The sequence below is a fragment of the Hypanus sabinus genome, unplaced genomic scaffold (genome assembly GCF_030144855.1).
Source record: "Hypanus sabinus isolate sHypSab1 unplaced genomic scaffold, sHypSab1.hap1 scaffold_1749, whole genome shotgun sequence".
Classification (NCBI taxonomy): domain Eukaryota; kingdom Metazoa; phylum Chordata; class Chondrichthyes; order Myliobatiformes; family Dasyatidae; genus Hypanus; species Hypanus sabinus.
The window spans coordinates 21-69,000 of NW_026779834.1; the positions used below are offsets into that span (position 1 = coordinate 21).

Sequence of the window (68,980 nt, forward strand, 5' to 3'; positions counted from 1 at the left end):
TTGGAGAAGATATGTCTTCCAGCTAGACAATGACATATAACATATAACAATTACAGCACGGAAACAGCCCATCTCAGCCCTTCTAGTCCGTTCCGAATGCTTACTGTACCACCGACCTGCACTCAGCCCATAACCATCCATTCCCTCCCTGTCCATATACCTATCCGTTTTTTAAATGACAATATCGAACCTCCCTCTACCACTTCTACTGGAAGCTCGTTCCACACAGCTACCACTCTCTGAGTAAAGAAGATTCCTCTCGTTTTACTCCTAAACTTTTGCCCCCTAACTTTCAACTCATGTCCTCTTGTTTGAATCTTCCCTACTTTCAATGGAAAAGTCTTATCCACGTCAACTCTATCTATCCCCCTCATAATTTTAAATACCTCTATCAAGTCCCCCCTCAACCTTCTACGCTCCAAAGAATAAAGACCTAACTTGTTCAACCGTTCTCTGTAATTAGGTGCTGAAACCCAGGAAACATTTTACTAAATCTCCTCTGTACTCTCTCTATTTTGTTGATATATTTCCTATAATTCAGTGATCAGAACTGTACACAATAATCCAAATTTGGCTTCACCAATGCCTGTAAAATTTCAACATTACGTCAGAACTCCTATACTCAATACTCTGATTTATAAATGCCAGCATACTAAAAGCTTTCTCACCATCATATCCACAGGAGATTCCATCTTTAGGGAACTATGCACCATTATTCCTAGATAACTCTGTTCTACTGCATTCCTCAATGCCCTACCATTTACCATATATGTCCTATTTTGATTAGTCCTAACAAAATGTAGATGGATTAAACTCCATCTGCCAACTTACAGCCCACTCTTCTAACCGACCCAAATCTCTCTGCAAGCTTTGAAAACCTACTTCATTATCCACAACGCAACCTATATTATTTTCATCTGCATTCTTGCTATTCCAATTTACTACACCATCATCAAGCATAAAGCCAAAGCTCTGCAGGGATAGATTAAAATAACAGAATTAATGTCCTACAGTGGCCAAGTCTCAATCCAATCGAAAATTTCTGAATGGTCTTGCAAAGGCTTGTTCGCTCATGCGCCCCATGCAGTATCACAGAGCCTCAGTGGTTCTCCAAAAGAAGAATGGGGAAAGTTGCCCTGTCCATATGTGCAAAGCAGTTAGAGAACTATCCACGGAGAATTGAGGCTGCAATTGCTGCCAAATGTCCATCCACTAAATACGGACTTTAATGTGGTGAATACTTAAGCAATCAAAATCTATGAATTCCTGGACTATCTGTACTCCTTTTCTTGAATAAGAGAACATAAATTCGCAACACTCCAACCCTTGGTCTCGTCCGCTCCCGGTGTCGTATCCAACTTGAGGCTGTCCAAGATCCTTTTCTACAGTGAGGTGGGTTTCGTCAACAGTATATTTGTTTCAGAATTCTCATGAGTACATTTAGGATTTCATTCAATAATTATGTGACTACGGCAATTAACATTGCCCATTTGCACCAATAGAACAATATTCCAGGCCTTTGGACACTAGCCGTATAATTTAACTCTTGAAACAAAATGGCTGCAAATGACTTACAGTCCCAGATTTTATCTATTTCAGAATTGAATTGTTATGCCGCTCAGCTACAGTAGGCCAGCTCAGTAGGTTCTCCTCAATAATTATTCAGAAACTCAAACCAAACATTCGCACAGTGACGACTTGGATAAAGAGCCTTTATTTTGGCTTTGGTGCAGGGCCTCTGAGTGTTCTCTTTCTGTGAGAGACCTTGTGGGTCTCAAAGGGGGGATTATATTGAGAAATATACCTGAAATATAATCACTATGTACTAGCTATTTACTATACTATGTAATCACTTCCAGGTACTGAATATTACTATGTATTATTTTACTAGACACAATTTGCTATGTATTGTTTTACTGGATACCTTGTATTCTCTTGGCTACATACTGTGGCAGTTAAAGAGCACCTGTTTAGCTAGCAGCACTAAGTAGCTGAAATCTACTCCATCTATTATACTTAGCCTTTGTTTAGTAAGAGATAACGGTGGCGGACAGGATGGTACGAGCCGGAATCTAATGTGAGGGAGGTTGCCTGGATAGAATAACCTTGGCCAGGAATAGGGCCCCAATGCGAACGGGCGAAAAATAATGGTGGCGCACCGAGAGCTAGGCAAGAGCGATTGATTAGTTAATATATAGATGGTATGCAATTAAAAATTGATTGGGTATGCTGATGAAACCGAAATGTAACTGAGATAAGAAATTACTATAAAGAATGCTGTACACCGGAGCTCGGCGGGCTTTTGGTGACAAGTTCATTGATTGCCTCAGCCTTTGTTTGCAAATAAAGGTTTAAACTTCTCGAAGAATGGTCTGCGTCTCCTGGTCGTTTCAAGTAACCACGACATCTGTAGGGTCAGTACTTCGCTGTGGGTGTAAGATGTGGAAATCCCAGGAATCTTCTAGTCTCCCAGATGGCCACACCTGCGCCAGGTGCACCGAGTTGCAGCTTCTGAGAGAACGTGTTAGGTATCTGCAGCTGCGGTTTGATGACCGACAGCTTGTAATGGAACGTGAACAGGAGACAGATAAGAGATACAAGGAGTTAGTTACCCCGAAGCTGCAGGAGTTATATAAGTGGGTGATTGCCATGGAAAGATTTGGAATCCCCCTCAGTAATCGTTATCTCGTGTTGGATGATGCTGAGGGGGTGACCACAAGGGTGCTCTCTAGTGTCTCAGATCTTCCCAATATTTCCATGACAATCACCCACTCATCTAACTCCTGCAGCTCGTCCTGCAGTTCCAACTCCTGCAGGTCTCTGGCACTGAGCCCGGTTCCGAAAAGCAGAAGGGAGGGAGTAAGATAAGGAATACGGTAGTCATAGCGGATCGCATAATGAGGGGAACAGACAGGAGGTTCTGTCAGCCTGATAGAGATAGTGTTGCATCCCAGGTGCCAGGAATAGTATTGATTTCTCATAGTATAGTCTCTGATCGGGTGCAGAGTATTCTGAAGGGAGAAGAAACCAGAAGTCTTGGTACACGTCCGTACCAATAACATAGTTAGAAAAAAGAGAGGAGGTCCTGAGGAGTGAATTCAGGAGTTAAGTAGGAAGCTGAACAGCAGGACCTCCGGGGTAGTAATCTCAGGATTGCTGCCTGTGCCACGTGCCAAGCATATCATTGCATGACTGATAGACTGGTGTAGGGGACAGTGGATCCTTGGGACATCTTCGGGGAGGTGCGGCCAGTTCAGAAACGATGGATTACAGCTGGTCGCAAAGCGGTCCAAAATCCTAGCGGGGAGTTCTAATAGAGCTGTTAGGGAGAGTTTAAACTAATTTGAATTCAGTTTGGGATCCGGAGTGATAGGTCTGAGGAAGTGGGAAACAGAAATAAATCAGGGATAGCGTGCAACAGAGATGATAGAAACGAGAGGCAGGAAATGAGGCTTAATCAGAGCCAGTGGGGTGAGTTACAGGGTAATTGAGTCGTGGTGCAGTAAAAACAGTAAATAATGGACAGAAAGTGTTGCATTTTGAATACCGCAGCATGAGAAATAAAATGGACGATCTTGAAATCCAGATACACATTGGTAAGTATGACTTTGTGGCCATCTCCGAAACATGGCTAAAGGATGGCTGTCATTGGGAGCTGAATGCCCAAGGATATACGATGTATCGGAAAGATAGTTTAGTAGACAGGGGAGGGGTGTGCAACCCTGTGGAGAAGAAATGATATTAAATCATTAGAAAGGGATGACATAGGATCGGAAGCTGTAGAGACTCTATGGCTTGACTTAAGAAATGTCAAGGGTAAAAGTACCCTAATGGCAGCCGGGATGTGGAAAAGGCGTGTCAGAAGGGCAATGTCATGATAATCATTACAAATGTTAACATGATGGTAGATTTGGATAAAATAGCCACGACTGGACCTCAAAAGAGAGAATTTGTAGAATGTCTAAGGGACTAAATTCCAAAGCGTGGTTATTTATTTTATAAGAATTACTATGGTCATAATTAATACTATTATCATAGCTGCATGCAGAAGCATTCCCCGGAAGTCTCCAGAAATGTTAAAAGGCCAGGGCCAGGTTCCCTTACTATCGGTGAACCCATGCATCTTTTCTCTAATTCCCTTAATTTTCTGGATTTCCTGAGTGATATGCTGAGGTAGATCTGGAACATTAGACGCCTCATCTGGAATATTCCTTTCCTCTGACAGTAAATGTCACCCCTTTCTCCGCAGCAATAAATCCAATGACATCCTATTCTGTAAAACTGCCATCAGAGCTGCTATTTCAGTAGTTAGATCCTTAATCTGGGTCTGGATATCTGTTAAAACCTTCGCGGTACTATTCGCCAACTGTTCTAGTGCAGCTGTCAACTGCACTATTCTCACGAATTTCGGTCTATCTCATAGAAAGGAAAAAGATATCATCCAAAATCTCTCTCTTTCTGTAATTCCTCTCCTATTTTGTTCTAGCTGAGTATGATGAGAAATATTGGCTAATGAATATATAGAGGGTACTACATAAGCTAAGTAGCAACATCCAATCCAGTTTGTCACCGTGATAGTTCCCTTGTCATCATACGGCCCTGAGAGCCACGGATGTGCCTTCTTACAACATACACAATAAGTTCTGTTAACAACATACGGAGGGAGATCAGTCCAAATTTCTGTACAAGAGCTATTTCCCAAAAACTTTTCCTCTATTCTTCCAGTAAGACAATAACAGATCCCATTTACCATACTCAGAGTATGGGCAGGTTGTACAGAAGTTCTCTCAGGTCACTTCTGTAGGTATTCGTAAATGGCATCCCTCAAATCAGAGACACCCATAATTCTGGGTTGTTCTACATCCTGATATCCACCATCGATCCAATAATGGGTCTCAGAATTTACTAAAAGAATTCATAATTCTCACAGATAACACCTCACTACTACTCAAAGGTACTTCTTCCAATGGCAATCCTGGTTCCGCATGCTGGGATAACCTGGCACATTCCCAAAAGGCCGACTGCTTTCTTCGTTCTGCATATGTGTGGCATCGAGAAAGGAAAGTATTTGTTTGGAGACTTGGGACACATAGTACAAAAAGTAACATTAGTACAGACATCATTATATTATTCCCCCTTCATTTCACCTACTACCTTAACGACGGGTTTACAGTCGGTTCGATGAATCCACCTTGGTTGCCCCTCCATCTTCACGGCCGTGAGTGTGGTCAGCAGCACCTGATAGGGTCCTTTCCACAGAATGTCCAATGTCTTTCTATCCCAATTCTTTATCAAGACTAAGTCTCCAGGATTAATAGCGGGATAGTCCCCTTTAGCTTGATCCTTGTCCCCTTGGCGGACCTGGCGAAACTGCGAATGTGAACTTTGGATTTTTTTTTGGTTAGCTTACACATTTTTTCAAATTCCTCTCCTATAGTGTGCATCTCTATTTTATCAGGGAGGGAACGAGTTAACCCCGGTGTCCATCGGTATTCCCATAGATGATTTCTAATGAGGATAATCCAGTTTTAGTCGAGAGCGGGACTCTCATATGGAACAATGACAGAGGTAATACCTGAAGCCAGGTTAGTCCATTTTCTTGTATAATTTTAGTGAGCTTATTCTTTAAGGTTCCATTTGCTTGTTCGACTATGCCAGCTGCTCTTGGATGCTGAGCACAATGAAATTGCTGTTTTACTGCCAGTTCTTTACAGATTTTTTTTCATTTATCTTACCAATAAAACGAGGGCCATTATCTGAGCTTATTGATTCAGGTAATCCCAAACAGGGAAACACTTCTGTTAGTAATATTTTTACAACAGTAGATCAGTGGTGGTTATAGCGTCTATCATTCTGCTAAATACATCTACTATTACTAAGTAATGTTTACAACAATGTACTCTGGGTAGTTCTATAAAATCAAGTTGTAAAGAAGGAAAAGGTCCACCCGTTCCGGATACATAAGGCATTCCCTTTCCAGCATTCGTGTTTTTTTTACATGCTGTGGCTCGCTTTTCAGCTGCTTCCTGGAAATCAGGGCTCCACCAAGAGATTAACCATTCCCTCCCTGCCCAAGTGTGTACAATTATTTACTCAATCTATCAAGGTAGATAAGAACACAGAGGGATCACAAACCTGTCCTGCAGGGGTCACCCATAAATTGGTCTGAGATTGAAGGTGATAACACATTTGGGATCGTAGTTTATGCTCTCCTTCAGGGACAGCATATATTCCCCCTCTGTTAGTTACGTTTTCCCCCATGTCCGCCATACCTGTCCTTAGGTTTTGTCTAATAAGAGTTTGTTGGGCTCCCGAAGGGACTAAAAATGTGGGATACGGGAGTCGATGTAAAAGTTCGCACTTTAATCTGATGAGATTTCCATTCCACAGGCTTTTCATTTTAAAATTCTGAACGTTAATCACAGAGGGTTCCAGCTCCGGCTTGTGTTTTGGGCTCCTCTACTGAAGCTCTCATTCAGGCCCTGTTTACTTTGTTCCAAATATTTGTGAACTCCCTCTTCAATGTCATCTTTATTTATGACTTTGCGTTGTTTGTTTAAGGTCTTCTACCAAGAATTGGTTCTGTGGTGGATTCTTCAAAGTCAGAACTGAGTACGCGGTTAGACTGCACTTTAGTCTGTTGCTCGGATACAGGCACGAGTCAGAGCAAGTAGCTCAGCCTTCTGGGCGGAGACAGCTGCTGCAAAGGAGACTTGCTCAATTACTTCACTGTCGTCACGTTTCGCATAGCCAGAACATCGTTTCCCTGCTGGATCCACGAAAGAGCTTACAGCCTCAGGAACCATTGCCTCGGGCTGGAAGGGGTATTGCGGATGGGATGGGAGAGTCTCTCCTTCTCTCATGGTGATCCAGACGCGGGGGAGGTGTTGGTGCTGTCGACTTCATGGCCTGAAATTTCTCAGAGATATGGTACAACGTCTTGGGAGCGTTCAATATTAAAAGTGTGTCTTGCCTGATGTTCCGTCTTCAACTTTGACTCTTTCGAGTATCGGAGTTGGCCCGCAGCCAAGTCTTGCCAGTCTCCCTGGGTGCCCGAGGCTTGTTTCGCCAGGGTGTAGACGAGGAACCATAGACTCTTTAGCTTGAACCCAGGGCAGAGCCTACCGGTGATATGGGGAACCACCAGTCCTGTCGGTCGCCAAAGAAAATCCGAAACATCGGCCAGTAATGCACTGCCCTCTCTTCCTTATCCTCTCCCATCACTGTGACTGGGAACCTCTGTCCCTCGAGCGTTGCATAATGAGGAACTGTCTTTCCTCTGTTGAACACTCTGTAGGATCATAGCACAGAGGGTCTGCCTCTGGCAGAGGGGGTTCAAACGAAGTGGAATCCAATTTAAGTGCCATCCACTCGGGGGGGGGGGGGGTGGGGGTGGAGGTTTCGGTAACTGGGGAAGCTGTCGGTTGTACGCTAGTCCCAGGATGATATCCCTGACCGTGCATAAAATCTCGAATTCCAACGGACAGAGCAAGTCTCATTCTGGTAGATTACACCCCACGGGCTGAGGACGAGAATACGTGCATTCCTTGCCTTGGTTCCCGTTTCTAATCCCCCAGATTTAACCCACTCGCGACCCTCTTTCCGATGAAGATTTTCAACTTTAATTTTATTTCCCTCCATGGTTGATCGGGATTCGAAAACCGGATCTCAACAATATGTCAAAGGTCGTCGTATTCGATTTTGATCATTGTCAGGCCAATCCATATTGTTTGTTCTAAACTGGTTGGCTAGCTTAACTGGTGAGCATTGGAGCAGTAAGGCATTAAACTGGGGGGGGGGTGGTGGGGGAGAATGACGGATTCCCACTATTAGAGGCTTGGTCTCCGGCGAAAGTTCCGTCGCACGCCTCAAATCGCTCCCGATAGTCTGCAATCTGGTCTGTCTGTTCATTTTCATTATGGTTTCCCGCCTGTCACTCCCGATAGGTTCGGCATCTTGACTCTGCCTTATCATGCAGCAGAGACAGAATAAATCTTATGGAGTTGCATTATACTTTTGTATAGTACTGCGGACACACTGAGCAAACTCTGCTGGTTTTTCTTTTCTATCTGTGGCCTGGTTCATGATCATTGTCATTTCCTGAGGCTTCCAGGGTGCATACACAGGAATCACTGGGGGCTGCTCGTGGATTGGGCAGCATTCAAGTGGGCAATTGTCTTTGTGGAGTCACTAACTCTGGGGACTTATTTGATTCTTCCCTCTCCGTCTCGGAATAATCCTCGGTATTTCCTTTCCCGATCTCAGGGTATAGAGAGCCTTCCCTTCCCAGCCACTGCTGTTTTACCCGAACGGCCACTGTATCTGAGTACTGGGAAGATTGGGGTTCGAGAAAACCGGGCGCACTCGGCCCCTGATAAAGTAGAGATACTGTGCGTTTCCAAACCTAATCGCGGTCACTATCCTCAAACAGGGTCGGTATGCCGGACATGGGTTCGGGATCCTGTACTTGCCCCAGATCTCTCGCGCAGCACTACCGATCTAAACCTCCCTGTCCATATCAGCCTTTGCCTATTTACTTTGTTACTCTATCTGGCCGGTAAAGTGGTATTTCATTTGGTGTCAGCTTTAGCTTTCCATTCATTAATCAGGAATTTCCATTTCTTTCCACAGTTCTTTGTCGTTCACATGACTCTGTAACCCAAGTTCCTCCCAAAGATCAAATATCGTTACCCAATTTCTTACTTAAGCATACCAATTATCTATAATAGTCGTTTAATTGTTTCCTGGATCATCTTTACTTAATTAAAATGATGGTGTGTTGTTTCGCGATTTATCTAAAGACTGTCCATCGTTTCGTATGATTTTATATATTCGTCTCTACCACCGAAGGACTCTAACCTCCTTTATAGCTCCTTGAGGACTCTAAACTCCAAATTCCAGGGGGACATGAACCTCCCTTAAAATGCTCTCAAACACCAATTGGTCACTCTTCTCTCTCACCCACTTCAGGTTCCTGACCTTCGTGTGGGGAATTTCCCCTCTTAACAACCGGTCTAAGGCAGAGTGTAGATACTCAAGATGTGGCCTCAAACTGGGACTCGAACGCGACTCTTAGTTTTTGGGCAGAGGACTCGAACCCCGTTATCGGAGGACTCTCACCTCCTTCTCCTTATTCGGAGACTCGAATCCCACTATTATCCTCCTGGGCTTTCTCCTTGCTCTCGCAGAGAAAAAAAAAATATCAGCAACAAAAGAGATTGGAAGCTCATATACTCATCGCACCAGGCACAGGCATGTGTCTGTTCGGGTCGAACATACTGTTCGGGTCAACTTTGACACTTTTTAACCTTTGACCGCAGTGAAAACTCCAACAACGCCGTTTTTTTCCAGCCGAATTTTTTTGACTTTTTCCTAAAGTGACCCAATATGCGCAAAAATGGAAAAAAGAGATCAAAAGAAAATTAAACTTTTGTACTGGCGCTACAATTTTTGCAACTCTCGAGCTGTTCCGGGTCAAATTTTGCCCGTACCGATTGCAACGGCTACTGGTGGTCTACGCGGAACTCCTGACAAACTGACAGCAATCAGGTATGTCTGGGACAAGTGGGGAACATTTCCCTCTAATGTACAACCCTGTCCTGAGGTCACAGTGGATGAAAGACTGGTTCCCTTCAGAGGTAATAAATGCCGGCCCTGTTATTGTTAGTCTGGTCAATCACTGCTTCAATGAACAGATGCTCTTGGTAAACTTAGCTAATGATATTTTTCCCTTTCTGTGCTTTTGCAGATCGCCGTTGTTTCCGCCAGAACATGCCTAGCAAGCCAGGGAAATATGGGATAAAGGTATGGGCAGCCTGTGATGTGCATTCCAGCTACATTGGAATATGCAAGTGTATACTGGGAAGGCAGCTGTGGGAGGCCCGGAGAGAAAGCAAGGAATGCGCGTCATGTTGGACATGACAAAAGGGCTGAAAGGACACAACGTAACCTGTGACAACTTCTTCACGTCTCATTACCTTGGTCAGGCGCTCCTGAAGAAGAAAGTCACAATGGTGGGCACTGTGAGGCGGAAAGGCTGGAGCTGGCACCTGCTCTGACTGATACGGGGGGGGGGGGGGCGGGGGGGAAAGACGTCTTGTTTTTTAAGTCAGCGTTCACCCATGACACCACAGTTGTGTCGTATATGGCAAAGAACAAGAATGTGATCCTCATGGGCACTTTCCATTACGGTGCAGAGGTAAACGATCAGTGGGACAGAAAACCAGGCATCTTTCTGGACGACAATGCCAACAAATGGGGTGTTGAAAACCTTGACAAAGTCACTTGCACATACAGCTGCAAGAGGAGAACAACCCGCTGGCCTCTCACCATATTTCATAGCATCATTGACATTTCCGCATACAATGTCTTTGTCATCTGGTGTGACCCGAGACCTATCTGGAGGGAAAGCAAGAGGAACTGGAGTAGGGTCTTTTTGGAGGAGCTTGGAAAGGCCCTTGCGAATCCTTCTATGCAAAGGCGAGAACACCTTCCCCGCACAGCATTCTCAGCAGCAGTAGTAAGGGCAGTGCAGCAATCTGACCCTGGCCCTGCTCTGCAAGTCCCATAAGAGGCCAAACAGGGGGACAGAAGAGAGGGAGATGCAGATTCTGCCCTGCAAAAACGGACTGCAAACCATCGACTACTTGCAGCAAACATGGTAGGCTCATATGCAAGGGCCACACACGCATGATTTCCCACGACTGCTTTGAATGTTTAATACGTTGGTAAAAATGTTATTTACTGTTGAATTCATGCTTATAATTCGATAGTAGTTAGTAGTTTTTTTTATGATACAGCAGTGTTGACAGTGTTTGCTGATCTTAATGGTTACAAATGGTTATATAACACAGATTATAAAATAAACCCCAAAGTTCAAGAATGTTCTTGCCATTTTCAGTTTCAATAAAATATATTTAATCCTTTATGGTTGTTATGATTTCATGTCCTAAATAAAATAGGGCATTATATTGTGTGACAGTATTGGTGTTTTCTCTAATGATGAGAGGTGTAAAACCTAAAAAAATAACTGTCCCCCATCTCTGATACATTAATTAAGGATTAGTCACACTTTTATTTATGTCAGATAGGCTACTTTGACATCGTAAATAGATGAGTGGCTCACAATTTGGTAGAGACTCCTGTTATAGAGGGATTCTTGAGCCAGGGTCAAAATTGACTCTTACGATACTGGGAAGGTATAAAATCTGAACAGAATGTTTTATTTTTATATACTGATCAAAAGAATATGTAAAGTCACTTTCGCGTTAAAGTAAAAACAGATCTCTACAAGGTAATCTAAGTTCATTACAAATGTAAAATACAAGATAACTGGTTACAGAAGTATTCACCTCCCCCACTTTAATGTAACACACTAAATCAGCACTGGTGCCGTCAATCGGTTTCATAAGTCACATAATTAGTTACATGGAAATCACCGTGTGCAGTCAAGGTTGTTTCTCGCTTGAATGAAGTAAAAACACAAACATATTTGCAAGGTCCAGCTGCTGGTGAGTCAGTATCTTGATACATCAAAACAGTTACACCATGAAGACAAAAAAAAAGCATTTCATGCAGCTCGGCGAAAATGTTATTGAAAAGCAACAGTCAGGAGATGGATACAGGGTAATTTCCAAATCACCCAATATCCCTTTGAGTACAGTTGAGTAAGTCATCAAGAAATGGAAAGAAGATGACAGAGTTGTAAATCTGGCTACAGCAGACCGCCCTCAATATCTGAGTGAGTGTGCAAGTAGGGAGCTAGTGAGGGGATCACCAAGAGATGTTTGACAACACTGGAGGAGTTGCAAGCTTCAGTGGCTGAGATGGTAGCGACTGTGCATACAACAGCTGTGGCCCGAGGTTTTAAGCAGCCGCATCGGTGGCAAAGAGAAAACCACTTCTGAGCAAGTAAAACTAACATGAAATCTCCGCTTGAGCGTGCCAAAATGCACGTGGGAGACTCTGGCATTAGCAGGAAGATAGTTCTATGGCCTGATAAAAACAAAAATGAGATTATTTTGCTCACAGATTAAACGTTATATTTGGCTGCATCGTGCCGTTTGGAGGCTTCACTGCACTGGGCCCTGGAACGCGAGTGAGTGTAGAGGGTAAAATGATTGCTAACAAATACAGGGGAATCCTGCAGGAAAACCTGACGAGGTCTGCAAGAGAAATCTAACTTGGGAGAAGATATGTCTTCCAGCTGGGCAATGAAATATAACATATAACAATTACAGCACGGAAACAGGCCATTTCAGCCCTTCTAGTCCGTGCCGAACGCTTACCCTCTCCTAGAACCACCGACCTGCACTCAGCCCATACCCCTCCCTTCCTTTCCTGTCCATATGCCTATACAATTTTGAAAATCACAATATCGAAACTGCCTCTACCACGTCTATTGGAAGCTCGTTCCACACAGCTACCAATCTCTGAGTGTTCCCCTTCGTGTTATCCCTAAACTTTTGACCCCTAACTCTCAACTCATGTCCTCTTGTTCGAATCTCCCATACTCTCGATGGAAAAGCCTATCCACGTCAACTCTATCTATCCCTTACATTATTTTAAATACCTCTATCAAGTTCCCCTTCAAACTTCTACGCTCTAAAGAATAAAGAACTAACTTGTTCAAACTTTCTCTGTAACTTAGGTGCTGAAACGCAGGTAACATTGAAGTAAATCGACACTGTACTCTCTTTATTTTGTTGACATACTTCCTATAATTCGGTGACCAGAACTGTAAACAATACTACAAATTTGGCCTCACTAAAGCTTTGTAAAATTTTAACACTACATCCCAACTCCTTTACTCAATGCTCTGATCTATAAAGGCCAGCATACCAAAAACTTTCTTCATCATCCTATCCACATGAGATTCCACCTTCAGGGAACTATGCACCATTATTCATAGATCACTCTGTTCTATTGTATTCCTCAATGCCCTACCATTTACCATGTATGTCCTATTTGGATTATTCCTACCAAAATATAGCACTTCACACTTATCAGCATTAAACTCCATCTGCCATCTTTCAACCCACTCTTCTAACTGGCCTTAAACTCTCCTCAAGCTTTGAAAACCTACTTCATAATACACAACGCCACCTATCTTAGTATAATCTGCATACTTACTAATCCAATTTATCACCCCATCATTAAGCATAAAGCCAAAGCTGTACATAACTAGCTTAAAATACGAGAATTAACGTCCTAAAGTGGCCAAGTCTGAGTCCACAACAAATAGATGTTTTCCAAAAGTTCCAGCATATCCTTTTGCTTTATATCCCTAATATCCATATGCTCAGGCATTTCAGTCCGCATTAAGTCATTCCTACAATCGCCAAGATCTTTTTCTGTATTGTGTTTTTTTTCATCAACAGTATATTTGTATCAATATTCACATGAGTTTTCATTCAATAATTATGTGATTTTGTGGATTAACATTGCCTAGTTGCACCAATAGAACAATTTTCCAGGCCTTTGGACACATAGCCGTATAATTTAACTCTTGAAACAATATGGCTGCCAATGACTTTCATTCCAAGATTCTAATCATTTCAGAATTGAATTGTCCGTAATTGTCATGTTGCTGCTCGGGCAGATCCTCTATAACCATTCAGAAGCTCAAATTAAACTTTCACACAGTTACGACTTGGATAAAAAGACTGGAACAAAAATTAGGCCCATAAACATTTGACAGAATGTAATTGCAGAATAAATGTAGAAACCGCAGATCAGTGTTTCAGAGGAGAAGATGTATTAGAGAGATATGCAACAACAGGTGTTTCCTGTGAGCTCAACAGAAATGCACTTTTCAGAGACATTGCTGCAGAATGTGACAGGACAGTTCATATATACAGAGTAGGAATGAATATTAGGCACAATATTCAATTAGTACCGAGCAAATATTCTTTCTGGACGTGCAAGACACATTTTGAAATGTTATTTCAAAGTAGGAGTGACTACATTGCCTTAAAGTTGTGGAAAGATGCCACGAAAACTAAAAGAAAACACAGATGTTCTTCGTGTCAACAGTGTTAGGGAAAGGAGAGGAGAAATTGATTCCATTGGCTAATTTGGAATCAATGCAATCTCTGCTACCAGCCAGAGTAGAAAATAACTCGAGTGCAGGATCTGACAATAAATAACTAGCTCAACCTGAATGGACAAATGTAGTAGAATTTTCCAAATTGCTATTGTAAACAGTAAAACATTAAAGATATGATAGAAAACATAAACAGCTGCTGCATTAATTTATTTTTTTATAGCTTGTTGCTGTCTCAAAGCAGTCAAAAATGACTGGTGCGAGAAATACCAAGAGTATGATTAAGCATATAACACCAATAATATTTTGAAATGGGGCAAAAAGCATTTGGTGATCTGGGTTTGGAGTAGCAAAACAATATTCATTGGAATCAGTGGTGACCTGTTACAGATAGATAATATGTGCGGAAGTTTAGTTTTCCAAATGAGTCGAAGATGAGGCCATTGTCATATGTTGTGTGTCCTTATTTCTCAGGGTTATGTTATGATATAGTATCATCGTGGCTATCGGTATATCAATAGGCTTCATTGTATTAGCGCTGTTCTGTATATCGATGCATTGCATACAATCCAAAAATAAATAAGATCAAATCAATATCAAAGGAACTTTGGCATTGGGAAAACACAGCTCGAGGCAGCGTCTAATCGAGTTGGACATTCATCTTCCATTCTGCCCAAAATACTTCCAATTTTCCCGGACTTTCCTGAAGTCTTAGTTTCTCAGACCTTTTCCTTCACAATGAAGCCTTGTATCTGATAACAGATATCTGGTTTTCTGTTATCGCTGCAGATGATGCCTGATCAACTATGCCCAGCCGCAGCTGTTCAGAGGCATTATGATGTAATTGAAATGAAATCAGTTGCACCTTGATGTCATTAGTGATTCCTGGTATTTGGTCCCGCAGTTTAACCTTCCAGCCGCATATCTATCACAAATTCATCAAAATAGCTGCCACTATACCACGGACCTTCCTTTTTTTTATTACAAGTAAGTCCTTATTTACATTATAATTATATAATTTAATTATACCTGTTGCAATTGCTCAATTAGCCGTCATTTGCAATCACATTGGTGCCTCTTTGTCTCCTCGTTTTCTGATTTTTCTCCCTGAAAAAAAAATGCCTGTCATCAGCCTGTTTCCAAATTCTTCTATGCATCAGCTTTCCGCTCACAAAAAAAAAAAAAAAAAAACAAGAACTATGGAGAAGGACTACGTCAGCGAACTGGGGCATATGAGAAACTTGAATCGGGTGAGTAACTGATTGAGCGAGAGCATCTCCATGGAATAAACTACCGGGAAATAAAGCATCTTGCAAAAAAAAAACAAGGAAAATGAGAACTCAATTTTATGGGACTTAAAATCATTTTAAGACGCGAAAAAAACATAATAAGTTCTGGAATGCGTTCTACTATTCCCAGAGATTTATGAATTTCTGCGGAACAATCTCCGTTTTGGAGAGATACGCTTCAGATAATTCGATGTGTCATCAGAGAATGGTATATAACACTGTTTTATCACTTCTTTGGTGATTTTGCATGGAGATAACATAAAATATTCCGCCTGAAATCTTGAGACACTGATGGACAAATTGACCACAGAATGCAGTATTTTTCTATTGCAACCCCCACCCCGATCTCCGCACCGGAAGTTGATCAGCAGGGAACATAAATTAAAGGAGCATTCAACAAGGTCGTATTGTCATGCAAATAACGATAGTGTGAGTCGGGACCGGATCGTTGAGCAAATTGTCAATGTGCCCAACAACATGGTGTTGGGAAAATGTGAGTTGGGCAATCTGGTCTCAGAGAAAGCTCACCAGTTCTCCAACAAAGTTACAGGATAGGATATGTTTCGATCCACACATCGGGTCGGTGATTCATGGCCTTTTCAGTTTTTCACAGCTTATTGGTTTCTCACAGCCAATGAAAGAAGATGGCCCCATCATGTCCATTAAAGGGCAAGATTTATCTCATTGGTGCGTTTCAGCAAATTGCAGTTCACAACTCACTGTGTGAAATTTGACAGTTCAGAGAGAAATACCGAGTACTCGGGGATGAAAAAGTTCAGATCAAGTGGAGCGTGAAAAGGTTTTGGAGAGATTCTTCGCTGTCTGCAGTACCGGCTCATTTAACATTCTGGAGATACCTTTCCAAATGGCCACCGCAGTAATGCTGCACACTGCTGTGGCACTGACGATGATGCATATCTGGAATAGTGAGTATATTAAGAATATGGATGTTATTGGGCAATGAAGTTTATTATTAATAAACCGTTCACATGCGCACGTTTATAGCAATCTTAATGAATATTGAGTGGAATGGAAAGGAAAACACAGAAATAACTGTATGATTACGCAATGTTGATACATTGAAACATATATTTCCCCAACGAATTTCCCGTGTAAAGGAAAGCTTAATTTGTTTGTATGATTAGAGTATAATGGCTGAATGGATCTGGAATCAGGCAGATTTGTCCGAATTCGTGACGATGAAAATAGAACAGTGAGATTTATTTACTTTCAGCTTCAATGAAAATGTTTTTTTTTTAAATTCCATTGTTTGAGCAAGTTCTCGTTGGAATCGCCTACGTTAGAGAACTGTTTTCATTAATTACATGGACTTACCTCCTAATGAGATTTTTTTTTGAAACGGTCACTCTGAAACAGTGTAGTGTAGCACCTACACTAAGGGAGATGTATCGTCTCCGAAATTTCCCTCTGCAAACCAGCGGCTGTTTGGAAATGATATTCCAAACCGATTATAAATAGGAGTTGATTAGAACTGGAGATAAGTTGATGTTAGGAATCTACTCATCGGCGTCTGGAATGATTAACTCAGTGAATGTGCGTAGAACCCAAAGCTGCCGTTGTTCCTGGATGAAGGCTTGTGCACAACCGTGTTACTGTTACTTCTTAGTTAAGCCCTTTCTGCCACCACCTGTCATATTCAAGTAAAAGAATTTGAAAAATGTATATAGACTTAAATTTTCGAAATGTTTTACATCCTTGAAATCATTCTGCAATACAGTGAACATTTACGAATAATTTTGGTTTATTCTTCAATCATTCGAAGATTTGTAGTTTTAATCCACCATACAGTGATGGAATATGATTCGTTATCTATGATCTTATATTACATTATGTATCACATTTTATATTTAGCTTTCCCTTTTATCGCGTATCAGGAAAAATGCAACTAAACATTTTGTTTTGCAGTTCATATTCCTGTGATTAGTGCATGGGTGCGACGGTTCAGAGTTAGGGACAAGTTGAAATTTATATTCTTATTCCCTGATTTAGATTCTCGTGTAAAATGTGACTGTTTTTTTCTTACCTCGTTTCAAGTACTTTGTATAAAATGTTTAATACTTGACTGCCGTATCAAATGGAAACACCCAAGGAAACAGGGGCAACAAATAATTGGGAAATCCACATAGCATTCAGGCAGAATGCGCAACATCTATGAAAAAAAAATGAAGTACAAATAAACTCGTCCGCAGATGCATCTTAATCTGTCTTGTGTTTTTGACTTTATTTTTCTTCTGTTGAATATCCCGCCTAACATCCTGCGACCACACAACCTAATCCCACTACTTCACAAACAAATTTAATTCTGCATTTCTCATTTCAGGCCGCGTCGGGGATTGTCAGCCAGAACCGTCAGGTAACTTTGCTAACTTTTCACTGCGCGGAGGGCTGGGTGATTCAACTAATTTCTATTGAAACTCCAGTTGATAGGTGACTACACCATTAGACATAAGAGCAGAATTAGTTCATTCCACCCATCGAGTCTGCTCTGCCGTTCCATCATATCTGATTCTGGATCACACTCGAACCCATACACCTGCCTTCTCGCCATAACCATTGATGCCCTGACTAATCAGAAAACTATCAACTTCCGCTTTAAATATAACCAAGAACGTCCTCTGCCGAAGCATGTGGCAGAGCATGGACAGAGATTTACTACCGTCTGGCTAAAACGATCCCCTCTTACCTCTCTTTCAAAACATCACACCTCAATTTTGAGGCTTTACGCTATAGTACTAGATACATCGCTACAGTAACCATCCTCTCCTCGTTCACCTTAGTCCGTTAAACATATAGTTGGAGTCAAAGAGATTCTGCTCCTCCGCATTCCTCTCAATTTAAGTTAATACAGATTGAAACCAACCAAACACTCCTCACAGGTTTACCCCATTTTTCGCGAGGATTCACCTTCGTGAACCTCATATGAAATCTCCCTAATGGAAACACATATTTTCTGAGATATGCGGCCCAAAACTAGTGCGACCTCAGAACTAGTGCGACCTCACTAGTGTCTTGTACAAGCTCAGTATTACCTCATTGTTTTTATATTCTAATGCCCTTGAAATAAAGGCCTATTTTCATTCTGTACCACAGACTGAATCTGTAAATTAAGCTTCTGGGAACCTTGCACGAGTCTTGCAAAAAACACTGAGTTTTAAGTTATCACACCAGTTAGATAATAATTTGCACCATTGTTCATTTTACCAAAATGCATTCTCATACAATTCCTAACATAATGTCTCATCAGCCACTTCTTTGCCCGATTTTCCAATTTGTCTACGTTCTTCTGCAATCACATTGCTTTCTCGGCACTAACTGCTCCTCATACTATCCTCGTATCATCGTGAGACTTTGCCGCAAAGTCATAAGTTCTATTATCTAATTCATTGCCAAACAATGTAAAAAGTAGCGGCTCCAATACTGGTCCACGAGGATCACCACTGGCAGCCAAAATAAAAGTCACCCTTTATTCCAAGACGCTACCTGCTGCCTGTCAGTCATTCCTCAGCGCCTGCCAGTGTCTTTCCTGTCAGGAAATAGGATTTTATTTTACTTGGAACGATAATCAGTCATCTCCAGGCAGTGCAGATAACAGAGAAAGTACTTTCCCTGACCTTATTTTTCCCCAGGCTTAAATAAGCTTTCATTGTTAAAATCATCCTCTTACTGCTGATGCTGACGACACGCCAAGTCTCAGTTCTACTCTTTCCAACAAATTTTGGTTTCTATCACACAATAAATGTGGACTGTGTTCAGTAGGACAATGACAGAATAGCAGATCTGTCGCTCTCCGAAGGATGCATTTGACCTTGTCTTTTGGGGAGCGACCCGAATCTGCTCCTGTGACGACAGACTGCCTCCAGCTCTCAGTCGTCAACTAGTTTCTTTTCTTTCTGTCACGTTCAGGAGCTCAAAAGGGGTTTCCCTAACCTGACCTCCCGCTTGATCCCACGTTTTGCATGCAGAATTTGGAAATTAAAGGCGTCGTTTAGTAGCGAACGCGATGCGCTAAGCGCCAATTGCCCCCAGCTTCAACCTTTGTTTACCGTCGGTGGTTATTTTCTGATATTTTCCAGAAAGCGTGAAGCTGAGGTTGGTGAATGGCGGCACTCGATGTGATGGGAGATTGGAGATTCAGTACAAAGGAAACTGGGGGACGGTGGATGGTAACTCCTGGGATATGCCGGCCACGAATGTGGTGTGTCGGCAGCTGAGCTGCGGCGCTGTACTGAAAGCCTATGCTGGTAGTAGCTATGGGGAAGGATCCGGACCTGTTTTCACGCCGAACTTTCAGTGCAGTGGGAGCGAGGCCGCTCTTCAGGAGTGTAAATCAGATCCATGGGGTGACACTGGCTATTCACACAGTCGTGATGTTGCTGTTGTTTGTAAAGGTAAAAGTCATCTTTTTATATCAACGGTCCCGCGATTTTACTGTCCTCCGGCAAATCACTACTGTCAATACTCGAACAAAACGTACTCGGCGTATCCTGTACTGATGTTAAACAGCGTAAACATACTTGTCAGTCTGCACAACTACACGATCATATAACCAGGTCGAACAGCATCTGTGGTTGGAGAGAAATTCTCTGTAATACCATGAGACACAGGTGCAGAATTAGACTATTTGATCCAATGAGTCTGCTGCACATTCAGTCACCGCTGATCATTTCCCTTCCTCAGCTACACCCCACCCCCCAACTTCTCTCTGTAAATTCTCTTGCCGTGTCCATCAAGAGCTGATCAAGTTCTGTGTTAAATATCCCCAACGAACTGGCTTTCAGCGCTGTCTTTCGTAATAAATTCACAGATTTACCTGCCTCTCAACATCTCTGTTCTATATGGACGTCCCCCTTTCGTGAGGCTGTTCCCTCCTGTCCAAGAATCCTCCGACTTGAGAAACGTCCTTTTCACATGTTTTCCGACTAGGCTTTCAATATCCGAAATTTTCACTGAGATCCCCTCCCCATCGTTCCAAATCACAACGCGTACAGATCCGTGGGATTAAACCTTCTTCTGTGAGATTCCTTTCATTCGTGGACTCATCGTCGCAGCTTCTTCTGAATCTTTTTCAAAACCAGCGTATCTTTTTCACAGAATGCGAGCAGACAACTGTTAACCGTGCTCAAGGTTAAGCCTCACCAGCGTGTATAAAGCCTCAGCATCACATCCCTGCTCTTTTATTTTCTAGTCGTCTGGAAATGAAGATGCTAGAGCAAAATAATACATTTGCCTTAATCACCACCGACTCAGCCTGCAAGTTAACCTTTCCGGGTGCTTTGCACCAGGACCTCCAGGTCCCTTGACAGCTCAGATTTTGTTTTGAATTTCTCCCCGTTTACATAATAGTTCGCAACTTTATTTCTGTTACCAGAATCATGAACATACATTTTCCATCATTGTATTTCATTTCCCACTTTCTTCCATTCTCCAAATGTGTCGACGTCCTTCTGCGCCTGCACGTTTCCTCCACATTACCTGTCCTTCCACCAATCTTGATATCATCTGCAAACCTGACAACAAACCATCTATTTCACCATCTAAATCATTGACCTGCAGCGTAAACAGGAGCAATTCCAGAAACCCAACCCTGTGAAACACCACTGGACAATGGCAGCCAACTGAACCGGCTTTTCCCACTCGCTGCCTCCTAGCAGTCAGCCAATGATCTCACCGCGAGGATATCGGCACCCTTCGGGTTCAGGGGCAACCCAGCACTTTGGTACAGTCATATTTCCCCCAGCAGTGATCTCAGTTACCCAGTATCTAAAGAAAACATATATGGAAATCAACAAACATTCGATGCTTCGTGCTGACGCCATTCCTCAGCGTGAACAATCAATGGTCGTATTTTCTGTGCTTTATTCCTCTCGATGGATGCTGACTGATGTGCAAAGATCCGTCAGCATTTTGTGTCTGTTGCTCAATATTTCTAGCCTATTCAAAAACTATTGTGTTAACGTTTAATCTTTTGTTATTCCAGAAAGTAGGAAGGTGAGACTGGAAAAAGGTGGCAGTCCATGCACCGGGAGACTGGAAGTGAACCATGAGGGATACTGGAGACCTGTCTATGCTTCGGGCTGGGATCTGCTGGATGCTACTGTGGTGTGCAGAGAGTTGAGCTGCGGAGCCGCGCTGAAAGCCCCACACGAATATCATTTTGGAAAGGTTTTTGACTCCGTTATAACTTATAAGGTTAACTGCGACGGGACCGAGCCTGCTCTGCGGGAGTGTAAATCAGAAGAATGGAAATTCTACAACCATCCTCGACCCGACTATGCCGGAGTGATTTGCGCAGGTAAATTGAGCCCCTTTTCTCTGGGTACACCATGTAATTATTGATCCGGTGTGTCCGAGAATCTAAATAACACAAGCTTGTCGCTTGCTGCGAGAGATCGGGTACTAAATTTATCTGCTTAGAGATTATTCCTGTCATGTTGAGATAGCATTCTGATTTCAAACACACACATAAAAACGTAAATACGTGACAGTCGGCACAGCCACCAGAGCGATTGAACGGATCAAGCGACATCTGTGGGTAAGAAAATACAGAATGTTATCGTCAGGACTAACATAGACCAAACTCGACATTTCGGCAATTTCTCTTCACCACAGCTTTGGCTGGTCCCCCTACGTTCCGTCTTATTTCGAAGCTGTCAGTAAATTTCAGCTAATTGCGAAATATGAAAAAAATGTGATGAGTCCTGCAGGAAGTAAGGGATTAGGAAACTGCCCTCACATCTCTCAAGGATCTATGGTGTGGCGGGAAGATTGGATAGTGGACAGAGCAGGTGGTGTTGTCCTGTGTATATGAAATAACATTAGAACATTAGAAAGGGATGGTATAGGATCGAAAGGTGCATCGTCTCTCTGGATTGAGTTAAGAAATGAGAAGGGTAAAAGGAACCTGTAATGGTCCGTTTGTTGTTTCAGCGGTGCTTAAACAGGCACCTGATTCTCATATTGTGGCTGGAATGTAAGTGATCCTGGGTTTGAGTGTGGTCGCTGGTTCGGCTTGTCGGTATCCCTTTCTTGCCTCTGTGGGGAAAGTCAGGACATTCTTGACGTTACCCTATGGTGCGATGTGACCCTTCCTTAAATTAACTATAAAGCATGGAGCAGGTGATGTGTTACTGCTGCGAGATGTGGGAACCGGTAGACCCAATTGAGGGACATGGCGAATACATTTGCAGCAAGTGCTTGTTGCTCGAGAAACTCCAGCTTCATATTGATGAGCTGCAGTCCGAGCTTCAGACACTGCGACACTTCAGGGAGGGGGAGAGTTACCTGGACTCTGTGTACCAGGAGATAGCCACACCAAATAGATTAACTAATGCAGATTGCAGTCAAGCCCAGGATGGTGTGGCTATGAGTGAGGAAAGTAGGGGAATCCAGGAGGTATGGCTGGAGGAGATGCAGGCATTGCTCTTGTCCAACAGATTGGAGGCTTTAACTCCCTGTGAGGGCAGGAGCGGGGACTGCGGGGAGGATGAGCAACCTGCCCATAGCACCGTGGAGTTGGGGGCCATTCCAGAGGGGGGAGTCATTAGAAATGTTGTAGTAATAGGAGACAGTATCGTCAGGGGGGTAGATAGGGTTCTCTGCAACCGAGAGCGAGAGTCCCGAAGGCTATGTTGCCTGCCTGGTGCCAGGGTTAAGGACATCTCTTCTGGGCTGGAGAGAAACTTGCAGTGGGATGGGGATGATCCAGTTGTTTTAGTACACGTCGGTACTTATGACATAGATAGGACAAGCAAGAAGGTTCTGCTACAGAAATATGAGCAGCTAGGGGTCAAATTAAAAAAAAAACAAAAAAACAGAACCTCAAGGGTAATAACCTCTGGATTATTACCTGAACCACGACCAAATTTGGCTAGGTTAAATAAAATTAGGGAGTTAAACGTGTGTCTCAAGGACTGGTGTGGGAGAAGCGGGTTTTGCTTCTTGGGACACTGGCACCAGTGCTGGGACAGGAGAGAACTGTTCCGGAGGGACGGGCTTCACCTGAACCGGGCTGGGGTTAGTGTCCTGGCGAATCATATAACCAGGGCTGCAGAGAGGTCTTTAAACTAACTAGTGTGGGGGGGGGAGGATTCTCGGGAGCAAATGATTAAAAAGACAATGGAGAAGGTAATGGATGAAGGTAAAAGTGGAGGAATAAAAAGACAGAGTATGTCTCGAGGCGAAAGAATGTACGGAGATAAGCGTAAAGTTGTACAAAAGGAAAAGGTAGGAAATAAGTGTCAAACATATTTGAAAGTCCTTTATCTGAATGCACGTAGTATTAGGAATAAAATTGATGAGTTCACGGTAAAAATAAGTACGTACGGATATGATATTGTGGCAATTACGGAAACATGGCTGCAGGGTGACAAGGAGTGGGAATTAAACATACAAGGGTATTCGACAATTAGGAAAGACAGGCAAGAAGGAAAAGGAGGTGGGGTGGCTATGTTAATAAAGCAAGAAATTCCTGCAATAAAGCGAAATGATATTGGCTCAAAGGATCAGGATAACGAAACAATTTGGGTAGAAATAAGAAATAGTAAAAGGAAAAAAAAACAGTGGTGGGAGTAGTCTATAGGCCTCCAAGCATCTGTAACTCAGTTGGTCGAAGCATAAATCAGGAAATAGTTGGGGCTTGTAATAAGGGTACAGCTATAATTATGGGGGATTTTAACTTTCATATTGACTTCACTAATCAGCCTTGAAGAAGGGTTTATTGAGTGTATTCGGGATGGTTCCTTGAACAATACGTTACTGAGCCAACAAGGGGGCAAGCAGTCATAACATGGTCGAATTCCATATTCAATTAGAGGATGAGAGGCTTGGATCTCAAACAAACGTACTGAGCTTAAATAAAGGAGACCAAGATGCTATGAGAGCGGAATTGATTAAGATGGATTGGTAAAATAGATTAAAGGCAAGACCGGTACTTGATCAGTGGTGTATATTTAAGGAGATATTTTGCAATTATCAAGAAAAATATATTCCACTGAAAAAAAGGGTCTAAAAGAAAAAAAATAGTTATCCGTGGCGAAGCAAAGAAATAAAGCAAAGTATACGACTAAAAAGAAAGTTATATAAGGTAGCTAAATCTAGTGGGAAGATTGAAGATCAAGAGGCTTTTAAAGATCAGCAGCAAATAACAAAAAAGATTGATTAAGAAGGGGAAGATAGATTATGAAAGTAAATTGGCGAAAAACATAAAAGCAGATAGTAAGAGTTTTTATAGTTACAAAGAAAGAAAAAGGGTGGCTAAAGTAAATGTTGGTCCCCTAGAAGATGAGACCGGGAAATTAATGGAAGGGCACATGAAGATGGCGGAAACGCTGATCAAATACTTCGTATCAGTTTTTACAGTAGAGGACACTCAAAATATCCCAACACTCGATAAACAGGGGGCTCTAGTGGGAGAGAAGCTAATGACGATTCAAATCACCAAGGAAATGGTACTTGATAAATTAATGGGACTGAAGACGGATAAATTCCCTGGACCAGATGGCTTGCATCCTAGGGTCTTAAGGGAAGTGGCGGTCGGGATTGTAGATACATTAGTGATAATTTTTCAAAACCCGCTGGATTCGTCAATGGTCTCGGCAGATTGGAAAAATGCTAATGTAACTCCTTTATTTAAAAAGGGCAATAGACAGTAGGCTGGGAATTATAGGCCAGTTAGCCTAACATCTGTGGTTGGCAAAATGTTGGAATCGATGATTAAGGAAACAGTAACAGGGCATTTGGATAAACATAAACATAGGACAAAGTCAGCATGGCTTTACAAAAGGGAAGTCATGTTTGACAAATTTGTTGGAGTTCTTTGAGGACATAACATATAGGGTAGATAAAGGGGAACCAGTGGATGTTGTGTATTTGGACTTCCAAAAGGCATTTGACAAGGTGCCACACCAAAGATTATTACTTAAAGAAAAAAAAATCATGGGATTAGGGATAATATTCTGGCATGGGTGGAGGATTGGCTTTCTAACAGAAAACAGAGAGTTGCGATAAATGGTTTATTCTCAGACTGGCAGTTGGTGACTAGTGGTGTTCCGCAGGGGTCGGTGTTGGGACCCCAACTCTTTACAATCTATATTATTGATTTGGAGAAAGGGACTAAGTGCAAAGTATCGAAGTTTGCTGATGACACAATGATGGGAGGGAGTGTAATGAGTTCGGAGGACATTGAAACCCTGCAGGGGGACATAGATAGGTTGAGTGATTGGGCAGACATTTGGCAGATGAAATTTAATACTGACAAGTGTGAGGTCATGCGCTTTAGCAGGAAAAATAATAGAGCAAGATATTATCTAAATGGAGAGAAACTGAAAAGTGCTTCTGTGCAAAGGGATCTAGGGGTCCTGGTGCAGGAAACACAAAAAATTAGTATGCAAGTGGTCAAGAAGGCCAATGGAATGCTGGCTTTTATTGCTAGGGGGATGGAGTATTTGAACAGGGAGGTCTTACTGCAGTTGTACCGGGTATTGGTGAGACCACACCTGGAGTACTGCGTGCAGTTCTGGTGTCCATTTTCAAGAAAGGACATACTAGCTCTCGAGGAAATGCAAAGAAGGTTCACTAGGTTAATTCCGGGGTTTGGTGGGTTGATGGATGATGAGAGGTTGAGTAGATTGGGACTCTACACATTGGAGTTCCGAAGAATGAGAGGCGATCTTATTGAAACATATAAGATTGTGAAGGGGCTTGATCGGATGGATGCGGGGATAATGTTCCCAATGATGGGTGAAAGTAGGACCTGATGGCATAATCTTAAAATAAGTGGCTGCCGTTCCAGGACTGAGATGAGGAGAAATTTCTTCACTCAGAGGGCAGTGGGGCTGTGGAATTTACTGCCCCAAAGTGCAGTGGAAGCGACTACACTCAATAAATTCAAAACGGAGATAAACATTTTCCTGGATAAAAATGACATTAGGGGATACGGTGAGCCAGCATGTAAGTGGACATGAGGCTAGGTTTAGATCAGCCATGTGATCTCTTGGACCAGTTTTCGATAATCTGGAAGGGACGGAGAGGAATTTTCCAGATTTTTTTCTCCTCATTTGACAATTTTTTTTTCCCCCGGGTGATCACATAGTTTGAGCGGGATGAATACTAAAATAAAATGGGCGGCATGGTGCCCTGTTGGTTGGCACTGTTGCACTTGTTGGATTCGGTGAAAACTAGAGTTAAGATTGGATCATATTTTAATAAGATATTGTTACCTTATTACTAATTTAACTTCAAGTCTAGTGCACTTATAACCTATTTAATATTATGTTATGTTTTTTTTATATATGAAATGTAATAAAAAGATTGAAAAATAAAGAAAGAAAGAAAGATTGTATCAGCCACGATCTTGCTGAATGGCGGAGCAGGCTTGAGGGGCCGATTGGCCTACTCCTGCTCCTATCTCTTATGTTCTTATGTTCCTGTCCTTGCCTCCGTGGGGTAAGTCAGGCCGTCTTTGCCGTTAACTTGAGGCTGTAAAGTTCCCTTCCTTCCCTCCGAAGCCTTCACTGCAACCCTCGCCTGTAGCCCTGCCTGCAACCCTCGCCTGTAGCCCTGCCTGCAACCCTCGTCTGTAGCCCTGCCTGCAACCCTCGTCTGTAGCCCTGCCTGCAACCCTCGCCTGTAGCCCTGCTTGCAACCCTCGCCTGCACCCCTGCCTGCAACCCTCGTCTGTAGCCCTGCCTGCAACCCTCGCCTGTAGCTCTGCCGGCTCCCCTTGCCTGAAGACCTGCCTGCAACCCTCGCCTGTAGCCCTGCCTGCTACCCTCGCCTGAAGCACTGCCGGCTACCCTCGCCTGTTGCCCTGCCGGCTCCCCTTGCATGAAGACCTGCCGGCAAACTCGCCTACGTCCTCGCCTGTATCGCTGCCCAGTTCAGCCGTCGGAGTGAGACCGGAGCCTTGCCACGCCAACAGAAGGAACTATCTATCGTTGAGCTTTGAATTGTCTCTTTGTGTCCCTGTGTTTAATGTCCGTGTATGAGTCCCGTCCCTACGTCCTCTCTCCAAGAAGGGGTCCTGACTCTGTGTAAAGCCCAGGCCAAACGCCCTGTTTCTAATGAGGGGTATTGGCTCTGTATTCTGTGTTCCTGTGCTCCAGTTCAAGGCTCAGTGTTCCTGTGCTCCAGTTCAAGGCACAGTTTTCCTGTGCTCCGTGACCAAGGCTCCGTGGAGATTCCCATCCCGGGTTCAAGGCTCTGAGGAGTTTCCCGTCCGTGTCTAAGGCTCCGAGGAAGTTCCAGTCCGTGACCAAGTCCATGTCGTGGCCCAGGCCCTGAGTCCTGGCCTCGTCCAGCCGGTGTCTGTGTCCAGCTACGCCGCTCCCCGCTTCGGCATTGATCTAGACCGAGAGCAAATTGCTCTAGACCTAGACCTAGAATGCTTAGACCAAGAACTAGTCTGAGCTTCATGTAGTCGTCCAGCCCTGGAGTCCCGCGTCTCTGGCTCGGAGTCCTTGTCCAGCTTCCCAGTTCCTGGATCCTCGCCCAGGTCCCACTTTTCTCCTCTAGTTTTAGCCCGGGCCCTGCATCCTAGTCTCGTCCAGAGCCTGTGTCTTGTCCAGCGTCGTTTCTACTCCACTCCCCTTGCTTTCCTGATACACCGACTTCTCTCCCTAGTACCTCAGAGCCTGTGTCTTGTCCAGCATCGTTTCTACTCCACTTCCCTTGCTTTCCTGATACACCGACTTCTCTCCCTAGTACCTCAGTGTCTGTGTCTTAAATCTGGGTCCGTTCCCAACGCCTCCCGTATGACAGAACCGACTGGCAGTTTTACAAAGACTTCCAACCAACATCCAGAATGTGGATTACAATTTGCAGCAGGAGATTTCTGAAGGCAGTGTCAGAAGAGTAGTGCCGTGATATTGGTTGGGGGCTTTAAAATGAAAATGGATTGGGAAAACCAGGTCAGTACTGAACCTCAATAGGGGGAATTTGTTGAATGCCTAAAGGATAGCTTTTCAGAACAGCTTGTTGATGAGCGCACTGTGGGATCGGCTGTGCTGAATCGGGTGTTGCACAATAATCTGGCGGCGATAAGAGAGCTTATGGTTCAGGAACCCTTAGGGAAAGGATATCGGAATATGATGGAGTTCACTTTGCAATTTGATAAGGAGAACCTAAATCCCAATGTGTTGGCATTTGAGTGGAGTAAATAAAATTACAATGACTTGTGAAAGGAACAGAACAAGGTGACTGGAAATGGACACCAGCAGGAAGGACGGCAGAACAGCAACGTTTGGAGTTTCTGCGAAAAATGAGAGAAGGACAAGACAGATATATGGTAAAAAAGAAAAAAAAACGAATGGAAGAAGGACACTATGCTGGCTGCCAAGTGAATTGGGAGCCGAAGTAAAACCAAAAGAGACGGCGTACAAAGAAGTCAAAGCAATAGCGAAGATCAAGATTACAGAAGGAAACAATAAAAGGTAATTCGGAACGAAAGGATGAAGGATGGAAGGACGGTGGCGACTAATATAAAATTATATAAAACATTCTGCATGTTTCTGCATGCAGAATCCTGCATGATTAAAATATTGCAATTATTTGAGGAACTTAAAAACAGGGTCGACAAAGGAAATGTAGTAGAAATGTTGTACTTGGATTTTCAGAAGGTCTTTGATAAGGTGCCGCACATGAGAGTGCTTAGCAAGATAAGAGCCATAGAATTACAGGGGAGTTACTAGCATGGGTGGAGCATTGGCTGTTCGACGGAAAACAGATTTTCTGGTTGCCGATTAGCAGTGGAGTTCCACAACGGTCGGTGTTGGGACCGTTGCATTTTACGATGTATGTCAATGATTTGAGCTATGGAATTACTGGACTTGTGGCTAAATTTGCCGATGATACAAAGATAGCTGGAAGAGAGTGTAGTGCTTAGGGACTTAGGGCAAATACGTGACAAATGAAATACAATGTTGGATAGTGTATGGGAAAGAAATAAACGGGCAGACTATTATTTAGATGGGGAGAGAATTCAAAATGCATAAATGCAAAGGGACTTGGAAAGCCTTGTGCTGGATACCATAAGGGTAACTTTCAGGCTTAGTTGGTGCTGAAGACAGCAAATGCAATTTTGCCATTCGTTTCCAGAGGTACAGAATATAAGAGCTGGGATGTGATGTTGAGGATCTATAAGTTGGTTGCAGACCACACAGTATATTGCTTGCAGTTTCGGCCTCATTATTTTAGAAACGATATACTAGCATTGGAGAGTGTTTAGAGAAGATTCGCGAGAATGATTCCAGGAATTGAGGGGCAGCTCTTGGGCTGTGCTCCCTGGAGTTCCAGAGAATGAGGGAGGTTCTTGTAGACACACTCGGAGTGTTAAAAGTCCTGAAAAGATTGAAGGGCGATGTCAAACGGAGATACGGATACACTACTTTCGTCAGAGGATGGTAAATCTGTGGAATTTGTTGCTCCGAGCGGCTGTGGACACCACGTCATTGAGCGCATTAAAGGCAGAGGTAGGTAGGTTCCTGATTAGTCAGGACATCAGAGGGTTTGGGGGGACGGCAACGGAGTGGGGATGACTGGAAACATTGGATCAGCCATGACTGATGGACCGAATGGCCTACTTCTGCTCCTATATCTTATGGTCTTAAGATCACACTCACGTCCCTCCGGATTAGATTCCACATTCATTCAGTGAGAAAATATGAACATGATTTCAGATAATCGCTATTGCTTGGTATCATAACAAAGAACCGTTTGCCTTTTTAGTTACAACAAAATACCTTCGACCTCAGAACGTGCGTGCACTCCCCTTTGCGTTGATGATGCCGTCTGTGTGCTTCTGTGTTCTTTTCTATTCGTTCAGATCTGCAGCGTTGCATTTTAAGTTTCAAATGCAAGCAAGTTTTGCCGTTGTGTAACTGCCATCGTCTCGCAGAACCAGTAATTGAAACTACAGTGTATGAAAACAATGTGAAAAAAATCAGGGTTAATGCAATTCCGAAATTACTTTTTCGTAGAAGATTAATCCCAGATATTGTCACACTTGTTATGATCAAAAGCTATCGGGACTGCAGGAAAATTGAACCAAATTAAACCACTGGATGAACTGAATTAATCACCTGTCCTGAATAGAGAAAAAATATGAACAACCTCGTTCCACTTCGGGACAATGCTGTAGATAGCCTGAGCAGGAAACAGAGAAGAAGGGATTCACAGGGAGTTCTCGACCTCATAAAACTGGAGATACGGCTGTAAGGGGTTTCTATGAACAGTAGAAAAGAAAATTGCTCCGTAGTACATGCTGCCGTTTCTAGAGAGCTACAGCTTCGACTATCGGGTTTCCAGAATCAGATTCGGAATTCATATTCCCGGCATTTGTCTTGAAATATGTTAACATTGTAGCAGCAGTAGAATGCAATACATAGAAATATAGAAGAAATGTGAATTGCACTAGGTATATAATATGCCATCCGGCACATTCAGCTAACTCCGCCACGTCATCATATCTGATCCAGTTGTTCCATAAATGTCATGTCATGTGTGTATGTATGTGTGAGTATATATATATATAACATGGTGTGTGTGTGTGTGTGTGTGTGTGTGTGTGTGTGTGTGCGTGTGCGTGTGTGTGTGTGTGCGTGTGTGTGTGTGTGTGTGTGTGTGTGTGTATGAAATAGTTAATTTCAATAAAGAGTGCAAAAACAGAAAAAAGAATAGTGAAGTCGTGATCATGGGCTCATTGACCATTCAGATGGAAAGAAGCTGCTCTTGAATCGCTGAGTGAGAGCCTTCAGTCTGCTGTACCCGCTTCTTGATGTTACCAATGGGAATTGTCATGTCGTTGGTGGAAGGACTCACTTTAATGATTGACACCGCCTCTTTGAGGAACCGCTCCTTGACGATGTCTTGGATATTACAGAGACCAGTTCTCATGATGGGACTGACAAAATTTAAAACTTTTTCAGCTTACAAGATCCTTGCAGTTGTCTCGCTGTAGCAGACGGTGAGAAATACTTAATGGTTTGACAGTTATTTAAATCAATTCTTCATGACAGCCGTCAAGCAATTATCTCTCCATCAAATCCCATGAAGCAAACACGGTTTACACGGTAGCAAATTGTGCAACTGAGCCCTACTATGGTTTACATACTCAGTGATTTCTCCGCCTTTGACAAGGGAATCTGTTCTCAAAACATCCGGACAGCATACCTAATATATATTTTATATGCCACCTAGAGATAATTTTTTCAATATGATTCTTCGATTTTACTAACCTCTATTCAGTTAATTTTAACAGCCCTTAATTTTTAAGTAACTTTTTCTAAAACTGGTAATTGCATTGGCTTTCTGGGCTTCCATCGTCTGGAACCATTTCTGCCTTCTCTTAACGTCGTCAACTGCCAGATACTTCGCAGGACGATATTGGTATTCACTAGGGAAAAAAGGTTGTTGGAAAGGCAGGGTCTGATTCTGCGTATTCTGTATAACGTTGTGATGGGGTAACCCCGTGTTTCCAATATACCTAATTAATTGTTCAATTAATAGGGAATATTGTTCATGACACAGCAGTTCACATTAAAGATATTTTGCACAGGGATTTGCATAACAGGCTTTCGTAAAAGTGAGGCACAAGGGTTGCAAGGCAAGCTGAATCATTTTGATATTGCACTGTGCTGCAGGAGACAGAATCCAATGATAGAACAATGTTTGTCTTATTGTTAATCTGCGAGCAATGTTGCATCCAAAGGGTTGTGATTGAACTTCTGTTGTGTCCGATGTGTATCAATAACTAGGAAATCAATGTTTGTCGTAAGATTATCAACTGTACAGAGGAAGCAAAATTGATAGATATCTCATATATAATACAACAGGATATGGATACAAAGAGAATATTGTCGCTAATCAGAACTTCATACAGCTGTGGTTAATCCACACTTGTGATACAGAAATATTGCTAGGAAATGAGCACTTCAGTGAAGGAGACAGATTGGATAACCTGGGGAAAAGTTATATTCAAGAAATTAGGTAAAACAAAAATAGAATACAGAGTTTCTCTGGTGTTCATCTGTACATTCAATCATAGAAACATTCAGTGAAACGCGACTTATAAGTCGAAGATGAACATCGGCCCTGATGCAAAGCAGCATGTTCACCAGTCACCAACCCTGAATAACTTGAACATATTTTGAATGCGAGTAAGCCGGAAAAACAGATGAAGCCTGAGCGATCTTTGGCAGGACGGGGTAACACCTTACAGACCGGGAGGGAATGGGATCTTGATCACTGACACTGTACAGTGTTACAGTACATGCCCCGCCAACGTGTGAACCAAGATGAAACGTGCTTTGATTAATGCATATATATTATAAGAGGGCAAGCTGGTCGGACTTAACAATGCTATAGAATACACAGCGACAGATATTTAATCTTATGGTGACATAGTTGGCCTGGAAGACTCTGAATGACATCTTGAATGTACTGCCAAAGAGAAAATGTCAACATGTGAATGCTTCTTCCAGATAACCTCTATTCGCTGCAAAATTAAAAAAAAACAACTACAAAAACAACAACAACAACAACAAAATCTACCTCTTCTGATCTGGTTATATCTTGCAAACTTTTTTTTTTGTCAATTTCGGAATGCTATCCCTAAAGGTCGTGGTAAACAAATGCAGAAACTTTAAACCCTGGCCTAGATAAATGCATTTTCGTTAGCTAGAGGAGATGCAGATGAAGATCCATGGAGTTTATTTATGGTGACTGCAATGACAACCGAGTATTGAAAACAGTAAACTCTATGAAAGGTGTTTAACAGTCGCTTCGCCGAGCGGCTTGATTTCGGGGGTGATAACACCCCTCCCACACAGTCCATTCAAACTTAGGAAATTTCGTTTGGGTGCATGCTACGTGATGTGTCCCCTGTTACTAATCAGTACTCCGATTGACAAAGAGTACACAATATGCGATTAAATGATACGTTTATAACTCTTATTTTGACTCTGTGGTTAGTACAAGGGCAATATATAGAAGAAAAAGGGTTGCAATCTTATTAAACACTCTGTGCACAATCGTTGGAGCTCAGTCAGTAGTCCTCCTTCCAACATCCGATCCTACGGATGCCCGCTCGGAGTCCACATTGCATTAGCATTAGTAGTGAAGCCGTACAGCGTGTTACATGTGGAATATTGGAAGTGGATTTTATGTGAGAGTTTGGATGAATTTGTAGTATTCGTATTTCCTCGAGGTGTCATCTGTCATGAAACTGAGGTTTTCGAAAAGTTAAACAAGAGAATCGACGAATGCTTCGTCTATTAAATTTATGGAAGTTTATTCCATAAAGTTAACTCATGTAGTATCGCTGCTGGGGTAGCTATTACAACACTAAACTTTTTTGTTGATAGGACACAGAGAGTCATACTGAGGTATTGCTTTTGTCTTTCAGTTTTGCGACCGAGGAAAATCATTTTCCATGCGTCTGTCGTATCGCTGAATGAACTGCTTTACAATCCAAATTTCATGATTAATAGCTCTGTTGATGACATCCAAATACTGATACTTTGGTTTGTTAAGAATATTGCCTGCAGTTACAGCTGGAATTAGATCAAATGGTAATGTGCGGAAATGAATGCCTTTAAGAATTTAATTCAGATGCATAGTGTTATACTTTACGAAATAAGAAGACATCCGAACATATCGGATTATTATATAGGTCTTGAGGTCTTTTGCTGAACATAGAGAACCAGGGGTGAGTACTTTGCTTACCGGCAATGACATGCCAATTAGAAATTGGTAAAGTATATTTGCATCATTGGCCGAGGATTCGAGCGTGATTCTGTTGAGTACGCTATCTTCATGCCAATGTACTTCTAAAAATCTATTTCAATTGTAATTGACGTGATATGTGAATGCTACTATTAATCTTGACAGGATGCAGAAAAACATCAGAATGATATTGCACGGACAGCCTGAGATCTTTTAACAATAGATAACGCTATTTTTCACTAAAGCAGACTGAGATGTTACCTTATCGCACATATATAAAGAAAATACTCGTTGCATAGACAACAAGTACGGCAGCGGGTTAACTACCGTGGATTGTCTGGCCGGAAAGCAGCGCCTTTCTGCTGCCGACTCACTGGCCGCAGTGCTCGGGAAAAGCGACGCAACAAAGTTCTAAAATCTTAAGTCAGCGAGTTGTTTGTTATGTCACCCCCTCACTGTGAAACGGGGACACCTCTTGTTCCCTAATTAGGGAGAGAGCGAGCCTGTGATATGACACATTATCGGCTGCACGTCGTTTTGGGAAACTGCATGTCTGGGTCTTTATTGATAGTTTGCTGCCCGCTTGAGTGGTCGATAGAGGTTGCTGATGTTTTTCGTTGGTGGGTGGGGTTCTCGCTGCGATGCAGCTGCTTGTGCGGGGGAGGGGGAGCTGGATGTGTTTCGGGGTTCCAACGTTTTAACTGTTATTCAGACTTTAGGACACTCCTCTGTTTTCGTCGATGTTTGCGAAAAAAATATAATTTCAAGATGTATATTGTCGACCTTTCTGTGGCATTAAATGTAACTATTAAGACACCGGAAATCTGCAGTAGCCAACAAAAACGCTGCTGGAACACAGCACAGGGTCTCAGCAACCATGCAAATGAGTAAACGATTCGGAGAACACTTCTTAGGACAGTTTGGAAAGGGGCAGTCGCCTGAATGAAAAGATGGGAGGTGGTGAGGAAATATAACTAGATGTGGATAGGTGAAAGCAAGTGTGTGGGAAAACTATAGAGACGCGTAGAAGCAATCTGCCACAATTTGTCAGTTCAGAGAAATGGAAAGAGGAGGGATAGCAAGGGGAGTGCTGTGTAGGTGAATCGCCATAAGAGGCTAGAGTCGGGAATTGAAGACGAGGGGAGGAGAAGCGACATTTTTAACTCCAAGGATGAAACCATATTTATGCCATCGGCATAAAATCTACAAGAACGGTAAACGAGGTTTTGTTACGTCAACCCGAGTGTGTCCACATCGTGGAACAAGTGGAGCTACGGACCGTCATGTTGCAAGAGGAGTGGAAATTAAATTGTTGGCCTATGGGGAAGTTCCGCTTGTGACAGAGAAAAATGAGCTGCAGATTGATGAGGTCTCACTGTTGTAGTGGGGGCAGCACAGAAACAATAGTTACATTAGACGATCTTAGCATTTCGTACGGGTAATTTTACCTTATCTGGAAGGACTCGGTGCTGCCTGTTATGGAGGGGAGGAAGTGCAGAACAAGTGCAGAACTTTGACTGCTTGCAGGGATAAATGCCCGGTGAGTGATTGGAGGAGAGGCATAATTGGAGACAGGAACTGCGGAGGGAGCGATGTCTGTGGAAAGCGTCGTGTGCATACTTAGGACGGGAGGCATAAAAATTAATTTTGCGTAGCGTCCCTTTTGAGATGGAAGAAGTTACGAAAGTCATATGTTGGATGTGAAGCCTCAGCGCTACCTAATTTCAACGGTAGGGTACAGCAGCACTGCATTGTTTTCCAATGTAGGCGCCGCCGTAGGTATGAACCCAACATATAAGATGACAGAGGGACTAGTAAAAATATACAGATGCAAGAAGTTCAAGAATCTTTTGGAATGGCGCTTTTGTAGAAAAAATAGAAACATAGACTAGTACAGCACATTACAGGCCCTTCGTCCCTCCGATCCTCAAACCCTGCCTCCAATATAACCCCCCAACTTAAATGCCTCCATATACTTGTCCAGTAGTCTCTTAAATTTCACCAGTGTATCGTGCTCCACCACTGACTTAGGCAGTGCATTCCACGCTCCAAACACTCTCTGTATGAAAAACATTCCTCTAATAACCCCCTTGAACTTCCCTCCCTTTACCTTAAAGCCATGTCCTCTTGTACTGAGCAGTGGTGCCCTGGGGAAGAGGAGCTGACTGCTACTTTGTCTATTCCTCTTAATACCTTGTGCATTTCTATCATGTCTCATCTCATCCTCCTTCTCTCCAAAGAGTAAAGCCCTAGCTTCCTTAATCTTTGATCTAAACCAGACAGCATCCTGGTAAATCTCCTCTATACCCTTTCCAATGCTTCCACATCCTTCCTATCACTATATCACTATAGGCGACCAGAGCGGGACGCAGCCCTGAAAGTGTGGACGAACCAGAGTTTTGTAAAGCTGCAACATGACCTCGTATCTCTTAAACTCTATCCCTCGACTTATGAGAGCTATCACCCCATAAGCTTTCTTAACTACCCTATCTACCTGTGAGGGAAAGGTTGATGAAGGTGGATTAAATATAACCATATTGATAAAATTCGCCAACCATTATTTATTTGAATGTCAGTGCAGTCGGTTAAACAGGCGATTCTTCTTCCCATCAAGTCCAGAACAATATGCAGTGATCTTGACTGAACTTAATTCCCATGTTTGCATTCCTCGCCATTATAAAATTCTGAATGAGAAATAATGAATGTGGACTTATCATTTAACCATGATCCCTTCGTCGAAAATAGAAACTTAGTTTCATCAGATTTATTTCATGTTTGAAATATTTATCTCCTATATATAACGCTTACTTCATTTTTTTGTATACACGTAATTCAGTGAATACTTAATTCCACCATAGGGCGACGATGGGGTAAGTTACAGTATATATTTTTTACCATTCCATTTCCGCGTATTCTCTTTGAGAAAAATGAATGATGCCTTTGGAATTCCGATACAGACGTCACCGTATCTGGAAATAATAATTATGATGATGATGATGATGATAATGATAATGATAATAATAATAATGTTCTTACTTTTTTCCTTAATTATAATGATATTTTCATGCCTTTGGTATCATACCATAAGAAATATAATATAATTTCTTATAGTAAAAGATATAAAAAAGAAATAAACGTGTTAAGAATCTATAATCTAGCCTTAATTAACGACAAAGAGAGAAGGTAATTATGATACAGTTCCGATATCCCATTATGAAATTTGGACGTGGGAAAAACATGCCATCTGCTTTAGAACCACTTGGGACTTTATATACAATGAACACAATAGGAATTCCCTGCATATTGTTTAAATGTTCTTTTTCCTCAGACCACCGAGCTCCAAGATTGGTGTCCGGAAATGATGAATGCACGGGAAGATTGGAAGTACAATTTGGAGAAACCTGGAAAACTGTGTGTGATCTACACTGGGATATGAATGATGCCAGCGTGGTGTGCAGTCAACTTCAATGCGGAGTCGTTGTTGCTGTGCGGGGAGGAGCTTATTTTGGAGAAGGAACAGGACTTGTTTCGACTCATGCCTTTGAATGTCAGGGTAATGAGTCGAGTCTATGGGACTGTCCATTTTCCTCAGGACCTCATCGTTGCACCCATGAGAATGATGTTGGTGTGATCTGTTCTGGTGAGTACCAAGGATCCAGAAATCTGTTATCGACAATTCTCCCATTAGCGATTTGCAAATTGCATCAGCGGAGCACTGTTCGATATGATTTTCATCTGACATTGACTGACAGATTAAGAGGATGAAAGTGCCGAAAGAATAAAATAATGATTGACTTCAATTTGGTTTCGACGAAAAAAATTTGGATATTTGAAGACTTCAATAAGCTGTAACAAAAATCACCAACAAAAGCGTAACAATTACGCTGTTAAAATCACATAGCCTGGAAGTTTGTAGTTTTGCACATTTACTTCTGCATCAAGACACTGAGTGTCCTTAAAGACGTGAAATTTGTTTCATCGGGGAACTTAATGGCCAGCGTTATGCACGATGACACACGCTCACAAAAACGTGCATGTTAAGTTGCGTTAAGTTCACAAAACATGCAGAGACATTCGCATTTCTATGTTCGTAGGAAAATAGTTGGTCACGCAGCGTTATTATAAATTAAGCAATACATTATTGCAGTGGAAAATATATAAAAAATGCGAACTGGTATATTCCTTCAGAAATTGTGTGAAATACATCTCGCAAATTTACTCAGCACGCCTTCCAAATTATACCGTACACCTTAACGTGAAAATTAATAATTCGAATAAATTTAATGATACTGGATTTTGTCACATGTCTGAATACAGGCATAAAACTGATTAAACATTAAAATGCAAAGCAGGTTTTGTAGCTCTATAAGGGCTATCTCTAAAACACAAGTGAATTAAATATGATTTATTTCAGTAGTGATACGTTGATGGATTATTGAATATTGCCCGAAACAATTCTCCTTTCTTCTGAACGGAACCACACAGATAAATTTGTGTGGTACTGTAGATAAATAGAAACCATTGTTTTTGCCGCACAACTTTGAATCATGCATCTGCACTAGTATTGAAAATAAATGATTATAGCGAGGTAACTTGTTGCAATAGCGTTTGGATTTTACTGCTAGAAATTTAGAAATAATGACTGTAAAATGATAAAAAAACAGCAGAAAGATAAATAAAATATCAGCTATATAGCTGTTAGTTGAACGACAGATAGTTTGATAATTCACATAGTTTATAATCATCAGCGGACATTTGTTGGGACCTAATGTGATTAACAGCTTGAAAGTTGCTTATGAACCTAATAAATGAGTCGTCAGTGAAATTAGCAAACATGGATACAGATAATGGAAAAGTGCAAAGAAAATATACATCACAAGCAAAGACAAACGTCAATTTAATCGTCAATAACGAAAAAGGAATTCGAAAATGTCCCGTGAGAGTGCTTAATATTTGAATGCTTGATGCATCCTCAAATATTACATATAAATACGAAAATCAATAAATATAATACATATTCATATCGGCCATTGAGTGGGCAAGAACTGCATGGGTCGAATATGGTGCTGAATAATGGTATTTTCAACTTCGACAGAATATAACATTTAGAGTGATGGGCATCAAACTGAACGATCAACAGAATCAGCAGTATAGTATAGAAATCAGGCAAGGAAACCCTTCTTCACCTGCATGGCCCAATGTTTGAAACAATGGTATCCATTCTGTTAAAAAACAAACCTTCAAAAACGCGAGATTCCTGTCATGGTATAAGCAGATTATTCACAACACTTAAAAATGCCTTTGAAAAATGTTTGCGGGTCAATAAGATTTTTTAAAAAAACATGTCTGCATTGTGCTATACTCTGTTATTTTCGCAAGGCTCTGCCGAGCAGGCGCACTGGATGGCGGTACTATCCTGTGCAAGTTTTTTTTATTATTAGTTTATGTCGCGATTAATTAACTGACTTCCTTTATTAATAAAACAGGGAATGATGTCGCGCGGCTCGTTGATGGGGGCAACAGATGTTCCGGCCGGGTGGAAGTTCAGCACGGGGACCAGTGGGGAACACTTTGCGATGAGTATTTCAGTTTGGAAGATGCTGCCGTGGTCTGTGAACAGCTACAGTGTGGTGCAGTAAATGCAACTCCCAGAGATGCATACTTTGGCACAGGAAACGGGCCAATGTGGAAGGATAACTACATTTGTTTAGGCAATGAGTCCCGATTAGCTGATTGTCAAGTCTCAGCGTGGAGTCAGATCAGCTGTTCGCATGGAGATGACGCCAGCTTGATCTGCACCGGTGAGTGGTTGAAGCATTTGTCTGAATGAAACCCTTCTTTGGTCGTAGAGATATCCCTCACAGAGACAGAAATAAATAAATAAATTTTCATTCAGGTGTATCCAAAAATTTCCTGCAAAACCATGTCACGAAACTAATATTTTTGTGGTAATAATCACCGTTTGCAATTTGGACTGTCTTACTGTGGATATCCAGACCTTGAGTACACAGTGAATAAAACCAAAATGTGAGGAGAAAATATTTGAAAGTGCAGAGAATTATGTCAATTACTGTTTCAAGATAGTAATTTTTAGTACCAGTTTAAAATCTGTAAAAATAAAGATGTAATATTTGCAGGTGAGTTAACTCATTATAAACCGTTGACAAAAAACGATGACTGATAATAAAAAAGTAAAAGGCTTCCTTTATGTTAGGCGAGTAAGACTAACACCTGAGACAGCTCTGTGCCTGTCTTTTTTATCCATCGGATTGGGAAGAGAGGTTAAATGGCTTCTGGGGTGATTGTCTTGTAGGAAATCAGTGTATAAGCTAATCTTTGCCGCTAATAGCTGAAAATATCTGGGATACATTGGCTGATTATTAACTGTTCTACACAATCCCATCCATATTGTAGATGACATTTGGTCTCTGCGGCTGACCGAAGGGGGAAGCCGCTGCGACGGCCAGGTGGAGGTTTATGATAACGGCAGATGGAGCAGAATCCAGGATAACTTCTGGAATATCGATGAAGCCAACGTTGTCTGTAATCAACTGCGTTGCGGTGTGGCCACATCCTCCTACATCGCCTCGGGGCACAGAGGGAAAGGTGGGCCCGTGTGGGTGACCGACCTTCAGTGTGAAGGAAGCGAATCACATCTCCAAAATTGCAGGAGATCCATATTGAATCGGACTTCCTCCGACATCATCGGCGTCGGCGTCCTGTGTTCAGGTGAATAGCTTGGAAAACTCGAAATTTTAATTTGTAATATTGTCTGGCTATTAATTATATATAGATAAATTTAGACACACTGAGACCTGCAAAGATATTTATATCTCCATTTGTTTAATCAAATCGATGTGGATAATCATATCCACTCTTGCAGGATTTCCAATTTATATACCCACCACAGCTTCTCCAACATCCCCGCTCCTAAAACATACGAGCGAATTTATTGCACTCAATTAACTTAGTAGCTAGTACAAGTTGGGAAGGCGCATAGAAAACTGAGCACGAATGAATAAAAACGTAATTATCTGGACTAAATGTACAAACTTCGCAGAGAAGTTCAGCATTAATTCTGCTTCGCTTGAACTACGAAATTGCTGCAATGTTTTCAACAATTTATCCATAATTCAGGATATGCACTGAACGGAATCGTCCTGGCAGATAGACCATTTTCCAATTGATTACAATAAAGTACCAATGGTTCTACCTGCTCTCTCTCTCTCTCTCTCTCTCTCTCTCTCTCTCTCTCTCTCTCTCTCTCTCTCTCTCTCTCTCTCTCTCTCTCTCTCTCTCTCTCTCTCTCTCTCTCTCTCTCTCTCTCTCTCTCTCTCTCTCTCCCTCTCTCTCTCTCTCTCTCTCTTGCCCCAACCCCACCCACACCCCTCACTTATTCCCTCTATGTTATTGCTAGTTTCATTGTTAGTCCTTTCCAAAATCAGACTTGCATTCAGATCTCAATATATGATGCTTTAGGTTAAAGCAATGGCACAATCGGGAACCTTCAGGTAATGTTACAGCTTGGTCAGACCCCACTTGGAGTACTCTGTTATATTCTGGTCAGCTTACTACAGAGTAAATGCGGATGCTGTAGATGGTGTGCAAAGGAGATTGACGAGGATTTTGCCTAGATTGGAGAGTGCGCGTTATGAGAGTGGGTTGAGTGAACTCGTCTGTTTCTTCCTGGAACGACGGAGGGAGATAGGTGACCTGATAGAGGTGCATACAAAGATAATAAAAATTATATTTTGGGTCATTTCTTAGGAGTGAAATGGTAGTACAACGGGGCATTGTTTTAAGGTTATTGGAAGTGGATACAGAGGGGATGTACGGGATAAGATTTTTACAAAGAGAGGTGGGTGCATGGAATGCACTGTCAGTGTTGGATGCGGATACAATTGGGTCTCTTAAGAGACACTTAAATGGATACTTTGAGCTTAGAAAAATTGAGTGCTATGTGTTGGGGAATTTGTATGCAGTGTAAAGAGTGGGTTACATGCTGGGCACATCTATGTTCTTTGTTGTATGCTGTGAAAAAAAGGAAATTGGTTGCTCAAGGAAGGGATTCTGGAGGGGGAATTTGAAACAAGAAATTTGCAAGTAAGTGAAAAAATGAAGCGATGGTACTGAAGCCTGGCATTATTTCTGATCGGAACCATTAGGGATACGGACTCAAATAAACGTTCAAATACGACGGAAATAATTGTCTTTTACTTCAAATATTTTTTCGCTACATCTTTTAATGAAATAATTTGGCGATATTTTTGTTCGTGCACTAATACCTTTTTTCATGGAATTTTTATTTTTGTGCATCAGTATGTCTAGTTACCAGGAGTGTCTGACAGAGATCAATTTTGTGATATTAATTCTGAAACAGCATTAATCGTTTGTTATAATCCGTAGATTTTCTCTGAAACTCTAGTCTTGATTTTTCAATGTATGGGATGATATTGGTTGTCTATATACTGGTGCATTCAGTTATATTCTTTTGTATAAAGTGACACATGCTCGTGGGCATAAATGTGATGCATTTCAATTTACTGTTGATCTGAACTGCTGATTCGAAAAAAGAAAACGGTGGAAGTGTATGTTTCAGAATACCTCTTGGTGGCGGTCCCAGGTTGCATTATTGTCAAAATCCTGTTCCCGGTACTTAAACAACTAACAGTCAAATGCCGTGCATTCCATTTACCAAGGGAGTTCCATTCTGCCACAATCCTGACTGGATAATGCCAGCGGCTGATTATAGTCTAGCGCTCGAATCAGTGCATTATTCAGTATACCTTCCATTCCACGAGCATCTTCAAATTGCCGACTTTAAATACGATTATTTAAAGAAAACACGAACTAATTACCATCAACATTTAAACTGCAGCGACAGAGATTTCAGCACAACAGATCACTGTAACAGTGAGATATAGGATGCTTGGATGTTCAGTTGATCACAGAGCTTGGCAAACTTTTCTGCTCAGTGCGACTAGGCAGAAAAATGGTTCGGCACAGCCAAGAAGGGCCAAAAGGCCTGATTCTGTGCTGTAATGTTTTATGGTTCTATATGGTTTGCAGACATTTCGGCTCCAACAGGGAAGCCATAATCAGTGCGAACTTGGGAGTGTTGTATCTTCAGAATACCGGCTTATATATATTCCTTCGGGGTCCGAATGGATATTGACTACACATCGTAATCTGATTATCTAGTTCAAAACTATGAGCATTTAACAACAGAAGATTCTAATTGGCTATCTTACGGGGGGGGGGGGGGTCCGCTAAAAATATTGGTCTCGAGGTCACTAGCGATACGTTGATTGTTGACGTCATGGGTTATCATTTTTTCCTAAGCTTTCATATATCAGATCCATGGCGATGTGTCTGTTGATGGATCCGTCTGTAGAAAACCACGCTTCGAAAAAATCTCACTGTGTTTTTTCTTCTTGCTTGAATCCGGTCTCAGGCTGCCGTCCAGTTAAAATGGTGTCGCTTTACGTCTTCATGAGATGAATCTAGCGAAAGTGAGTCAGACCTTCTAGCTGGTTTTCATGTAGAGTGATCGACCGATTTTTTCCTGTTTGACTGACTTAGTACTTTTCGCCGTCACTACGATGACTTTTGAATGTAATATTTGTTCCATCAATGATATTTTGCTGCACTTTGTGTTTTGATAGCTTCGTCCAGAATGTTGCAGCAGGTTGTGGGTAAATTTGATGCTATCGCATAAAAAATAAGACATAGCAACAGAATTAGGCCTTTCAGGACACTGTACATCCAGGGCAAATGTACAAAATTAAGGGAGGAAGTTTAGTGGAGACATCAGGGTTAGATTTTTTACACAGGGGGTTGGAGTGCATGGAATGAGTTGCTAGGGATGGTGGTGGAGGCTAAAACATTAGGGGTATTTAAGAGCCTCTTCGACAGGCACATGGATGAAAGAAGAAATGGAGGGTTATGGGGTAGGGTGGGTTTAGTATTTTTTTAAGTATTATATTGCCGGCACAACATGGAGCACAGAAGAGTCTGTACTGTTCTGTAGTGTTCTGTGGTTCTATGGAATCTACTACGCATCTATCAAGGTTGATCTCGGATTCCAGTCTACAGCAAACACCTGCCTTCTGGCCATATCTTTTGATACTCTGTCTGACCAAGTAACGATGAGCTTCCGCCCCAACTCTCCATACCGACTCGGCCTCCGCCGCCGACTGTGGCATATCATTACAAATATTTACTACTAGATGGCTGAACATATTCCTCTGTACCCTTCTTTTAAACGGGCGCCCCTCAAAACTGAGGCGGCGTCATCTACCTCTGGATACCCACACCATAGGAAACATCCTCTCCACACCCACCCTATCTTGTCCCGTCAACACTCATGTGACACCTGTTAGTATAGATCCACCTGCCGGACACACCTCTTATGTTAACACCTTCCTTCCCGAAATCATCATCGTCAATCTTCTCTGCACTCTCTGCAATAAGCGCACACGCTTTCAGAGAGATAGGGCTAAAATTGCTGAGAATCCTTCAAGTGCGGTCTGTCTAGTGTCTTATAAAGGTACAATATTATCTCCTTGCTTTTATATTCTATTCCACTTCAGAGAAATGTCAACATTACATTCGTCTTTTGCTCCCACAGACTGAACCTCTAAATTAACCTCTGGTAATCTTTCACGTGTACTCTTAAGTCCCTCTGCACCTCTGATGATTGAAACTTCTCCCCAATTAGATAATAGTCAGCATATTGCTCATTTTTTTCGAAATGCGTTATCATACATTTGGACTCTCAGCACTACTTACCACGACACACTTCTTTCTTAATATCAGCAAGCTTTGACCATCAAATCCATTAACTGAATCACTAAACGCAATGTGAAAAGCAGCGGTCCCAATACTGACCCTTGAGGAACAGCGTGCGTCACTGGCAACTAATCAGAAAGGGCAGCTTTCATTCTCACTCGATGCTTCGTACCTATCATCCATTCCGTTATCCGTCTCCGTTCCTTTCCTAAACGCCATGGGATTTAATCCTGTTAAGTAACCTTATTTGTGGCACCTTATTAAATGACATCGAAAGACCAAGTAAATATCCACTGCCTCACCTTTTTCCACTTTACTTATTGCTTCCTCGAAGAACTAACTCTAACATATATATCAGACAAGATTTCCCTCAGCAGAAAACATGCTGACATTGACTTACGTTATCATTGTTTTCCAAGTACCTCGGAGGATCATCATTTATAATAGAATCCAACAGTTTCCAAACCACTGTGGATCGATGAACTGGACTATAATTCTCTCTCTCCTTTCCCTTCCTCCTTTCTTAGAGTGATATTTACCATCATGCCAGAATCAAGTGATTCTTGTAAGGTCACGACCAATGCATCTGTTATCTCTTCTGAAATGCCGAACCTGTCCTTATCCTAGAAATTACCTAGGGTAAACTGGGTAGCTGTCTATTTTTCTGAGCTCCATGCACCTGTCAAGGAGTCTGTTGTAAGATGCTAATGTATCCTCTTTCACCATCGTCGCCGGCAGCCCATTCCACACACTCGCCACTCCCTACATTAAAAAAAAACATGTCATCTCTGTACCTACCTCCAAGCACCATAAAACCCTGGATAAAAAGAAAATATCTCATAATCTTATACACCTCAATCATGTCACCACTCATCCTCTGGCGCACCAAGGGTAAAAGGACGAGATCACTCAACCTATTCGCATAAGGGATGCTCCCTGGTCCAGGCAACATCTTTGTAAATCTTTTCTCAACACATTCCAAAGCTTTCACATCCTTCCTGTGGTAAGGCGACCATAACTGAGGAAAATACTCCAAGTGGGGTATGAACAGCTTCCAATGTAACTGGAACATTACCTGTCGGTTCCGAAATTCAGTCCCGCGATTTATGAACGCCAATGCTCCGCAAACTTACTTAACCACAGAGTCAAACTGTCCAGCATCTTTATTGTCGAATGGTCCCGGACCCCAAGATCCCTGTGATCCTCCACCCTGTCAAGAGTCAAGAGTCTTCCCATTAAAACTATATTCAGCTGTGATATCTGATCTACGTACCAAAATGAACCATCTCACATTTATCTAGGTTGAACCCTATCCGCAAACACTCAGCCCAGTTTTGCATCCTATCGGTGTCCCGCTGTGCCCTCTGACAGCCCTCCACACTATCCACAACACGGACAACCTTTGATTCATCAGCAAATTACTAACCCATCTCTCCACTTCCTCCTCCAGAGCATTTATAAAAATCAAGAAGGGTATTGGTGCAAGAACAGGTCCCTGAGCCACACCACTGGTCACCGACTTACACGCAGAATAGGACTCGTCCACAACCAGTCTTTGGCTTCTGTGGGCAAGCCAGTTCTGATTCTACAAAGCAATGTCCCCTTGGATCTCCTGTCTCCTTATTTTCTCATTAAGCCTTGCTTATTGTACCTTTCTAAATGCCTTGCTGAAACCCACGAAGGAAGCTTGACAATTCTGGCAGGGTTTGCACAAGGTAAAGTCAAGCGATGTAGTGGGCAAAAAGCTTCCAGATGGGCTCAATCCTTTTATGCCCGCTTTGAGTGTCAAAACGTGACGAGACATCAAGAATTCCCGAAGCCACCGATAATTCTGTGATTTAAGTCTGTGAGGCTGACATGCAATTAGCGTTCATGAGGGCAAAGTCACCAAAAGCATCCGGCCGAGAAGGGATATCCGGCCATGTAGTTCAGATCTGAGCTGATCAACTGCCTGGCGTGCTCAGGGAGATCGTCAGCATCTTGCTTCGGCAGTCTGATAGAGCCACAAGTAAACTTCACATACCGATTTCTTATGAGAGTCTGGTGATCTGCCTGAAGAACTATCGGTCAGTTACAATGGCAGCAACAATGAGGAAGTGTTTTGAGAATTTGTTAATGGAACATATCAACCTCTGCCTCAGAGGAGACATGTCCGTGTTACACAAGCCTGTCGGTGGGCGAAACCAATTGCAGAACACGGGCGCGGTGGCAGATTTGGGAGGCGTTATTGACGTATCGAGGAGAGTCGGTATCGTTATCCACGAGAGTCTTTACCCGGAGACCTGGGTTTGGAGAGAATCCAGGACCGATGTTAGACATAGGACTGACAGTCCTTAGAACAATGAAACGAGGTTACTCACACCGGAGTCGACCAACCAACTGGCAGCTCTTTGTTGTCTTTATCCTGCATTTTCTGATGGAAAGCAGGAGTGTATAGTTAGTGGAATCTGGGAATGATGGGAAGTTAAACGAGGGGACTGAGGCCCAATTCCGGAGGTAAATAGCAAGGTACGGTTTGACAGAAAGTACCATGTCATCCCATATTTGCCTATTAGAGCAATAGGTTCACTAAAGATGCCATCTTATTGGCTCTTCATTCTGTCCAGGAACATCTGGACAGTAAAGATACACACATTACAGGGTTGTTTCTTCACCGCAGCTCAGCATAAAATGCCACCATCTCCTTACAATTGATCAAAAAAATGAAGTCGGTATCCCAATAACTACTTGTACAATTGTATCCTCCACTGCAGACCCAGACAATATGTTCCGAATGACAACAACGTCTAGTCTAAAATCTCCATCAGCACTGGTGATCCAAAAGTTTGTGAGCATAGCTTCGTGTTTCATTCGCTTTAAACTACACCTCCGCCATTCTCAAATTTGCTGACGACCATACTGACGTACACCGGATCAAAGTTGATGACACAACAGCATTTTGAATGGATATTAAAAAGCAGGAGTTGTGGTGCCACAGCACCAATCTCCTCCTCAAAGTCAGCATGATAAATTGGAGGTATTCGGTTCAGGAGGAGGAAACCAGCAGACCATGCGTCAGGCCTCAACGGAACATCAGATGCGGAGATGGTCAGAAATTTCAATTAACCCCTGTTATTATTTCGGAGGACCTGTCCGTGACGCAACACATAACTGCAATTGCAACGATAGCACACAGAGCCCCGAGTTTGTTGGAAGATTTCGAAGACTCGGCATGGTATTTAAAAAAAAAACTTCGGAAGGTTTGTAGTAGAAAGTATATTAACAAGCTATATCACAGCTAGGTATGGAAGCATCAATTCTACTGAAGGGAAATACTACAAAAGGAAGTGGAAATCAATTTACTGAATATGCGAATTTCGACATCGTTTTTGGTGACATATACGAACCTTGATAATAGATTTATTTTGTAATAAAAACCCAAAACTAATAAACAAGATCAATAACCTGGGTCTCTGTTCCTCCCTCTGCAACTGGATTATCGACTTCCTCATCAGGGACCGCAGTTAGGATCGAAAACAAAATCAACAATGACACAACTATATTGCCCTATATTCTCAGGCAGTGTCCTTTGGTCTCAGACAGGAACAACATTGGAAACATGCTCTGCATATCCACTCTGTCAAAGCCTTTCATCATCCGATAGGTTTCAATGAGGTCAACCCTCATTCTTCTGAATTCTGGTGAACACAACCCAGAGCCATCAAACGCTCTTCTTATGAAAAGACATTCTGGTGAACCTCCTTTGGCCCACTCCATTTTCCACAGATCCATTCTGAGATAAGTGGCCCAAAACGGCACAGAATATTACTAGTGAGGTCTAACCAGAGCTTCAAATAATCTCAAAATTACATCCATTGCACTTGTCGTAATATCCACAAGCTCACTATCGTTTGGAGAATCCTGCACAAGGGCTCCTAAGGCACTTGGCGCTTCGTTTTTTTTTGTAATTTCTCTCCGGTTCGGAAACAGTAAAACCTTTCCTTTTTTTGGCATGACCATACAGTACCCGAAACCGTACTGTATCTGTAATTTTTGTCCACTCTCTTAAGAAAAAATTGTAATTCTGCGGCCTATCACCTCCTCAAATCTAACTGACCCTCCAGCTACCTTCGTATTGTCTGAAAACCTCTCAACGAAGTCACCAACAGAATCATCCGAATCATTGACACAGAACGTAAAATGAATTGGTCCAAAATCACTAAAATCACCACGTGTCGCCGGCGGCCACCGAGAAAAGAGTCCCTTCATTCCCGATCTTTGCCTACTGCCAATTAGCGACAGCTCTATCCATCCTAGAATATTTCCTTTAATACAATGGGCTTCAACTCATTAAGCAGTCACATGTGTGGCAAGTTGACGTTGGCCGTTTGAAGATCCAAGTACCACAAAATCAACCCATTCTCCTCTGACTATCCTGCTTATTATTTCTTCACAATAATTACTCCAGATTTGTCAGACATTTGTTTATCTTCTGCATTCTCATTGATAATAGACTTCAATATATTTCCAAACACTGAGATCAGGCTTACTGGCTTATAGTTTCCTCGTTTGTGCAAAAGGCAGGGAAATGGAAAGGCAGCAGATGTGATAAAACGTCCAAATACCAGCCGCTGAGTTCCGTCCTTAATGCGAGAAGCAATTCTCGCTTCTCGATATGTTCTATTCTTCCATACTTACATTTTATGTTTAGATTTTAAACGTTTTTAAATTCCAGAATAATTGTTACATCACGGCACAATACTTTTTAAGAGTAATAATAATTCCAGAATCATCTTTCGAAACGACAACCTGGTGATGTTTATAATTTCTAATATACTGATATATTTTCCATGTTTCTGTTCGATAGGCCACTTGCAGTTACGTCTCTCCGGAAGTGAAGATTCATGTGCTGGTCAGCTAGAGGTTTATTACCGTGGATCTTGGGGCGTGGTTTGTGATGACTCCTGGGATCTGGTTGACGCTAACGTGGTCTGCAGACAACTGGGTTGTGGACATTCTTTGGAGGATAAAACTCACGATTACTGCGGAAGACGCTCTCTCCCAGTTTTGTTAGATGAAGTGAGATGCTCGGGTAACGAAACATTTCTCTGGGAATGTCCATCAGCACCATGGCGCGAACATGACTGCAGTCAAAAAGAAGCTCTGACATTAACATGCTCTGGTAAAGAAAATTTCAATTTGTTAAAATTTATTTTTATTGTTTTTGCAGCACGCAGCGACTACGGAGATGTAATAAATAAATAAAGCAGGAAAGGACGCCATTGGGCCAGGATGAACTGTCAAAATGTTGACAATGCGTGAGAGCACACCTACGCAGAAACAATCAACTTATTCCCTACGTATCTGGAATGGTCATATTTCCCATGGCTAATGTCAGAACGTTAATCACCCTGAGTTCAGTATTGATTCTGCCTAATAACTCTTCTGCCCTCGCTCCAGTGTTTACCCGTTTTCTTTACACAAACTAGGCAAGTAAAGAATCACCAGTCTATGCATAGATGCAGTTTGATGGTCGACAGATTATTCACCAACTCTTTACACTACTCAAGGAGCTGTGTAAAAAAAAAGCACCGTGAGTCGTTCTTACAAAGGATAGATTCAAATGTTGAATCCAGATGTTGATTCAAATTCCTTCGACCCATAGAAAAGTGCGCCTGACTAAAATATGCAAGCGATTCTTAAATTTCCGATCTCCTGAGGAAATTCAATTACTTAGACATGCAGTAGTAAGTGGCTGTGAACATACAAGTAAGCAGAGCCAGCTGGTGACGAGAAGTAACATAGCAATCCAAACCAGGAGAGACGGAATAATACAATTTATCAAACTGGAAGATGCAAATTCCACGTAATAAAATAAAAAAAAACAACTAATTGAATTCAAAAACATGCCGTTGTTGTTTTTTTTTTCAATTTCCACTGCTTCTTTCCCCCCATGTTTCTTTACCTCTGCTTCTCACTTATTAAAGCAATTGGTAAAGAAAATCTGAAGTAAAAGTACCTCACGAAACAAAATCAACTAGAGGAGCCAACGTGAGAAATTTGATACTGAGACTGGAAGGTTGTAATGTGTCCAGAGAAGACAAATTTTCTATTGAGTTTTAATGTAGCAGAGAAGAATAAACGGAAGATAACAGGATCTGTGTAGTTGTGGCATAATGAAGTAAAGTGCCAAAAAGCCAGAAGCTCATGTGAGGTCAGCTTTTCTGAACTCAAAACACTATTTTCTTTTCAAAATAGTGTAGGTGATCACATTAGAATCTCCAAAGATAATGCCTGGAATACATATAAAATGTTTTTTTTTAATCAATCCTAAAATCTGTTTCAAATTCTGTTATTGAATCGGAGGATAGAATAAATGAAAATAATATTGTAATTTCGCCTTTATTTCATCACAGTCTGCTATTAGTCTGGGTTTAGTTGGTGCGGTCTTAAGAATAAGGTACTGAGGTACAGTCAACACATTTAACCACGTCCCGCTTTTGCCCCGAAGAGCAAGTGACGGTTTGTCTCGGTCCACTTATTTCCAACGACTCAATTCACACTTTTCGTTAAGGACAGAGGATGGACAGTTTCTCCTCGCTCTTCAACTTCTTCCCTAAAGGATTTGAAATATTTACCTTTCTCAATTGTTGGTGAATCCGATGAGATTCCAGTATCAGTCCGCTATTCCTCAATTTTCCGTCACTAACCCCTTCTCTCTTTTAAGTAATTCAGCACAATATATCACTCCGTGCTTCCTGGCTTCGCTTAATTTTGCTAATCCATCACTTCCTACTGAATATGCACATTTTATTTGATTGTCCTAGCTCTACACAGCACGTATACACACACACACACACACACACACACACACACACACACACACACACACACACACACACACACACACACACACACACACGGATAATTTCTTTTGCAGAAGAACTACAAACTCGAATACCATTGTATTCTAATTTTGCGAATACCCTTGTTTCAAATGCATCCTTATCAGAGCACAAAAAGCTGCGCCTACAGGACCAGGACGGAGGAAGTCGATGCAGAGGAAGAATTGAAGTGTGGTACAACGGGACGTGGGGAACGGTGTGCTCCACGGATCTTGATGCCAAATCTGGAGAAGTGATTTGCAAACAAATGAAATGTGGACCAATAAAATATATTTATCCTGGCTCATATCAATTTGGAAAAGGACTTGGACCTATATGGTTGGATGAGATTGAATGTACAGCACACGAATCGACCCTTTGGCAGTGTGAGTCACAACCGTGGGGAAAACACCAGTGTGACCATTCGCATGACGGAGGAGTTGTATGTGAGGGTAAATAAAGAGAGTCTTATATCTATTTACGTTTTACATATTTTTGTATAAAATCGTCAAAATATTTATTTTGCCAACAGAATCCAACATGACGGAAGGATTCACTGAAAAAGCCTGCTTGCAAGAAAACACATTCTCCTCTTTCCCTTCAGAAGGTAACGAATTCGAAACGCCTTTGTTGAAATCAGAAAACCTTGTATAAACGTCGCTATTAGAAAAAAATAATTTCGTTCCTTTTTCCTCTCAAAGAAATTGTACCCCCATTGACTAAAATCCTGGTTTCCCGTGACCCTGTTGAGCACTGCCAAATGGGAGTGTCTTGGGAAAAATTCCATGCCCAGACGGAAGATAACTGGAGTTAACTGGAAATAATTGGGAGAATTTGTTATCTGGCAAGATTATAAATGATATGCAGGAATTGTCTTATGACCAGCTGGACGGACTTGGGAATCGGTATTACCTGGGAAGGAGGGAAGTGAACGATGGAAGTAATGGGGATATTCAAAGGCGAGAGACATTGCTGGTTTGATCAAAATAAATGAAGCAAATATATGTAAACAGAGGCATACATAAATGCTGTCGGGCTACTGGGCAATATAGAGAGCTGAATAAAGGCTGCGATCAATAGATAAAGATACCTATTGGGTTGGAAATATGAGAAAAGGAAACTTCAAGCCATCCTGTGTTACATTACCAAAATAACACAAGTGGTTAACTAGACAGAACATAGGACGACGTATGTTCAAAGCCCGCAATTTATGGTTGGATTGAAAGATATGCATGAGCTGTATTCGACTATTTTCTTCGCTGGTATGAACTAAAGACAGAAAAACGGTGGCTGATAGTGTCTTCGTCATGTGTTTGAGTATTTCGTGATGAGGTATGAGTTGAAGAGGAAGGTCTGTGACTTGCCTTCATTAATCGGACACTGATGGTAGGAATAAGATATGTTGCGTGGTCATTCAACGATGAATTGACTGCATAAAGTGTTTCTGGTTATGTAAGGCAATGGTTTCACATTATTTATATTGCCATTAGTCGCATTTCAAGAACCGTGTGGGGACTATAAAAGAGACGTACTCAGAGTCTGCCTGGATAAGAAAGGACGGAAACACTTCAGACTCATTCTGCGGACCTAAAATTAGTCCTAACAGATGCATAACATTAGGTGAGACAGGTCAATTGGAGAGTCTGAATCATTGTAATAAAAATACCAAATATTAACGGAGGCATTTAAGGTGACAGACGATTGCTTAAATGAAGTGTTAGAGGAAAACCTTTATTCGTAAATTAACCATGATTGTGCTTGGAACGGGCTTGGAGGAGTGATATAGAAATGTTTACAATTATCATCTTTGATAGACTTTCCGCTGGAATAGGCAAGGGTAAATATTTGAGCGATATCGATTATATGAGGCATAACTTTCAGAGTTTTGGATTAAGAACTGGTGGGCCGAGGTGCCTGTCCTTGCGTTCTATAATTAGTTCTATTTTTCCTCTGACAAACATCAGATTCCCAGGCTAATTATTAAATAAATTTTCATTTTATTCTTTCATACCTAGATGTTCCATTGCAACTTGTTGGCGGCAGTCACAGCTGCTCCGGAAGGCTTGAGGTACAAGTTAATAAAAGTTGGGGCACGGTGTGTGACGACTCTTGGGATCTGGCCGATGCCAATGTAGTCTGCAGACAACTAGGATGTGGCCTTGCTCTCTGGCCTCCCGAAGATGTTAAAATGACCCAGGTAGCCGCTGCTGTCTGGCTTGATGAAGTAAAATGCACCGGAAGTGAATCGTTTCTGTCCAGCTGTCGTTCCTCACCATTTGGTCAACACGACTGTGATCACAAAGAAGATGTCATCGTTCTTTGTTCTGGTATGCTTTGGGCTTTGTCTGACATTTCAATTTCTCTCCAACTGATTTGTGATTTTCGTAGTTAGAAATATCAAATATAAACGCCAACAGAGATGAGTTTGTTGAAACTTCTTTTCAATCTGTACACAGGTTCCAGAGTGTCTCCTATTGAACGCGACAATTCAGGTATGGATTTTGACGCTTAAATATCGCATTTATGCTGCAGATATCAGGAATTGATTATTCGTATTGCCTCACTGCTAAGTTCACAATGGATGATTTGGAAACTGTATGGGACTGTATTGTCTCGCCCATTATTTTAAGCAGGAATATGCAGAATTCTTAATAACATGAACTCCACTCCCGTTCAAACATTTTTTGTGACTCAACTTGTAGCACATTCGATCGTCTTGAGAAAGTTTTGATGTTTGCAGATAGTAAAAATTAAAGTTAAAAGGAAATTTGTTATCAGATATCCATATATCGTCATTCACTGCCTTGAGATTCATTTTCTTACGGCATTCAGTGTACATACAAAGAAACATAAAAGATAATCTAAAGAAATTCTCAAAAACAAGTGCGGAAAAATAACAAACACCAAAGGGCAACGAAGTACGCAAATGGAAAACCAGAAACAATGTCAGCAAATGGATCAGTAAAAATTAATACTGAGAACAAGAGTTGTGTAACCCTTGAAAGAAAATATAGGTTGTGGAATCTGTTCACCACTAGAATAATTGAAGTTACGCACCCTAGCAGGATCATGGCTGTTGATAGATAATGACTATTCCTGAGCCCAGTTGTGTGAACCCAAGGCTCCGGTATATCCTTCCTGATGACATTAGCGCTAAGAATGCATGGCCTGAATAGTATTTAGTCATCCCGCGACAGCACAGCATGAAATGTGTGCTCAAAGGCAGTATAATTGAATATTTTGGACCCGAAATAATATTCGAGATTTGGTGACGTTATGTAAGAGTGCAAGTGCTCAGGCTTATTTTTGAACCCTTAATGCACGCGTTGAGGAATAAGTATCAAGGCTATGAGGTCCCATTTCCTCTGTATTGCTCTGACTTCATAAAGACCAACATCGCTATGTGGACCTGGCCTATAAATGCATATTTGGAATGAAATCAATTGCACTACTCCTAGTTACATAAAGACCGCCAGCAGTAATAATCAGCAGCTTCCCAACATTTTCTGGATCCATTGCATGTCGTATGGGTTGACTTAATCGAGTTAGCTCACTCCACTCCCACAGCATTCTCTCCTCAGCACTCCCTCAATGTCCTACCTCACTCCCCTTCCACAGTTCCCTCCTAACCCTTGTGGCCTTACCTCCTCGCCACAGCTGAGGGGAATGTGGAAGGTGGTGGAAGAAAGGAGAGGTATGGAGGTCCAAGAGTAACACTATCTTTATAATTATTAGCTAAATCTCTGTTTGCTGATTAGAGGCGGATAAGAGAAAAAAACACATGGATAAGTATGTTGAAATAATTTCTTCCTGGAACTGTTTTCATAAAATTAAACTCACTTCCCTTCTTGCTGTTCCAATCCAGCAATGCGCAGGAAAATGGAATTTGAACACGACGTTGCTTGGGGTGTTTATCCTGATTTGATACCAGGTGGCTGGAGAGAACGTTTATTGCTCTGGGAAATACTTCCGACATATCAGGCTTTATTGTGAAATAGTCCTTGTGTCTCCGCTCCGCTCTTTCTCTCATTAAATGTATAGGGACATAACTTTCAAAAATCGTGATAACTGAATATATGATTAAATTTCTTAAACATCGCTCAAAATTTCGTGGCATTGGATCTATAGTGTTTGTTTTCTGTTTATTGAAATATATGTTTTTGCGTTTCGTTTAAAGCTTTAGGAAACTGGACCCCATCTATCATGGTTACTGTCTGCATAACTCTTGGAATTATATTCATCATTGAGTTTTTAATACTGTTCACGATAACGTGGAGACGATCAGCAATCAGTGGTGAGGGCCAATTTTTACATCGATCTTTTATTGTGACGCTTTCAGTTTGTTGGTGTATTCACAAATTTTTTTTTTGTGCAGAAAAGACTAAATTAAATATGTTTTTTACCGCTTTAGTTCAAAATTAATTTGACTTTTGTGAGACATTTATAATAGTGGCTTTCACTGTCCCTTACAGTTCATGGATTTATGATAAATTTTCATTATGCAGTAATGGAAATTGAAGGTTAAATCTGATTTGGTAAGCGGCTGCTTCACTGTTTATTTCACTGTAATACTTCCATGCGCTGAAAATCTGGAAGTATAAGTTTTAAGAATCTGCTGTGTATCCTCGAATATTCTGATTCGGTTCTCCCAATCGAAGTAAGAGAATGCACTTACCCCATTCTTTTTCTTCTTATCATTTTATCATTGAATATTCACGATGCTTTTAAATTTCTTTGACACAGCCAAACTTTCTCTGTTAGGTGCTGGAGTGACGTGTGAATTTCCAACCTGTCTTCATCCGCTGCCATACTGATGGCATCTACATCTATCTAATAATAATATTAAACTCGTCATCGATTCAAATGTGATGTGTATTCATTATGAAACAATGATCGGAAATATACTCGTTCTTCTGTACCTTTCCCTTTGTCTTTCTGATGTCAAATTTATTCGGTTAATTGGTCAGGGACATGATGCACACATCTGTCCGATTCAACGATCACGTTCCCTGACTCTTCATCTTGACTAAGATCATTTTAATTTATTTTAGTTTAATCATAATATTCGTGTACAAGTTCGTTGATGCCGATGTTCATCTCAACTCCCTCTTCATTAGGTACACTAATGAGTGGCCAAGGATTACCTGTTGACTTTTACCAAGCAATTTATGAGGAAATTGAGAATATTCCACCACTCAAGAATTTTTCTGAGATGCAAGATTCAGGTCTGTATTATGACACAGAATCCGCGATGTACAAATTGATACCGTCTCAATTCATCCCATATTGTTATCAAAATCAAGAAACAACAAAAACTCACGGCTCTGCAGGTACTTCAGAAATGAAATTGTAACAAAAATAATAACGGGGTATCATACAATAAACAAAAGAGATTCTGCGGATGCTGAAAATCTTGAGCAAAGCACACTGTATTCTACTGGAACTCAGCAGATCCAGGTGCACCTATGGTAGAGAATGAACCGTCAACGTTTAGAACCAAATCATTTTATTGGCTCTGTAAAGGAGTTACAGAAGCCAAAATAAGTGGCTGGAGCATGGGAAAGGAGAGCAGGTTGGTTGGTGATAGGCAAGATCCGATGAGAGGTAAGGAACCCTATTAGAAAGTAGGAAATTAAGTCAGAACCTTCGAGGGCATAAATACATGTGGTAAATAGACGACGAAAATGCATATCTATTGTTCCCTAGCACAATAGATATGAATTGTGAGGGATGCTGAGAACACGGTTTCAACTATCTCAGTCTGGAGTCTGGAGTGGTATGATATCAATCATGATCATTGTACGGAACCTCAATGAATAATACAAATCTGAAGCATTCACTGCCTGCATCTGCTGATATAGTCCCCAGAGTATTAGAGGCATTTCCTTTCCTCTTTCCTGAAACAACTAGGATTTTTTTCAGCAATTTCGAAGAGCCTTCGTTCGAAACTTTTCGCTGTTGAACAATAGAATGTAGAACAGAGAACACTGAACACGGAGCAACATGGCACAGTGCGGTTCATTACGCTCACGATGTTGTGCCGACCTGTTAACTTACACGAGAACAATTTTGCTCTCCCATCCTACACATTCCTTAGTTGTTTTCACAGAAAGCAATTGACCACATGTGGCCACGTAAAAAGTTTACTAAATGGCCCTAATATATCTATCTCCAATACCAGCCTCGAAAGGGCGTTCCACGCTTTCACCCCTAACAAAATTACCACTGACAACACTGCATTATTTCTTCGAATCAGCTCGAAGGTAACTCCCTCATATTAGCCATTTCAGATCTTGGAAAAGGCTCTGAGGAGGAGCAGTCTACATCGAGCGATCTATAATTAAAAATTGCGCCCCCTACTTCGGGCATCATTCTGTTAAATCTCTTCTGCACGGAGTATTCATGCCGTTCAAAAATGAGCTGAGCAGAAGTGAGCGTGATATTCTCAGCGTGATTTAAGCTGGTAAATTATTTCACAGACTATCCACTCGAATAATTTCCCCACCACGAACTATGGCTCACTCTTCCAAACTTTCCAGGGACATAGCTACTCACATTCCAGTTCGAAGACATTAACTAGAAACGTGAACTCATTCTCCCTCGGAACATGTTCTGCTAAAAGCATGACGACTTCAGTCACATTAGCTTATTTTACTTCTACTTAATATATCGACTGAACTGTTACCGAACAGAAACTGTCCCCACTTAAAGAAAAGCCTTGATAAGTACCCTTTCATCGTATTACTTTATCAGTCTATCTATCTTTCTTTCTATATATTGTTATCCTTCACCTCCTGCAGGATTGCCGTAGTTATCTTCATTCGTCAATGACAGCGTTTCCAAAAGCAATACGCACACGATTTAGCAATAAAATCGATTCCATGTACACATTTAGATTATTTTATTATCAATTCAAGGTGGAACACACATCTTCCTTTTATCTTCAATTGAATAGTATTCAAGGATTATGCAATGCATGGTAAAGATTATCCTGTCATTGAAGTAATGATTGAATGATGTGTTCATTACAAAAACAAGAAAAATACAAAATAAATATCTTGAATATCTATTTCTTTGAATTTTAGTTACTGGATCCACTCATTCCATCAATGAAGTCGAATATTACACCAACGACTATATATATAGTACATGTCATGCTCCACAAGACCCTGGAGGTTTGTTTTCCAATATTCACGATCGGTACACTTATTTCCATTTTGCTGTACTTTAGTTCAATCTGTCTGTGATCATAAACCGGAAAGGAAAATTGTCGTAACATGTGCGTATTTATGTGATTGAACAATCTCGTGGTTTTGTGAGGGTCTTGCGTTACAAGAAGCGTGTTGTTAAAGCCTGTGGTCAGCATTCAATTTAATAACGGACTGATTTACCCCTTTTAAATCAGTTTGAATTATAGTCCTTTAAATACGAAGTAAACGAGCATGTTTGGAGTATAACAAAATAGATCATCTTCACAAGTAATCTGCTGCACAGCGGCAATCGTCAGAAATAATGTCTTATATATAATCGCTCCCTGATCTGGTTCCTGACGATAGCAATAATGTTGTGAGTGCCATAATTTATTCCTTAAACTGTTTGAACATGACGGACAGTGGTTGTCCTGATATTCAGCTAGGCGGGGAAAAACTAAATATGTCAGGGATGGGGTAAGAAGAGGAGCAGGGGCATTAACGGAAGCTAGAGAAGGCAATGTTCACGCCATTAGGTTGGAGTATACCAGGCCGGTATATAAGGTGTTGTTCTTCCAAGCTGAGTGTGGCTTCATTTTGACAGTAGACGAGGCCATGGATCGACATATCAGAATGGGAATCGACAGTAGAGGAGGCCATGGATAGAAACAACAAATTGAGATTTGACTATCTGATATCTGATATATCTATCCATGGCCTCCTCTACTGTCCTCTACTGACGCACACTCAGGTAAGAGAAACAACTCCTTATATACCGCTGGGTAGCTTTCAAACTGATGGCATGAACATTGACTTCTCTAACTTCAGTTAATGCCCCTCCTCCCCTTCGTACCCCATTCCTGATATATTTAGATTTCCCCACCCGCTTTTTTTCTCTCATTCTGCCCATCACTCTTCCTGTTCTCCATCTCCCTCTGGTGTACCTCCCGTCCCATGATCCTTTCCCTTTTCCAGCTCTGTATACCTTTTGCAAATTACCTTTCCGGCTCTCAGCTTCACCCCACCCGCTCGGGACTTCTTCTATCATTTCTCATTTCCTCCTTCCCCTCCTACATTCGAATCACTTACTATCATTCCTTTTAGTTAGTCCTGACGAAGGGTCTTGGCCCGAAACGTCGACAGTGCTTCTCCCTATAGATGCTGCCTGGCCTGCTGTGTTCCACCAGCAGTTTGTCTGTTTTGTTTGTTTGGTGATACTGTGTTTTGTGCTCAGTTTGACGCCAGTCATTTTCTCTCGAACAGAGCCCAAGTCCTAGATTCGCTTGCATCTGGCTTTCCGTGGTTTCTCTTCGACTGACAGTAACGATGAAATGAGCGACAGCAGTTCAGGATTTCCAAGCCACTTGCAGCTCGAATGGTCAACGGTTAATTCCCATCCTTCACATCAGTCCGATGAAGACCGAAAAACAAACTGTGCCCCCTTTTGCTTGCACTTTCTATATGTTATTGTCTGTGAAGTACGCTGTTGTAGAATTGTTCAATATAGGCACAATAAAAGTTGCCGTAATGAAATGTTAGTGACAGGCTATGGAACTAACATAATAAATGAGGGAAGAATTCTATATGATGGTTTTGAATTAAGTTGCACATTTCTATTGAGGTAGCATACTTTAGCGATGCTTGTAATCCATTTTAAAGTGAATGTCACTGTCAGTGCGACTACACTGCACACTGAAAAGCTAGGCACTATAATATTTTCACGAAATCAATATTCTTATCTGGAAACTGTCGAGAATTTCCCTACCGCATGGCTCTCTATTTCCCGAGCTTCATCTACTTATCTTTCTTAAAGGAACCTACTTAATCAGCATCTCCCACCTTTGCTGGCAGTGCTTTCTACTCACCCGCCACTCTCTCTGTGAAAAATATACCTCTGCAATTTCCTGTCTACCATCTTCTAAGCACCTGAAAACTATGCCAACTCATGGTAGCCATTTCAGCTCAGGGAGAGAAAAAGCCTCTGGCTATCCACACGATCAATTCCTCTCACCTTCTTTTAAACCTCCTCAGGTCACCTCTCCTCGTCCCTCGCTTCAAGGAGAGAAGTCCAAGTTAACTCAACCTGTTCCCATAAGGAATTCACTCCACTCCCGCAACTTCCTTGTTAACTTCCTCTACACTCTCCCACATCTTTCCTGCAGTGAGGTAATAAGAACTGAACGTAGTACTCCAAGCGGGGTCTAACCATGGTCTTCCCTTGCTGTAACATTACAGCAAGGCTCTTGGATTCACTCAGTCCCACGGTTGATGAAGACCATCACTCTATGCGTCTTCTTTACAACACTGTCAACATGCGCAGCAGCTTTGCCTGTCCTGTGGGGAAGGAGCCCAAGCTCTCATTGATCCGCAACGCTGCCAAGCCTCTTATTATTAAAAAAACGTTTTCTTAAAATCTGACCTACCATTATGAACTGCTTCACACATCTGAGCTGAACTCCACCTTCCACTTCCCATCCCAATTCTGCATCCTATCAATGCCCCGCTGTAACTTCTGACAAACCCCCAGACTATCCAGTACAACACCAACTTTTATATCACCAGTAAACTTGCTACCCACTTCGACTTGCTCATCCAGGTCATTTATAATAATTATAAAGAGGAGAGGTTCCTGAACAGTACACTGTGGAACCCTACTCGTCACCGTCCTCCATGCAGAATATGAACCATGGACAGCCGTCCCTTCCCTTTTTTGGCAAGCTAATTCTGGATCCACAAAGCAATGTCTCCTTGACACTACGCCTCATTACATTCTGAATGAGCCTTGCATGGGTGACCATACCAAGTGCGTTACTGAAATCGTTATAATCCTTAGAGTATCCACTGCTCTACCTTTATCAATGTGCTTTGTTACATCATCAAAATAATTCAGACAGTTTCATTAGGCACCTGCCCTTGAAAAGGCCATGCTGACTATGCTAAAGCAGATTATGTCTCTCCAAATGCTCATAAATCCTGCCTTTCTGTATCCTCTTTAATAACTTGCCCACCACTGAAGCAAGACTCATTGGTCTATAATTTATGATCTCTTCTCTCTTTCTTGTACACAAGAACAACGTTTACAAGCATTCAATCCTATGGCTCCTATCCCGTTCCTGCTGACGATAAATCATCGCCAGTGTCTCAGCAATCCCTTCCCTCGCTTCCCACAGTAGCCTGTTGTATAACTCATCCGGTCCCGGCGAATTATCTAACTTAATAGCTTCAAAATCTCTAGTGCATCCTCTTTCCTAATGTTTATACACTCAAGCGTTTCAGTCCGCTGTAAGTCCTCCCCACAATTGCCAAGGTCGTTTTCACTGGTAACTACTGAAGCAAAGTATTTTTAAAGGGCCTTTGCTAGTTCCTCCAGTTCCATGCGCATGTTTCCACTTTCACACCTGCTTGGTCCTACACTCACAGGGCTCATCGACTTGCTCCTCACATGCTTGTAGAATGCCTTGGGGATTTCCTTAATCCTGCTCGCCAAGGCCTTCTCGTGGCTCCTTCTAGCTTTCCTAATTTCATTTTTGTGCTGCTTCCTGGCACCCTTATAATTTTCTAGAGTTCAAACAGTACCTAGCTTCTTGAAACTTTCACATGCATTTCTTCTCTTCTTAACTAGATTTTCTACAACTTTTCGCAAATTGTCTGCTTCTATTTCGCTCATGCACCATGGTAAAGGAGATAGATTTGCGATCAATACCTCCAAAATGCTCTTCCACCGAGACGACGTTAATTTTCCAATACCAGATCAGATACAGCCCCTCCTGTAATTGGTTTCCCTACATATCTTGTCAGGAAACCTTTCGGAATACTCCTAGCAAACTCCATTATATCAAAACTGTTTGCTCTGGGGAGATGACTGTCAATATTATGGAAGTTAAGATCACCCATCACAACAACCCTATTATTATTGCAGCGTATCAGAATCTGCCTCCCCATCCGTTCCTCAATGCTTCTGTTACGATTGCAGGGTTAGGGTGTTAACTACAAAACAACTAGTAGAGTTATTATCCCATTCCAGTTTCTGACTTCCATTCACAATGACTCCGAGGACAGTGCCTTCATGACTTCCACCTTTTCCGTAGCCGTGATAATAGCCTTGATTAGTAGTACCACTGTCTCACCTCTTCTCCTCCCTCCCTGTTCCTTTTGAAACATCTGACTCCCGGAACAATCAGCAGTCATTCCTGCCCCGAGAGATCCAACATTAGGTAATGGCAAAAATATCATAGTCTAACGTATTGATCCCAATTCATACGCCCTTCCCTGTTTATGTTTCGACCTGCATTAACATAGTCATATTTCCAACCATCGGGCTCAGTGCGTCATTGTCTGACATTCCTTGTGCGGCAACCGCCCATCCTCTGCCTCTTCACTTCAGCGTTAGCAAACTTCCCTTCCAGGATATTGATTCCCTTCCAGTTCACATGCCTCGCGTCACACTTGTAAATGCCACTCTCTTCCCAGAAATGATTCCAATGATCTGAGAATATGAAACCCTGCACCACCTCCTCAGTCACGTATTCATCTGCCTATATTCCTGTTGTGACCTTCTCTAGCTCCTGGCACCGGGTGTAATCCGGAGAGGTCCTGTTCTTCAGCCTCCCTCCTAACTGTCTAAACATACTGTCCGGGCCTCTACCTCTCTCCTGCCTCTGTCATTGGTACCAACATGTCCCGCGACCTCTGGCTGCTCACGCTCATTTTCCAGAATATTCTGCAAACTTCCGGAGACATCCTGGAGGCAACACATTACTCCGGCTTCCCTTTTGCTGCCGCAGAATCTCTATCAGACCCCTAATTATCTAATCCCCGATGTCTATTGCTCCGCTTGAATTCACCTGACAGTTCTGAGGATCAGAGCCGACCACAGTGTCCGGATATGTCATCGCCCTCAGCAGTATCCGAAGGTCTACAGAAAGACCCTGCACTTACTTCCTTTACCTTTCTCGGTGTTCATACATCGATTACCCGAATTCTGCTCTGGTTCTAACCACCTGCCCAATAGTTCCATCTATTAAATGCTCTGTCTCCCCTAAGCTCACCCAACACAAGCTCCAGCTTATTAATGTGGTACTTCATGAGCTGGAGTTAGTTGCACTTCTCGCGTATGTAGTCATCGGGGGGATCCTGAGGTTCCACGATTTTCCTCATCCTGCAGGAGGAGCATTCCTCCACCATCCTGCCTGCTTTGTACAATGGGCAACCTCGACCAAGTTCTCTAAAGTGTTTCTTTGGATTCTGTTTCGTTTCGTCCACGCCACATGAGACAAAGCATGAAGCCCCTAGTCTCACCGGGAGCCGACACAAGACAATGCCGTCCCGCTCGCCCCTTCCATACTTTTATTTAATTCAAAGAGCTCTGCTCCAACACTGACTGGGTCTCCGGATTGTACACAAAGCTCTCTTTTTATACTAGATTCGCCGCTTATCCGTAGCACTCTATTTTTCTAAGCAGGAAGCATTTCATACCTTCTCACAACCTCTTAGGGCCCAATTTGACCCAAATCCCCATACTGCCTTGCTTGGTATTATTGCAAATGAATTACTTTAATCTACAGGTTTTAGTTTTTAACTCTGTTTTAGCAAGGAGAGCAATCGTGCTTCAATGGAAGGAGTCTACCCCTCCTACACATCTTCAATGGCTGAATGATATTATGTTTTATTTAAATTTAGAGACGATCCACTGCTCAGCCTTAAATTCGAAACAATCTTTTTATGATATCTGGGGACCTTTCCTAAATTATTTTTTTCAATTTATAAAGCTTAACAGTGCACAGAATTTTATGTATATTTTCTTCTTAAGCAAGTATGTTTTTTATCTAATTATTCATTATTATCCATCAGTTTTTTTCCTTCGGTAGTTGGCAGGGGGTTGATTTTTTTGTACATAAAAATTTCTTTTATGATGTATGATTTATCTTTAAATTTATGATTACGGAGTGGTATACCTTTATGTGATGTGCTATAGTATTTTGATTAGTTTTATTACAATATATGAATGTACACAGTTTCTGTTGAGATGTATCTATGTGTTGCACTCTGTATGCCTTGATTTTTCTTCTTCTGAATAAAAATACAGTAAAAAGAAAGACAGAAAAATCGAGGGAAACTTCTTCACCCACAGAGTGGTGACGGTTTGGAACCTATCACAACAGGGAGAGCGAAATGGAACAACAGGGGAGGATTTAAACGGACTGTCAGGTAACAGAATCACAGCACAGCACAGATACACTCTCTTTAGCCCACGAATATTCGTCCAAACTAATTCACCTTGTAATTAAATATCTACATAATGTCCTTATCAGTCCGTTCTCTGAAATTCACGTCTATCTAAGATCCTCTCAGATGCTTGTACCACATTTGCCTACTCTACCAAACTGGCAGTGTACTTCACGTATTTAAAATCCTGCCTCACACTTCTTCCGTTGCCTGAGTTAACTCTCTACTATACACTAGGTGTGTTATAAATTAATCAAATACCTGAGACAGAGTTTAAAATAAACTGATTTTTTTCAGGTCCAGAATATTAAACTCCAGTCACATTAAATTGGAATATACAGCAGAAGAAACTCGACCCATGCCCAGTGACCAGGGGGTAGAACTGGATGTGGTGAGCAACAGCAATACTTGCAGAGTTCAGCACCGACAGTCACTCGCAAAATTGCATTCAACAGCAGTGATGGACAAATACCCAGCACGAAGCTTATTGAAACTTTCTTCCCAGTGTGAACATGGTAGTGTGTCACAAGTGTAACATACTGTAAGGTTTCACTGCTAATGTATTGGGCACTCGGTAATGTTTCACTGCTGAGGTAATGGTTTCTCAGTAGCAGCAATGTTTAGGTTACGACTGGAGATAACAGTGTTTTGGAGTGTGAGGCTATCCAATGACAGAAATGTTGTTCTTTTTTGTGAGTCTGGAAGAGAGATTTTTGTGGTCTTTTGCCAGGGAGAGATAAGAAGATGTGAATGGAGAGAGTGGGCCCTTTTTCTTTTATTTTCATTTTCTTTACTAACCCTATAGTCAAAATAAGATTTAAAAGCCCAACCATTTGATCACATATTGTGAACTGTTTGTTGTTTCGGGGTACTGATTTGTAGCAGGGGACACATCACGCAGAATCCACCCAAATGAGATTTCTTAAGTTTGGCCAGGCTCGGAGTGGGTGGGGGCAATCACCCCCCATTATTAAGCTGCTAGCTGAAGCGAGAGTTACATAACAGTCTGAGCAGGTGAACGACCCCTCGCTAATGTGACCTTCCTGATGTACCTTTAGTTTAGATGATTGAGTATATCCCTTCACACAAACTGAGCAGGTGAATAGCCTCTACCCAGTGTGAACTGACTGGTGTCTCAGTAGGGTGGATGAATAAGTGAATCTCTTCCCACAGTCTAAGCAGGTAAACGGCTTCTCCCGAGTGTGAACTCGCTGATGTACCTTCAGTTGGGATGACTGAGTGAATCCCTTCCCACAGTCTGAGCAGTTGTACGGCCTCTCCCCAGTGTGAACTCGCTGATGTACCTTCAGTTCAGATGAGCAAGTGTATCCCTTCCCGCAGTCTGAGCAGGTGAATGGCCGCTCCGCAGTGTGAACTCGCTAGTGAAACGTTAGGTCAGATGACTGAGTGAATCGCTTCCCACAGTCTGAGCAGGTGAACTGCCTCTCCCCAGTATGAACTGACTGGTGTCTCAGTAGGGTGTATGAGCAAGTGAATCCCTTCCCACAGTCTGAGCAGGTGAATGGCTGCGCCGCGGTGTGATGTCGCTGATGTACCTTTAGTTGGGATGACTGAGTGAATCCCTTCCCACATTCTGAGCAGCTGAACGGCTTCTCCCCAGTGTGAACTCGCTGATGTACCTTCAGTTCAGATGAGCAAGTGAATCCCTTCCCCCAGACTGAGCAGGTGAATGGCCTCTCTCCAGTGTGAACTCGCTGATGTACCCTCAGATGAGATGACTGAGTGAATCCCTTCCCACAGACTGAGCAAGTGAATGGCCTCTCCCCAGTGTGTACTCGCTGGTGTATCTGGAGATCAGATGATTGAGTGAATTCCTTCCCACAGTCTGAGCAGGTGAATGCCCCCTCTCCAGTGTGAACTGACTGGTGTCTCAATGACTGAGTTGACAAAGTGAATTCTTTCCCACATTCTGAGCAGGTGAATGGCCTGTCCCCAGTGTGAACTCGCTGAAGTATCTTCAGGTGAGATGAGAAAGTGAATCCTTTCCCACAGTCTGAGCAGGTGACCAGCCATTCCCCACTGTGAACTGACTGGTGTGCTAATAGATGGGATGACTGTGTGAAACCCTTCCCGCAGTCTGAGCAGGTGAACAGCCTCTCCCCAGTGTGAACTCGCTGATGTACCTTCAGGTTAGATGATCGAGTGAATCCCTTCACACAGTCTGAACAGGTGAAAAGCCTGTCTCCAGTGTGAACTTGCAGATGTATCTTCAGTTGGGGTGACTGAGTGAATCCCTTCCCACAGACTGAGCAGGAGAATGGCCTCTCTCCAGTGTGAACTCGCTGATGTACCCTCAGATGAGATGACTGAGTGAATCCCTTCCCACAGACTGAGCAAATGAATGGCCTCTCCCCAGTGTGTACTCGCTGGTGTATCTGGAGATCAGATGATTGAGTGAATTCCTTCCCACAGTCTGAGCAGGTGAATGCCCTCTCTCCAGTGTGAACTGACTGGTGTCTCAATAACTGAGTTGACAAAGTGAATCCCTTCTCACATTCTGAGCAGCTGAACGGCTTCTCCCCAGTGTGAACTCGCTGATGTACCTTCAGTTCAGATGAGCAAGTGAATCCCTTCCCCCAGACTGAGCAGGTAAATGGCCTCTCTCCAGTGTGAACTCGCTGATGTACCCTCAGATGAGATGACTGAGTGAATCCCTTCCCACAGACTGAGCAAGTGAATGGCCTCTCCCCAGTGTGTACTCGCTGGTGTATCTGGAGATCAGATGATTGAGTGAATTCCTTCCCACAGTCTGAGCAGGTGAATGCCCCCTCTCCAGTGTGAACTGACTGGTGTCTCAATGACTGAGTTGACAAAGTGAATTCTTTCCCACATTCTGAGCAGGTGAATGGCCTGTCCCCAGTGTGAACTCGCTGAAGTATCTTCAGGTGAGATGAGAAAGTGAATCCTTTCCCACAGTCTGAGCAGGTGACCAGCCATTCCCCACTGTGAACTGACTGGTGTGCTAATAGATGGGATGACTGTGTGAAACCCTTCCCGCAGTCTGAGCAGGTGAACAGCCTCTCCCCAGTGTGAACTCGCTGATGTACCTTCAGGTTAGATGATCGAGTGAATCCCTTCACACAGTCTGAACAGGTGAAAAGCCTGTCTCCAGTGTGAACTTGCAGATGTATCTTCAGTTGGGGTGACTGAGTGAATCCCTTCCCACAGACTGAGCAGGAGAATGGCCTCTCTCCAGTGTGAACTCGCTGATGTACCCTCAGATGAGATGACTGAGTGAATCCCTTCCCACAGACTGAGCAAATGAATGGCCTCTCCCCAGTGTGTACTCGCTGGTGTATCTGGAGATCAGATGATTGAGTGAATTCCTTCCCACAGTCTGAGCAGGTGAATGCCCTCTCTCCAGTGTGAACTGACTGGTGTCTCAATAACTGAGTTGACAAAGTGAATCCCTTCCCACATTCTGAGCAGCTGAACGGCTTCTCCCCAGTGTGAACTCGCTGATGTACCTTCAGTTCAGATGAGCAAGTGAATCCCTTCCCCCAGACTAGCAGGTGAATGGCCTCTCTCCAGTGTGAACTCGCTGATGTACCCTCAGATGAGATGACTGAGTGAATCCCTTCCCACAGACTGAGCAAGTGAATGGCCTCTCCCCAGTGTGTACTCGCTGGTGTATCTGGAGATCAGATGATTGAGTGAATTCCTTCCCACAGTCTGAGCAGGTGAATGCCCCCTCTCCAGTGTGAACTGACTGGTGTCTCAATGACTGAGTTGACAAAGTGAATTCTTTCCCACATTCTGAGCAGGTGAATGGCCTGTCCCCAGTGTGAACTCGCTGAAGTATCTTCAGGTGAGATGAGA

The 68,980-nt window shown here is 42.2% G+C and overlaps 2 protein-coding genes across 2 annotated transcripts; both read left to right on the top strand.

Moving 5' to 3' along the window:
* Positions 1 to 16,084: 16,084 nt before the first annotated feature.
* Positions 16,085 to 40,808, top strand: LOC132387334 (scavenger receptor cysteine-rich type 1 protein M130-like). The gene is made up of 7 exons (XM_059959685.1): positions 16,085 to 16,259; positions 17,675 to 17,707; positions 19,428 to 19,742; positions 21,332 to 21,646; positions 37,400 to 37,711; positions 39,558 to 39,872; positions 40,486 to 40,808. Exons 1-7 carry the CDS (start codon positions 16,199 to 16,201, stop codon positions 40,806 to 40,808), a joined length of 1,674 nt encoding a protein of 557 aa, XP_059815668.1. The 5' UTR covers positions 16,085 to 16,198.
* An 8,990-nt stretch (positions 40,809 to 49,798) lies between these two features.
* LOC132387333 (scavenger receptor cysteine-rich type 1 protein M130-like) lies at positions 49,799 to 60,442 on the top strand. The gene is made up of 9 exons (XM_059959684.1): positions 49,799 to 50,023; positions 51,854 to 52,177; positions 52,258 to 52,332; positions 53,741 to 54,052; positions 54,182 to 54,217; positions 55,903 to 56,019; positions 56,843 to 56,950; positions 58,811 to 58,900; positions 60,179 to 60,442. The coding sequence occupies exons 2-9, from the start codon at positions 51,994 to 51,996 to the stop codon at positions 60,190 to 60,192; spliced, it is 936 nt and encodes a 311-aa protein (XP_059815667.1). The 5' UTR covers positions 49,799 to 50,023; positions 51,854 to 51,993; the 3' UTR covers positions 60,193 to 60,442.
* Positions 60,443 to 68,980: the final 8,538 nt, after the last annotated feature.

Coding starts and splice junctions, on each gene's coding strand:
- LOC132387334 (XM_059959685.1), top strand. CDS start 16,199: ATGGCCACCGCAGTAATGCTGCACACTGCTGTGGCACTGACGATGATG. Junction 16,260..17,674: donor GATGATGCATATCTGGAATA/GTGAGTATATTA, acceptor TTCTCATTTCAG/GCCGCGTCGGGGATTGTCAG. Junction 37,712..39,557: donor TGTTGGTGTGATCTGTTCTG/GTGAGTACCAAG, acceptor TTAATAAAACAG/GGAATGATGTCGCGCGGCTC.
- LOC132387333 (XM_059959684.1), top strand. CDS start 51,994: ATGAAATGTGGACCAATAAAATATATTTATCCTGGCTCATATCAATTT. Junction 52,178..52,257: donor CGGAGGAGTTGTATGTGAGG/GTAAATAAAGAG, acceptor TTTTGCCAACAG/AATCCAACATGACGGAAGGA. Junction 54,218..55,902: donor TATTGAACGCGACAATTCAG/GTATGGATTTTG, acceptor TTTCGTTTAAAG/CTTTAGGAAACTGGACCCCA.